This window comes from Juglans microcarpa x Juglans regia, chromosome 5S (genome assembly GCF_004785595.1).
Source record: "Juglans microcarpa x Juglans regia isolate MS1-56 chromosome 5S, Jm3101_v1.0, whole genome shotgun sequence".
Classification (NCBI taxonomy): domain Eukaryota; kingdom Viridiplantae; phylum Streptophyta; class Magnoliopsida; order Fagales; family Juglandaceae; genus Juglans; species Juglans microcarpa x Juglans regia.
Genome location: NC_054603.1, coordinates 27,462,463 through 27,534,551, shown reverse-complemented (window position 1 = coordinate 27,534,551; position 72,089 = coordinate 27,462,463). Strand labels below are relative to the sequence as shown.

The 72,089-nt window shown below is 33.7% G+C and overlaps 3 protein-coding genes and 1 long non-coding RNA gene across 7 annotated transcripts; 2 read left to right on the top strand and 2 right to left on the bottom strand.

Moving 5' to 3' along the window:
* Window positions 1-25,505: 25,505 nt before the first annotated feature.
* Window positions 25,506-37,393, bottom strand: LOC121266940. 4 transcript variants are annotated; one of them, XM_041170800.1, is made up of 6 exons: window positions 36,914-37,393; window positions 36,516-36,694; window positions 27,313-27,511; window positions 26,725-26,792; window positions 26,485-26,560; window positions 25,853-25,976 (listed from the first exon to the last, which is right to left on the bottom strand). In XM_041170800.1, exons 1-5 carry the CDS (start codon window positions 36,990-36,992, stop codon window positions 26,489-26,491), a joined length of 597 nt encoding a protein of 198 aa, XP_041026734.1. In that variant the 5' UTR covers window positions 36,993-37,393; the 3' UTR covers window positions 25,853-25,976; window positions 26,485-26,488. The 4 variants fall into 4 exon arrangements, with proteins under 4 accessions (XP_041026736.1, XP_041026733.1, XP_041026734.1 ...); XM_041170802.1 differs by lacking the exon at window positions 26,725-26,792 and having other exon boundaries at window positions 25,506-25,976; XM_041170801.1 differs by lacking the exon at window positions 25,853-25,976 and having other exon boundaries at window positions 26,492-26,560; window positions 26,725-26,866.
* On the top strand, window positions 28,331-51,760 carry LOC121266941. The gene is made up of 3 exons (XR_005940945.1): window positions 28,331-28,469; window positions 37,412-37,417; window positions 51,713-51,760. It is a non-coding gene; the product is annotated as an uncharacterized LOC121266941 (long non-coding RNA).
* LOC121266939 lies at window positions 48,739-51,309 on the top strand. The gene is made up of 6 exons (XM_041170798.1): window positions 48,739-49,041; window positions 49,334-49,469; window positions 49,912-49,996; window positions 50,096-50,143; window positions 50,823-50,923; window positions 51,026-51,309. Exons 1-6 carry the CDS (start codon window positions 48,864-48,866, stop codon window positions 51,156-51,158), a joined length of 681 nt encoding a protein of 226 aa, XP_041026732.1. The 5' UTR covers window positions 48,739-48,863; the 3' UTR covers window positions 51,159-51,309.
* An 8,290-nt stretch (window positions 51,761-60,050) lies between the features above and the next one.
* On the bottom strand, window positions 60,051-62,220 carry LOC121266938 (dirigent protein 17-like). The gene is made up of 2 exons (XM_041170796.1): window positions 61,978-62,220; window positions 60,051-60,916 (listed from the first exon to the last, which is right to left on the bottom strand). The coding sequence occupies exon 2, from the start codon at window positions 60,891-60,893 to the stop codon at window positions 60,351-60,353; it is 543 nt and encodes a 180-aa protein (XP_041026730.1). The 5' UTR covers window positions 60,894-60,916; window positions 61,978-62,220; the 3' UTR covers window positions 60,051-60,350.
* Window positions 62,221-72,089: the final 9,869 nt, after the last annotated feature.

The following is a 72,089-nucleotide window of genomic DNA, read 5'->3' as shown; positions in this document are numbered from 1 at the left end:
AAATTCTATTACTCTACTGATTGGTGTAATAGTTTCATGATAGATTACATGTCCGAGAAATTTAATTTTTTATTGAAATAATTTTATTTTTGATGATGAAACTACTAATCCATTTTGTTTGATAACTTAAATAAAAATATTTAAATGTTTCCAATGTTGTTCAATAGATGAAGAGAATATTAATATATCATCTATATAAACTATCGAAAAATGAGTGAAATGAGTAAATATCTCGTTCATAATATTTTGAAATTCACTAGGAGCATTTTTTAATCCAAAAGGTATAACATTCCATTCAAAATGTCTAAAGGGAACTGTGAAGGTTGTCTTATAACGGTCTTTTTCAGTAATTTAGATTTGCCAAAAGTCACTTTTCATGTCAAATTTTGAAAATGTTGTAGTATCATATAATCGGGATAATAAATCTTTTTTATTAGAAATTAAGTATCTAATCCATTGTAATACCTTATTTAAGGGTTTATAATTTATTACCAGAAGAGGAACTCATCTCTCTAATTCTACTTATTTTTTAACATAAAAGGCAGCTCAACTCCATGGGATTTACTTTTCCTTATTAATCCTTTTGTTCCTAAATCATTAATTCTTTTTTTTTTTTGCAGTATTCTAATAATTCATTATTCATTTGGATAGGTCTAGCCTTGGTTGAAATATTTTTCTCAGAAAACTTTTTTTCATAGGGCAATTCAACTATATGTTGTTTTCTGCTCCAAAAAGTATTAAGCAGGTTAGAGCATACTTCATTTTCAATTATAGTCTTAAAATTATCAATTTTTTGGGTTAATAACGGTCTTTTAACTGTTCTTGAATTCTTTTATATTTTAATTCTTGTTTTAAGAAATTTATCTGGTTTTCTTTTCTTGTAATTCTATTTTTTGTTAGAAAATTAATTTCTCTGGTTAATGAGATTTCCTTTAAAGAGTTAATTTCTTTTGATACTGGGAGAAATAGGAATTTAAATTAAATTTCTTGTCCAAGTATTTTAGTAAAAATTCCTTCTTCTGTTACAGAGAAAGGATAAAGTAGGGTAAGAAAGGAATTTCCTAATATTACTTTAGTATTAATATTTTTTACTAAAATGAATGTTGTTTTAAAGTAAATTTCATTATTACATATATGTGCATTGGATAATTTATAATTTATATTTAATTTTGTTTCATTGGCTTGGGATAATGTTTCTTTTGTTTTTCAAAATATTTAGAAGGTATTAATCCCTCTTGTTTACAATTTAAGTCTGCTGTTGTATCTAATAGGGTAATTGTAGTAAAAGAGAATTCTTAATTAATTGAAATTGTTACTCCAGCATACCATTTTTGAAAATTTATCTTATCAAGAATATTAATGAAATTGTATGTTTCATCTTTTATAACTAACGTTGAACATTCTGCTTGTTCTATTTTATGTTCTTTATCATGAAGATTTTTTCCGTTTTTCTCTATTTTTAATGATATAATTTATTGTAATAATTATTCATTTGGAACTTCTAATTTAAGATTAGATGTTTTTAAATTTCTAATTTCTTGTTTTATCTCATTGATTTCTTGTTGTATATCTTGAATCATAATTTTCTGTTTGTCAGTTTTAAATCTTCCTATTATTTCTGAAAAATTGTAAGGTGTTGAGGATGACGGTATTGAAGTGTTTTGATTATTAAAAGTATCTTTTAGCTTTTCTAAGTAGTCTTTTCTTTCTTGAGGGTTGCTGATTTTGTTTATTAATTCTAATATAATGTCTTCTTATTTTGAAAGTACATTAATGGTTTTGTTACAGATACAATTATCCTTATTTAGACAATTACAAATATGTACTTCATCTTCTTTTGATTCACTATTAGAATATTGTTCTAAAAAACTTGATTCTTTTAATTGACAGATTTCTTCTTCTTTTAAAGAACTATCTTCCTCTTCACTTCAATGTATTATAAAAATATCTAATAATTTGTCTTTTAATGCTTCGGATATATCTAATTCGTTAATCTGTTGTTTGACTTTACAATTTGATTTATAATGTCTAACTTTTTTGCATTTATAATAAACAATCTGTTTTTTCTTTTTATTAGTCTTTTTAGGACTTTTTAGTAGCTTATTATATGTTTGTTTATCTTTTATCTTTTTATATGGTTTTTTGTATTTTCATTTTTTATTAGAATAATTCTTATAAACTATTTTTCCTTTTTTGTGTCTTCTTGAAGGAGCTAATAATGGAGTATAACCAAATTGTTCACAAAAGGTACCTAATTTCTTTCTAGCAAATTTCTTTTCTTTCTCCATTTACTTTTTTAATCTTAAATCATTGCACATAGTTGATCTAGTTCTATTAATTTTACTTATTATATCATCATATGTGAGATTATAAAAATCAATAGTACTATCTGATCTTAATAATGATTCTCGTACCTTTTGGGCGAAGTAATATGAAAGTCTGGCTATGAATTTTTCCTTACAGTATGGCTGTAGGCAATCATTCTGATCATAACTTTAGTTAGAAATACATCTTTATACCAACAGAAATCAGATAATTGAGAGCATTTTAGATTAATCAATAAATCACTAGTTCTTTCTTTGAATTGAAGCGGATCACCAACAAAGTATTTAGTTAATGCATATATCAATGTGTTTACAGCATCTTCTAAAGGTAAATCATTTTCTGTTTCAATCACTTGCATGTTTTCATCATATTTATATGCAGTTAATATTCGTGACCTTTCTTCATATGAAAGGTAGTGATCCCACCAACCTTTTAATTGGCCAGTAAACCCTGTGATAATAATCTATGCTACTTGATGATCAGTTTTTCTGTTACTTTTATAGACATTAGCAACCATAATCATTTCTTAGAAATGATTTAATATTTCATACTCAGATAATCTGTCTATATTCTATTCATATAATACATCTGGTGCGAAAGCAAATCTTATTATTTGTTTCCTTTCCTCGAATTGCATATCCGGTGGAGTAGGTCTAGGATACCAATTATGAGTAATAGAGACATGATGTTTAGAATCTCTGGCTGAAAAATTATTAACATGATTTCCTCTAATCTTGTTTATTTGTAGACCTAGATTTTTAAATTGGTTTTCAATATTACTAATTTCAGAGTCAGATATTACAGGTGAATCTGTCTTGCTTAATACATTAATATGGGGTTGTTTTGAGGTGGTTGCAGTATTACTAATAGTTAGTTTTTCTAATTTATTAGAGATTTGTTCCAATAGATCATTTTTGTTTTTGAAAAAAATAGTTTTTAAATAAGATGGGATTTCATGGGGAACAAATAAAGAGGTTTATTCTACTTCTTTAATAGTGGGTTTTATAGGAGATATTTGGGCTTCAATTCTTTCTAATTGTTTACCCATGGTTCTTAGATATAAATTAGTATAATTGCAATGTTGAATTATATTATCAAGTTTTTTATCAGTGTTTGTAATATTATGTTTTTTTATTGGTGAAACCAAAATTTGGGTATTTCTCTTATTGAACTTGATGACTTCAAAAGGGGGGTATTCTTCATAAATAATCTGATTATTCTCTCATTTAATCCATTGGTTAGTAGTCCAGTTTATGGTAGATAATTGATTTGATTTATATATCTCAAACCACGTAAAAAAAGTTATATTAATCTATATTTTCTCTAAATCTTCGTAATATTTTTCTTGAATATAATCTCTTTCTATTTTTGTAAAAGTTGAGAAAAATATTATTCTTTTGTGACTATTTTCTTCTTTCATATATTCATGTTTGAGATATTCCTTGTTAATTTTAAATTCTTCTTTAAATTCTTCTTTCTTCTCCAACTACTTGTAATACGTTGGAGAAGAAAGTTCTTTTTCAAGATTATGAGATATGCTTTATCAAGATAACTAACAGTATATACTAGTGTATCAATAATATTTTCGGGAATAATTTCCCGAATCTGTGTGTCAAGATTATGGGATCTAGTATCAAAAGATCTGGTGTCAAAATTTTGAGATTTATTTCGAGAGATTGATGTAAGAACAGATCTGGATGTATGATAACTGGAGGGTGCTGGAGAAGAATAATGTGAAAAAGATCTTCTAAAAGGTTGAAAAGCTATTTAGACTGTTCCGTCCACTTTTTGATCTATATATTCAATATCATCTTTAGAATTATTTTCTATCTTAGGTATTGGGGTAATATTCTCAAATTGCCATTCATTTGGAAGTGTAATTTGATTCCAATTGATTTGTTTAGGGATTTGTATACTAAAGTTTTGTGTACTAAATTGTAATAATAATGTATATCGTTTTGGACTGGTAATAAGAGCTTGTGGTTCTAATGTTGTTTTCATTAATTTATAATGAATCCTATAGACTACTATTAAAAGGTGTGACCCTTTCATCATTTGATAACTATTTGTCTTAATATTTAATGTTAAAGCGTATAAAATATTAGCATCGAATAATGATAGAGAATAATTGGGATAACAATTAAAATAGACTGGTCCTTCGAACAGGCTTGATTCTACCATTCCAAGTAATGAATCATAAAAATTATAATGTCTTCCGTCTCTTAAACAGAGCAATACTGAGTTGTTTAATCTATTTCTAGTAAGTGATTTTATAGTTACTTGTACTAGTCCAATATGAATGAAAGAATATTTTTGTTCTTTGTGATGATTAATTGCTTCTTTTGTTAATAGTTGTAATGATTCATAATCATTATTTAAACTAATAGTTCTATCTACTGTTTTAATTGTATAATTTGTAAGAAATGATAATTTGGGAGAAAAAGTGGATTGTTTGTATATTTGGATTTTTGGAACATCATGAATTGTCCAGCCTTGTAGATTTCTTTCTATATCTAATATACTATAATCTTCTTGGTTGATGTTATCAGGTTTTATAGGGATACTAATGGTAGATTCGTTAGGTTTGAATAAAGAATTCATTGAAACAGGTTTTAAGCAAATATTCTCTATTTCCAAAGAGAAATAAGTAGATTAAGAACTTGAGAGAACACCACCAAAGGGATTGATGTAAGAACAGATCTGGGTGTAAGATAACTAGAGGGTGCTAGAGAAGAATAATGTGAAAAAGATCTTCTAAAAGGTTGAAAAGCTATTTGGACTGTCCCGTCCGCTTTTTGATCTATATATTCAAGATCATTTTTAAAATTATTTTCTATCTTAAGTATTGGGGTAATATTCTCTAATTGCTATTCATTTGGAAGTGTAATTTGATTCCAATTGATTTGTTTAAGGATTTTTATACTAGAGTTTTGTGTACTAGATTGTAATAATAATGTATATCCTTTTGGACTGGTAATAAGAGCTTGTGGTTCTAATATTGTTTTCACTAATTTATAATGAATCCTATAGACTACTGTTAAAGGGTGTGACCCTTTCATCATTTGATAACCATTTGTCTTAATATTTAATGTTAAAATAAGCTACTAACTTAGAATATACTATACATTACTACATTATATACTATACATTACTATATATACTAGTAAATAATATATAAGACATACCCTATACTATATAATATGTACATTACTATACATTACTTATTATTCATGACAGATTATTGTCCAGTAAAACAACAAATGATTTTGTACATACAAGTTTACGTGTCCTGTACTGTGTTTGTTTTTAGCGTCGGTTGATACTGTTCTTGTTTTTAGTGTCGGCTGGTACTGTTCATGTATTATTAGAATTACTATTTTGTACTGTTCTAGTGTCTATATAAAGGGGTTTACGAGAGAAGAAGGGCATTCAGAATTCTGATCTGAAATCCATTCCTCTCTCGCCCAAACCTCTTCATTCCAGTCCTCCTCACTTTGTAAATCTTCCAATCTTCCTTCCCTCATGTCTTGAGCTTTCAACTCCTTTAAGAATTAGTCTCCTTATAAGTATTATGCTTTTAATGAAGAAGTTTATTTCATATTTCTTTTCTATATTATTTACTTCCTCATACATATGGTCGGATATACCGCCTGCTCTATTTGCTATCATGCATATGGCCGGTTATACCGCCTATTATTATTGTTAATATCTTAATATCATACTATTATCTATTTATTATCTGGAATATACGCCTTTGGTATCAGAGCCATTGGTAATTATATTGTTATTATATTGATATTTTCTATTTTCTATTGCTATTTTCTTTACTGTTTAATTCCGAATTACATATTTTATGATGGATTTCTATTATGCTCATAGTACTGGCTTTCGTGATTTGTATGAGTTAAAATATACAGAATATAATTTAATAATAGAATTACAAATCTTGATGAATAATATAAAAGATCTTAAAAGACAACAATAATTGATGAGACAAGATTATACAGTAATGATGATTAAATATAATGTATATCAAAGTAAACAAGCGGCAATAAAATACTATGAAGCTGACTGCACTTTCCTAAGAAACGAAATTAATAGTATAAGAAATTATTTGAAGATCCTTGCTTTAAAAAAAAAAGTGAGAAATCACTGATACAGATTTTTACAAAGATAACTGATAGTTAAAGAGAATAATGTATATTGGGAAGCTTGTGTTGGTAAGCCATGAAAAACGAATGGTAAGCCCATTCATGCCAGAAGGCTTTAAGGGTGGTCCCAGTGGTGTTCCCTCAAGTTCTTAATCTACTTATTTCTCTTTGGAAATAGGAAATCTTTGCTTAAAACCTGTTTCAATGAATTCTTTATTCAAACCTAACGAATCTACCATTAGTATCCCTATAGAACCTGATAACATCAACCAAGAAGATTATAGTATATTAGATATAGAAAGAAATCTATAAGACTAGACAATTCCCAATGTTCCAAAAATTCAAATATACAAACATTCCACTTTTTCTTCTAAATTATCATTTCTTACAAATTATACAATTAAAACAGTAGAGAAAACTATTAGTTTAAATAATGATTATGAATCATTACAACTATTAACAAAAGAAACAATTAATCGTCACAAAGAACAAAAATATTCTTTCATTCATATTGGACTAGTACAAGTAACTATAAAACCACTTACTATAAATGGATTAAACACCTCAGTATTGCTCTGTTTAAGAGACGGAAGACATTATAATTTTCATGATTCATTACTTGGAATGGTAGAATCAAGCCTATTCAAAGGACCAGTCTATTTTAATTGTTATCCCAATTACTCTCTATCATTATTCGATGCTAATATTTTACCGCCTATTATTATTGTTAATATCTTAATATCGTACTATTATCTATTTATTACCTGGGATATTCGCCTTTGGTATCAGAGCCATTGGTGATTATATTGTTATTATATTGATATTTTCTATCTTAGGTATTGGGGTAATATTCTCTAATTGCCATTCATTTGGAAGTGTAATTTGATTCCAATTGATTTGTTTAAGGATTTTTTATACTAGAGTTTTGTGTACTAGATTGTAATAATAATGTATATCCTTTTGGACTGGTAATAAGAGCTTGTGGTTCTAATGTTGTTTTCATTAATTTATAATGAATCCTATAGACTACTGTTAAAAGGTGTGACCCTTTCATCATTTGATAACCATTTGTCTTAATATTTAATGTTAAAATAAGCTGCTAACTTATAATATACTATACATTACTACATTATATACTATACATTACTATATATACTAGTAAAGAATATATAAGACATACCCTATACTATATAATATGTACATTACTATGTCATATATACATTACTATGTTAGATAATTATGTTACATATCATGTATAATTAGAATATTATATGAACCATTACGTTTTAAAAATATATAAATATGTGATCCACGTTTAAACAATACAAATGTACATTCGAATGTGTTGAGGTGACGTTTGAACGTTTAAATACACATTCGAATGTTTTTAAAAATTTGGTGGGATATTTCCCACGTTAATTGTTAGAAATTATACTAGAACCTAATTTCTTTCATGTTTGCACGTGTACAATTTAACGTTCGAACAGGAGGCCTTGATGTTCAAATGTGAATGAAATTATTGGTGGGATCTTTCCCATGTGAATTCTAGGAAATCTAGCTTGACTTACATAGCAATGTCATCAACATAACATCCAAACATTTATTGTTTACTTTCGAAATTTATTTTTTCAAACATTTTTTAAAATAGGCGTGAATTTTCCCATGTGATATGTGCTCTCTAAAGGATTATTACATTCGCACGTCAACAGATGTACGTGCAAACGTTTGTACTTGTGAAAAAATGGGCGGTTCTTTTAGCGGGAACCCAATATTTCACAGAACGTTCGAACGTATAGTGTTAACGTTCAAACGTTCTGCAGTTTGATGCAGCGACCTTTCATTTAAAATGTCGCTGCAATAACTTGGATGACGATATTATACGTCGTCATTCTGTTTAAGTAGATCCGGTTGCTGCAATAAGTCTTAAAAATTCAAAAAGAAAAAAGACGCCCTAGACTTGGCATGGGTTGAAGGCAATTCATCTCATTTGCCTTCAACCCGTGCATAATAGAGAGAGAGAGTTAGAGGGAGAGAGATTTTCTTTGTTCTTAAAGAGAGGTAAGGGAAAACTTGTGATTTTCTTGTGTTTTCTTTCTTTGTTTATTTAGATTTATTTTGTTGTAATGATGTATTATTTAGTTTGAACTAACTAGTATTGTGTTTTTTTTAAGGATTATTTGTTGGGACTTGTTGAAGCTTTTGATTTGTAAAGAGATCTTGTTGGGCTAGGTATATTTCTAAACTTTGTTATGAATATGTTGTGATTTTTTGTGAATTGATTGAGAATGTGTTGTGAATATATTGGTAATTTGTTGTGAATATGTTCATAATTTAATAAGAATATGTTATGATTTTTTTAATATATTATGAATATTTTGTGAATATATTGGTAATTTGTTGTAAATATGTTGTGAATTTAAAAAACTATATGGTGAATATGTTGTGATTATTGTGAATATATTGTGATTTGTGCATATATTGTGAATAAAAAAAGAAATATTATGATTTGTGATAATATTGTGATTTGGACATATATTGTGAATAAAAAAGACATTATGAACATATTATGATTTGTGAATATATTGTAAATTTATTGTGATTATGTTTTGATTTGTGATTATTGTGAATATATTGTGATTTTGTGTGCATATATTGTGATTTGTGAATATATTGTGAATTAAAAAATATTTATGTGATTTGTGATAATATTGTGATTTGGGCATATATGTGAATAAAAAAATATTTTGTAATTTTTATTATATTGTTATTTGTGATTATTGTGAATATAAGAGATAGAATTAGGAGATAGAAAATATAGTAAAAGTAAAGAATTCATAATTAACTAATAAATAACAAATTAATAAGATATTAAGCAATATAAGTATATATTGACTAATATATACTAAACAATTTAAAAAAATAATTTATATTATATACTAAGTTTGAAACAAATAAGATATTAATAATATACAAATATAAGATATTATTAATATAAAAAGTAATTAAACACTGTTAAAAAATAATTTGTAACATATAATATGTTTAAAACAAATAAATTATTTATAACATATACTAGATTTGAAACAAATAGCTAATTAATAAGATATTATACAATGTAAAAAAGTAATTAATAATAGAAATAAAACAATATAAAAGAAATAACTAATTAAATAATATGATATTAAACATAATAAGTAATTCATAACATACTTAGTAAATAAAACAAATAAGATCAAAACATACTATGAATAATATATAACAAATAAGAAAAAAGCATACTAAGTAATTCATAACTAATGACTACAAATAACTAATAACTAATAAATAACAAATAACTTTTAACTTTAATTTAATTTATACTAATATATTTAATTTCTAAGTAATTCAAACAACATACTCCACATACATTACTCAGAACAAATCCTCCCAACTCTAGACACAGCTTGTATGTAGTATATATCTATATGTTATTTGTTAGATTTTGTGTGACATTGCATTAATAACCTTATACCCATTTGGAAATTAGTGTACACTCAGGTGTTCACTAATTCCTCCCAATTATGGAAAATGACATTGCTACTAGGCTATGTAAATTCGAGCAGATCTTTCCACCGTCATATTTTGATGTAATGGTCTATTTAGCAATACATTTACCTCAGGAAGTACTATTAGGTGGCCTGATGTAATTTCGTTGGATGTATCCAGTTGAAAGATATTTGGGTAGATTGAAGCATACCGTTGGGAATAAAGTCCGAGCTAAGGGTTCAATAGCAGAGGCTTATATACACGATGAATGGTTGACATTTTGCTTTCTATATCTTCGTGATGTTGAGACATGATTTAATCGTGAAGAGCGGAATGCTGATCTTGCTGCTCCTCCCCCTTGTGAGCTATCAGTATTTTTTCAAAATATACGGCCCTTAGGTGCACAAACGGCATATGACTTAATTGGTGGAGAGTTAGGAAAAACTTGGTAGTATGATTTGAATAATTGTTGGGAGATTGATAACTATCTCAGGTACGTCGCTACATATTTAGAATAGTTCTAATTAAACAAATTTAACTATAATGAATGTGTTCAAATATTATATTCTTTTGTACTTCTATATAGTAAGCATGTAAACAAACTTAGGATAGAAGGCGTAGAGGATATAGAGCCAAGACATGAAGCAGAATTTTTCGGATGGTTTTAACAATGCATATGCATTTAAATGTCCCATGACGCAAAATCTTTTTGAACTATTTTAATTCTTGGTAATTTCTAATAATTTTGTTACTATTTCAATTGTTAGATTTTGGAACAATGTACTCATGATCCCGCATAAGTTTCTTCTGAATTGCATGCATTGGCATGTGGTCCCTCACACAGAGTACTTTGATATGTTGCATGTACGGTTCGAGGTTATGGATTACATACTATGGACCGTGAACGTAATCGAAAGATGTAAAACTGTAGTGTGTTGGTCGATAAAAGTCATGGAATAGATGATATTGACTACTATAGTGTCATACATGACATTATCGGATTAAAATACCTGGGTGAGAATGTGATATATGTTTTTAAATGTGATTGGTGGGATCTAGGCGATCACTTTACGAGTGTCAATACTGCATATAAATGGTACGAAAATAATTTATTCGTATTGGTTTGTCAAGCTACCCAAGTCTATTACTTTATTGATCTAATGAAAAGGGCCAATAAAGATAGTAGAGAGATAACTTGGCAAGTCATACATAAATTTGTTCCTCTAAATATCAACAATGCAAAACTGGTAGCGGATCACGATTATAGAGGCTTACCAAGAAGATGGAGATGGTATTAATTTATTTGTTGACTTCAATGCACTTGAACTAATCCCCTTATGTAGAGATGAAGTCTCACTCGTACATCTCAACCCTTCTATATTAAATGATCATTCAGTTGAAGAAGAAGAAGAAGAAGAGTCTAAAGAGGAAGTCGATGAAGATGACGAAGAAAAAGATGATGATGACGAAGATGTTATTGAAGTCAATTCTGAAACAAGTATGAAAAATACATCTGGAGATGAAGACTAAAAGTATTAAATATTTTATTTATATAGGTGACAGTACAATACATTTTTTATAAATTTTTTTATACTAATTTTTTAAAATATTAACCCTTTTCAAGGATGCCACCAAAATAACAACAAAGAAATGTGCCTCCTTCATGAATCCTTCTTCTAGGCTTTGAATAATACAAAGTGTCATCAATACAAAATTTTGTTCCTTTTGGTAACACATTATCGACTATTCTAGAGCTTTCAATTAGGGTCGATGACACATATATTGTATTGATGTTAGCCCTATATAATGTTAAATATTGAAAATATTTCTAACCTTTAAAAATTGTGTGTTGTACAACTGTCTACCAGACGCATATCTTTACTAATCATCTTGGAATTGGTGAATGCATCAATAAAATTCATCTCTCCTTATAAATAAAAATATGTATAAAACTTTATTAATGCAAAAAAAAAAATTAACAAGATGTATTAAAAAATAACGACGCAAACATAATATAATTATAATAAAAAATAAAATTAATTATTATGGTTATATGCATTACTAATCAAAATATCATTATTTCCATTTGGATCTATAAATAAACTAGAAAACAAGATGAGTTAGGACTATCATATTTGGATTATCAAAATAAGTTAGATGATCTTCTGGATAATTGTGGTCGACAAAATTCATTTCGACCCCATTTTCTTTTTCCTTCATAAATGCTTAATATAGGTCCACCAAATGTTTGCACAAATGACAGGTACGTGACCAATGCCTTTTCATACCGTACTTGTGACATTTATTTTCATATTTCTTTAGAGGCTTATTCTACAAACCTTTATTTTCACCTTATTTTATCTCAGTATGGTTCCACTTCTGGTGGTATGGAGCATTTTACTTTGGGAAACTTTGAGTACGCTCCCCTTGATTACGATAGTTTTTCTACCACATCTACGTCAGCGACTACAATTTCCTTTATTATGATGAAATGAGATTCCATTCACTTTAAAGAATGGAGTAGAACCGGTTAGACGAGACTCGTAATTTTTCATTAATAACTCATTATTTTGTTCAGCCACTAGTAAACAAGATATTATTTCAGAATACTTAGTGAACTTTCGCACTTGATATTACTATTGCATAATCACAGTCAAGGCATAAATTTGTTAATATGTTTCATTTCAAACATATCATCATTAGTGGCGTTTTTCTCTATACATTTTCAATTGTGCAACTTCAGGTGCATATACTCATAATGAGCTTTTGGGATGATCGTGGTCTTCTAGTAATTTACTATTACTCTCTTAAACTATCTCATAAAATCAATGTATCTTTTATTGTGAGGTACTCAATTTTCAATAAAATTATTTCTTTAGAGCAATCTTTCAGGGTTACTTCATTTCCTTCCTTAATAGTATTTTCAAGATTCATTCATTAAGATGAATCTCAGCATCAATGATAAATAATTATTGCCAGAAATATCGAAGACAAAAAATTTGAGTTTAGTAAGATTTGACATGATCTATAATAAACATATTGAGTATGAAAAGAAGTATTTAGAATCGAACTCATATATAGAAAACATGAATATGCATCATATTGATATGATAACATTATACTCTATATAATGTCACATAGATCATATCATAATTTTATAAAATTATTTATATTGCAATAAGCATATATTAATATTTATAGAAGATAAACTTATAGTAATTTGAGAAGTGTTACGCAAATATCTTCCCAAAGATTAAAAAAAAAAAAAACACAACAGTTGGTTAGAGTCTCCTACTAATAACGTGTTGTAAAACTAAAAAGAAGTAACAAGAAAACTAAAAAACTAGAATATATAAAACTAGTTTTTCAGGAACTCAATATTATTTCTTTTAACTTTCTTTTTTGTGTGTCTACGACAAATACTCTTCAAGACTCCCTATTATAGGCATAGGAGGATACATAATATTACATGGATACATAAATTTAGAAAATGATAATACATGAATCAAGAGGATGCATGAACAAGGGAACGACAATATATAAATCAATGGGATACATAAATATGTAAGAATTCTAATTATCATCCACCAAATACATATAATGTATTTTACTACATTCATACATTTACAATAATTTTATAATATTAACTAAATATTTAATACTTTTAGCTTGTGAATGTGGTAATTGCTTCGTGGATGTGCTGCCGTTTATGTCCTTGTTGAAATTTATTAAGTTGCTGGTTTTTCCATAATTATTGTGGGAAGTAGGAGGTTACGAGGTAGACTGTTTGGTGTACCCTATTATATTGCATAAGTCGTGTTAGCATGCCGCTCAGTTTTGACCATTAGGCTTGCCAGTTAATACAAAGTTATTTTTTTATTTTTATCTTCTTTTTTTTATATTTTTTAAATATTTTTAAAAAGTAAAAAAATACTAATTATTAAATAAAAAAATTAAATACATAAACATTTAAAATAAGGAGATAAATTCAAACGACGTACTAATATTTTTCTATATTGCATATCATAATTGTATATACCTTGTTGGCACGAATGTGTAGGTCGAAATTTGACTAAGCGATGTACTACATCACACAAACAGATTTTATAAAAATATGTAAAAAATTTAATGATTATCCACCAAATATATGGAATATATTTTACTATATTTATATTTTTACAACAATTTTATAATATTACCTGAATATTTAATACTTTTAGCTTGGGGATGGGGTAGGTGCTTTGTGGATTGCTGTCGTTTACGTCCCTATTGAAATTTATTAAGTTGCTTGCTTTTCCATAATTCTTGTGGGCAGTAGGAGGTTGAGAGGTAGACTGTTTGATGTAACCAATTATTATTGCATATCATAATTGTATAAAAATTCTTTCTCATTAACTACTATTTATCACTCTACACCTCACATTCTATAAAAAATATCTTCACACTTTATGAAAAATACTTCACATCCTATAAAAAAAATTATAAGTATCGAATGTGAAATGTGAGAGTGAATAATAATTAATGCATAGCATTAATATTCCTCAAATTGTATATACCTTGTTGGCACAATTGTCTAGGTCAAAATTTGATTAAGAGATGTACTACAATTATATAAAGAGATTGTATAAAAATATATTCATAAATTGATATGATTTTATATAATACATTAGATTTACTTTATAATAAAAATAACTTACAATATAGCGTATCACATCAAATTACGTCATTTTTATATTTAATCTTTAGAGATTTTTTTAACTAAAACATTTCTATTTGAGTAATAAGTGCGAAAAATTCTAAACATAGTCATATTTTATGAAATATGAAGATAAAAGAGTAAATCACATATTTTTAAGTGGTGTGTAGGAATGTGAGACTTTTGTGTAGCACGACTCAACAAGTGCAGAGGATAGCAGTTTTTCGGCCAAACAAAACTTTTGTAAGTACTTCTAAAATAATTGAAGAAGTTGCACCTCTTTTATGATTTTAAGAACAGCTCTGCTACAGACAACTGAGCAGCGAAATCTTGGGGGAATCAGCTGCCATGTCAACCGGAGAAAAAAAAAACACCGCTTATTCTTTTTCTGTAGCCCTTAGGACTTTTATCAGATACTTTCTCACTTTCCCACAACACACCCACAGTTCAATGGCCATCACGTCTCTCTCACTTCTCCAACCGTCTCTCTTCTCACCATATTCTTCTTTTTCATCTTCTTTTTTTTTGTGAGACTCAATTCTGGATCCACAATAACTTCATCTCTTTTTTTTCTTCTTCTTCTTGTACGAAATTCAATACAACGGTCTCTACGGGGCACTTTAGATCAGTATTTAATGCTTCCGGGGACAACTATGCCACTCTTGGGGTTCCAAAGTCTGTCACTAGCAAGGAAATCAAGGCAGCGTATCAAAAGTTAGCACGCCAGGTACTGAATTTTGCTTTGGGGCTTCTTCTTTGAAATTTGAAAGGGGAGGCAGAGGATCGAAGGGAGAGGCAGAGCTTTCGGCTTCGAAGGGATTGTGTTGTCAGTTTTGTGTGTTGATTTCGTGTGGGAAGATGGGGTTGAATGGGGGGATTCGTGCTTGAGGAACACGAAGGAATGAAGATGGGGAAGATAGCTCTGGAAATGGTGAGAAAGGAAGAAACGATTCGTTTTGGACTGTTACAGGCAAACGACGTCGTATAATTTTTCCACATGGGATGCGGTGCCCCCATGATTCCCCTGCCCAGTTGCCTATAGATTTTTTCTTTTAAAAATGTAAATGCAAAAATTTTAAAATTAGAAACAAGAATTGCGTTGTTTAGTCCAAATTCCCAAGTAGGATGATGAGATGGGTTGAGAATGTTTTAAAGTTTTTTGTAATTTATTTTTAAATATTTTTTAAATAAAAAATAAGTATTAATTTTAAATTTTTAAATTTTTCATCTCATCATTAACTATTTATTATAATTTTTTAAAATTTTTAAATAATACAAAATTTTCAAATTTCAAAATAAAACTTTATTTTTAAGTAATTTTTTAATTTTACAATATTTTTATTTAACTCAATTTATCTCGTTACCATTTAACATTCACGTAATTAAATCTCATTTATTTTTACAGATAAGATGAGTGGAGATAAAAATTGAAAATTAAATAAAATATTATTAAAATAATTTTTAATATTATTATTTTTTAAAAATTTTAAAAAATTTGAATTATTTATTTTATTTTATATAATAATTTTAAAAAATAAAATAAAAATAAAATAAGATAAAATAAAATGAAATTTATTGGAAAAACAAACCGGCCTGCATTCACTTTCCATGCCCTGCATTCATTCACTTTCCATGCCCTGGCCTCCTAGTCCTGCGGCTCCTGCCCCATATCCTGCATTCAATGACCCCCTATCTTCTCGAGTTTCCAGCCCAAAACACTCATTAATTCCCATTTTCGATGTTGCCAATCTGTATGTCTCCGCCTTTTTTTTTATTATTATTATTAGATATTTTTTAATAATATTACATATAAATAATATTAAATATAATTACAGTATAAGTATTGTATATTTTTTTATTTAATATTAAAAAAAATTAATTTTTTTATTTAAATCTCATATTTATTTATTTTTTTTTTAAATAAATGTCCAACACTTACATCCTCTATTACTTTGTATCCCATTTCTATTATTTTTTTGTTATCGTTTTCACAACTTTTTTGTTCTTTGGGTGATATAATGGTGGGAATCTTTCCCCTATCAATTATAACCAATATCACATTAAATTAATCTAATTACTCAATATAAGGAATTTTTTTTAATTAGTATCACCATAGATCCAAAATAAGTAATTCCCATGAAAATAAGAATAATAAGTATATAGGTGGTTGTCAATCCATACTAAGGATGCAAAAATTGTGGAAGTAGTCATGGGACCGAGGGTGGAGGGTGGCTGTTTGTTGGGAAATAAATGAGAGAAAAAACAAGGAAAAACTGAGAAAAAAATTGAAAAGGAAAAATGAGATAAGAGGCGGAGGATGAAACACAACGACGAATCTAGGTGGGGCCAGCAGGAAAGACCCCTAAAACTAGGGTTGCAAATGAACAAAGCTCATTACAAGAAAACTGCTTATTTGTGACTAGTTAATTCTGACGAAATGACTATTTACAGCTAAAATGAATTTGTTTTGGTCACAAATAGTCTTTTCGTCGTAATTAAATGGTCACAAAAACTCGTTTTTCTTGTAGTGGCTATTCATGAATAGTTTGAGTTCAACTCGTATAAATTCGGTTCGGACTTGATTCATTTGATAAATGAGTTGTTTACGACCACTTATATTGATACAAATATTTAACGAGCTAAATTCATATAATCTTGACTTGACTCAGTTTAACCTCGTGAACAAAATTTGTATAGACTCGACTCGACTCGTTTTGAGTTTGTCACAATAATAGGAATATTTCTATATATATCCTTACATATATTCTTTTATTGTATATATTTTATGTGTTATGTGTATTATTTTTTATACTTTGTATATGTAATGTACTTTGTTAATTACTTTATATATAACAAGGTGACGAAAAAATAATGTTGACTATAATAATGTATTAAATTCACCAAAGAGTTATTAAGTCAAATGTTTATAAAGAGTAATCAACCCTAATTTGATTACGACACTTTCTTACCTAATTCTATTTTGATTATTTGGCCATGTTTAATGCTATATCATTATAATTGAATACTTTAATATTAAATTAATAATTTTAGTATGTAATTTTTAAAATCACATGTACTAGGCATTCTTGATGTAAGTCTAACATTAGTGTTGCCCAAGACTTCACTTCTTAGTACGTATGACATCATTTTAATACTATTTGCATAAATTCCAACCATCACTTGAGTACTATTTACATAAATTTAAGCTATTAGCCTTTCAACTTTTTCCCAAGACTTCAATTCCCAGCATATGACATCACTTAATACTATTTACATCAGTTTCCTCTTCTAACATGCCACCATACGGTTACTTTTTCCAACTTAAAACTTTTCACAATTTCTTTCTCTTCTTTCATCTGGTTGTTTATTTTGTAATTGGAGGACTGACTTTTCCTTCGTCTAGTTGCTTGCATAGTCCTGTGGTGGGACATTTTCAGATTGAGGAGATGTGTTGCACAAAGACATTGTGTTGTTTTTGCCCGATAGTAGAGATATTTCGGGAATGACTAGTGAGGCTCATAAGAGGGAGAAAAATTGTGTCTCGGTCTGGTGCTATGTTTTTTCTTTGTCTTAGTGGCTCTCTGTATTTACTTCGTCTCAATGCATTGTGGCCTATGGGTATGGTGTTTGTCGGTCTCCTTTGTCTTCTCTGTCATTTTTTTTTTTTGTTTCCCGTTTGCTTTATTCTCTATATTTCTCGATTCCTAGTATTTGTTCTTTGTCTCGATGTGTTGTGGTATGGTTCTTCTCGATTCCTTTTTTGTTCTCTCAGTGGTGTGGATCTGAGCAATATTCTTAGATTTTTTTTCCTTTATTTTTACATCCGACAGTAGTGTGTGTTAATTATTTTCTTCTCGATTTTTTTTGTGGCCGTTGGATCTTTTGTGTTTGATTTTTGTTGTTGATTTTCTGCAACTATTGGTTGTGCTGGTAGTAGTGTTGTTGATTTTTTGTGTTTATTTTTGTTGTTGATTTTCTACTGCTATTTTTATAGTGTTCATATAGTCTGTAATTTAGTATGTAAAAATACTTCTAGTTTTGTGTTAATGGCTTATATTCTCTTTAAAAATACTTTTAGATTGATTAAATGTAGTAGTTTTTATTCTTTAGTTTTTTGTTTGTTGCTTATATTCTCGTTAAGTTTAATTACTTAATAAACAATGCACTTTTTTGCACAAATTTTAGGTTATAATGTTCTATATTTGTCACAAACTTACATGTTCCTATCGTCTACATGATTATAGTTATGAGTAAAATTATGAAGTTATGTCATATATATATATATATATATATATCGAGTTATGTCATGTTTTTTTATACAAATTTTTATATTTGTCATGTACCCTAAATGAGATTTCTAATTTCAATATTTGATTGATTGGTTTAAGGTTAATGAAATAAAAAAAGATTTATCTAAATCACTTCCTTTCCTTTTGTCAAAAGAGGAAGGCATTGTGGAGGATTGTAAATAGAGATCCTACCTGTTCCTAAGAGGAAAATTATGCCATATCCTGCCCTCCATCCCACCCTCTCCGCCTTCTTTGCAAATCAAATCTGTTCACATATGCCTTACGGGAAATGGTCAAGATATAACGAAGGACACACTTAATAAATAGAATAATTATTAGATTAAGATAGTTAGGAGTATAGATGTATTATATATAATACTCTCGCTCTATCCAAAATGGCATATCATTACATCCTATGATAATATATGAATACAACATCATCTATACATCAGACTGACTACCTAATAATTTCCTACTTAGGATGAGTGCTATTCTAAGAGAGTACGTTGTCTTGAATGCTCGTCCATGGCTTTGCTTAATAATAAATGGCTAATAAATATTTATGTGGTTCTATACTGAGGCCTACGTCCATAGGTCTTGGGTGTATCCACTATAAACACGGTTGAATACAAGCTCTACAATCTCACTAAGTTCTCTACAATAACTAAGCTCTAGGAAATGCATCGGTGGTGGTCCTTTACCAGTGTATTGGATTATCTTTAGGCTGCTATTCTCCTATATTCCTGTTTTCCCTAACCAGCGATCAAGACGATGTGATCATGATAGTCTCTTACAGTTGGACCGGATCAACAAAATGCAGCACGCCCCTCTTGACTACGGCTTTTAGTCGTAGGTTTATAGTCTGTTTATCAAACTATATTAAAACCGCTTTAAAGCGCCATCCCCTTGTGGGATTGGGTTGGAGTCAAGTTTTTGGCTTAATAACTCGCTTTTTTATTTTCATTTTCGGTGCTATTTTTGTTGTGTTTGGGTGATTGTTGGGACTCTCATCTCACTGAATCTTATATCCTTATAACCGTTTAGTTTATCTATACAATGCTTAACTTGCCAAGAAGAAGAAAAAAAAACTAAGCTCTAGGAAAGTCGTCTCAAAGCTCTCTAGTTCTCTCTTTCTCTACCGCAGTCCCTCCAAACCTCAAAGGAAACAGTCCCTCTCTATCTTGCCTCTCTCCCCTCTTCAAGTCTCCTTTCCCTTGCTTTGTTTCTTGCCCTCTAGTTTTATGTTCTTCCCTTTATGTCCGATCAAGCTTTGTTATTAGCATACCCTCTCTATCTCCCTTCCATACATAGCATAATGGGTTTTAATCTTTATTGCCATTTGCTGGGCTTTAACCCTTGCATTTATTTTTTTCCCTAACACATTAACAGTTTTTATATCATTTACTTAAATTAAAAATAACGTAAAAGATATCATGTCAAATCAACAATAATGATTGAGAACGACAAAATAGTGGATGAAAACTGTATTTTCCTAAAATTTTGTGTCTTTTTTACAAAGAAAAAGTCTTGAGAGCAGCCACTGTTTGCTGCATCCAAATTCCACACATTACGTGTCGAAACGGGTGTAGCCATTGAGAGCTAAGTTGAGATGAGAGAGAGGATGAAAAAGAGAGTTATTGATGAGATAGAGAGAGAGAGCTACTGAGGAGAGAGAGACCGAGATGAGAGAGAGAGTCCGAGATGAGAGAGAGAGTCGATGAGAGAGATAGACTGAGATGAGAGAGAGAGAGACGATGAGGGATGAGAGAGATCTAATGAGAGAGAGAGGAAGAGAGAGAGGGGAAGGTCTGGTGCGTCTGGTGCATTTTGCACCAAAAAAAAAAAAGAAAAAAAAAACTAAAGGACCAGAAGCAGCCAGATAATGTGTGCAATGTGTGTAGGACTGTTCATCCGGGTACCCGGCCCGGTCAGGAACCCAGAAAATCGGGTTCCGATTCCGGGTTAACCTGGACCAACTCAGTCCGGGTACGGGTTTGAAACCCGGTACCCGGATCTTTATTTTTTTTTTAATAAAAACCGATATCAAAACGACTTCGTTTTGATACCGGTTATATTCTTCTCCCCCCCCCCCCCCGGTCACTCTCGCTCACTCTCTCTTGCTGTCTCGTTACGCTACGAAGTGCGAAAACATAGAAACCCTAAGCCCCTGCCTCCATCACCGTGACCCCGTGAGCTGTGACCCCATAACCGTCCGCCGCTCATCCTCGCCCCATCTCGGTCGCTGCATCTCGTACTCTCTCTCTCTCTCTCTCTCTCTCTCTCTCTCCCTGTAACTATGATTTTGGACCTCCATTGGATGGGGTAATCACTTGGTTGAGTAGAGTATTGGACCTCCATTAGATATCTGGGTTTGGTTTTAATTGTTAGGGGAATACCCAACTTGATTTTATTTGTTGGGTTTGCTTGTTCTAACTGGCTTGATGTGTTTTAGGGGAATACGACTATGGTCCACGGATAATTAATATTGGTCTTCTTTTTAACTGAATTTAATTCAGGAAACTTTGGTCCTATAGTTTCAGCTTTCTATAGTGATCTGACTCGTATTCAATAAACATGTTTATCTCTTTGTTTTTGTCCCTTTTTGCCCTACTATCCAGTCAACTTGGAAATATTCATTGTTTTTTTTTTACTGAAATGGCTCTGTTTGTATTCTCAATCTGAGACTTGGTTGCATTTTAAAGATTATAATATTAAGAGGTCAGTCCAATTGATCATTGAGTTCAAGTATATATTGTCATGCACTGAAGTTCAACTACTCATGAAAGTTCAGTTTGAATATTGTAAAATAATAAACAACCATTTAGTGTTTATTATATTTGATTATTAGTGTTATAATTCTATCTCTCTCTCTGTGTGTTATATTTTATTATATTTGATTATTAGTGTTTGGTATTTTTATTACTCAATAATAGATGGAAGAAGATTTTGTGAGTTGTAATGTCGGTACAACCCAAGGGGTTGGTGGTGACTCCTCGTCTATTCCAGTGGATGTAGAGGAGCATGGGAGTATTCCAACCCTTTCATCCACATATACACAACAACCTACCCATTCCATCCCACCTTTACCCAAGCAATAAAAAAAAACACCTAGTAACCAATCGGTGGTTTCGGAACACTTTACTAAAGTACAACTTATTGACCAAAATAACCCAAAAGCTCAGTGTAATTATTGCGCTAAGCTACACAGTTGTCACTACAAGAATGGCACTTCATCTATGATACACCCCCTCCAGAATGCATGTAAAACTTCCCTTCTTAGATATAAAGGAGTTGGAAAAAGTCAGTCATCTGATGTTAAGAGGGATGCAGAGGGAAGAGTATGTAGCCCACAATGTCTAGTGAAGTATGATGCAGAAAAACTTAGGGTGTCAACTGCTAAGTTTTTTATTAGGTGTGAATTGCCTTTTAGGCTTGTGGAGAACCAAGGATTTGTTGAGTACGTGGCTGATTTAGAGTCTCGATTTACTTTGCCATTCCGAATCACTTTAAAAAGGGATTGTATTAAGCTGTATAATGAAGAGAAGATACAGCTAAAAAATTTGTTGGATGGTCAAAGAATCTCTCTAACCACCGATACCTGGACATCGGTGCAAAATATGAACTACATGCACAAAAAAATAATAAAGTTTTACCAAATTCCCAACCATAAGGGCGAAACTATTGAGAGAGTGTTAGACTTGGGGTTGCATGATTGAGAGATTAATAAGATCTTGACTATCACAGTTGATAACGCCTCCTCTAATGATGTTACTGTTGATTACATGAGGAGGAGAATAAAGAATAGTGATTGTACCATATTGGGTGGTGAGTTTCTTCACATGCGGTGTGCTGCCCATATATTGAATTTGATTGTTATGGACGGCTTGAGAGATGTTTATGAGTTTGTAACAAGAATTAGAGATGCCGTTAGATATGTGAAATCTTCACCGTCGAGGTTTGCCAAGTTCAAGGCTTGTGCGATAAAGAAAAATATTAGTGGGAGGATGATTTGCTTGGATGTTCCTACTAGATGGAAGTCCATATATTTGATGTTGAGTACCGCTGAAAAACACAAACAAGCCTTTGAACACTATTATATGTGTGTGGATAGTGAATTCGTGAACCCTACTGTTGATGATTGGAAAAAAGCACATATTTTTGTAGAGTTACTGAAAGTATTTTATGATGTTATATTGAACATTTCTGGTTCTTTGTATGCGACGGCTAATATATACTTCCAAGAACTCTGCACAATTGAAGATACATCAAATGATATGTGCAATAGTCATGATATTATCACTAGCACCATGGGCATAAATATGAAAAGTAAGTATGAAAAATATTGGGGTAGCACAGATAGGTTCAACTTGATGATATATGTTGCTTTTGTGCTTGATCCACGATATAAAATGATAGCAATGAAGTTTTGGTTGAATCAGTGCAAAGGGGATGAGTTGGCGGATAGGATAGAGGCCAAGGTTAAACTCTTGTTAAGCCGCTTGATTGAGCAGTATAACAAATTTCGTGTGGGTAGTGGGGGGAGTTCTAATGTGGCTCAAGGGAGGCCAAGCACTACTTCTACTTCTACTTCTACTACTATCTCGACTAAATTTGATATCAGGTTAGAGAAATTTCTTCTGGAACAAGGGTTTATAGAGTTTAGATCGGAACTAGATCGGTATTTGTCTGAAGGGTGTGCTCAAAAATCACCCAGTTTTGATATTTTGGATTGGTGGAGAGTTAATGCCACCAATTATCCTGTTCTTGCTGAGGTAGCACGTGATGTGTTAGCCACCCCCATTTCCACTGTTGCCTCGGAGTCCGCATTTAGTATTGGAGGACGCATCTTGGATCCTTTTAGGAGTTCATCGTCTCCAGAGACCATCGAAGCCCTCATTTGCACTCAAAATTGATTAAGGACCAAACCTGTCGACATCCAGGAGTTGGAAGAATACGTACAGTCGATGGATCTTGAAGGTAAGTTTGAAACTTGAAATATTTTTTTAATATCTATCTATCTCGGTTTATTATATATCTAACTCATTTTTAATATTTTTTTAGATGATTATGTAGCTTCATCTTCAACAGAGGCTGCTGTGAGTCTCTCTTCCCATTCGTGCTGAAAATAATATTTAGAGTAAGTGCTTTCTTCTTGCATAATCTTATTTTCTTAAAGTATTATGTAGTTTCTTGAATCATCTCAATAAACAATGTAATATGTAGTTTCTAATTTTTTGCAAATAATTTGTTGTTCTGAACGTTGACTTTGATCATTATATTAACAATAGCAAGGCACTTAGAGAAGCCATGTGTTTCATGATGGACCCCACATTGGGAAAGAAGGTTTGATGTATGTGTACTCTTCTTATTTGTTTAACTATATATTTTTATGCACTTCTTTGTTATTGCAAAGTCCAACTTCTCCACTGAAAGTAGATCAACATGAAAGGCTTAGATGGTTTACAAGGACCCTATATGTTGGGACTGGAACTATTTGCCAAAATGGTGCTGCCTATGTTGTGGCACTGAAAAGTAATGCTGGAAAAATTTCTTGTTGTGTATTAGAGTTTAATTAAAGTAATGTATGTGTTTTGTAATATTCTTAGCAAATTAGTTCAAACAATGTAACATGAAGTTGATTGCATCTTGTATGTCGCATTCATTTTACATGATGAATATTTATTTTTTTTATTTTTACATGCATTTAGTTAAAAGGTTTAATTAATTGTTTATAGGCTCATGTTAATATTATAGGGTTATGTTGTATTGAGAATATGATTTGAAATTGTAAATGAAGACAGAATATTTGAAGTCCAATTAATAATAAAAAAGCTTTTGGGTAAAAAACAAAAAAAAAAAATCTGGGTTCAACCCAGAACCCGAAATCCGGTTGGTCCGGGTCCGACCTGAGTCTGAAACCCGGGTCCCGGTCCGGGTAGACCTGGGTTCCCGGATTGGAACCAGGATAAACACCTCTAAATGTGTGCACAGCTACAATGGCTGCTCTATAGTAATACTCTTTTACAAATGACTGTTTTCCTTTTCTGAGGTCTTGTTAATTGTTTTTTTTTTTTTTTTTGTCATTTTGTTTCTTATCTTTATTTCTTGGGATAGAATAATTTTTGCTTTTGAATCTACCATCACACGGTATTGTTCTCAATGGCGGTATATGACTTAGCAATAAACACTTTGCGCCATGCGACAATTCTCATTAGAAAACAAATATGAGACTTAAAGAAGGGGTATCAAAATTTAAAAGCTAAGGATGTAGCTTGGGAAAGTACAAATTCATGAAACTTAACTGAAATTTCAAAGGACGTCTATGGAATTAACCATGAGAAATACTTTAACCATAAAAAAAATTCTGCAAAAACAAAACTACAAACAATATATATAACTTTACATCATATGTTAGATCTACTTTATAATAAAGTAGTTTTACAATCTAATATATCACATCAAGCCGCATTAGTTTATAGATTTACTTTTATATAATCTCTTTATAGCTATTGGTATCACTTCTCACTAACCATTATTCCATCTTAGGAGAAAAGTATAATTTTACAAAGTTAAGTTACACATAGCAATTTGGCCTCGGATGAATATAGGATTGCATCAATGGGACACCACTTCACTTTATGAGGACTGCTTCTCGCATGTACACCATTGCACGATAAGTTCAAAATTTAAGTTTTTTCTTTCGACAAACAGTACTTTTCTAAGATCATTTCTCTGTATAAAAGGTAAGCAGGTGATATTTCATTCCTCATATTACATTGCCTAGACCCAGTTCATCCTCAATGTCATCCCCATCTTCAAACAACTTCAGAAACCGAGCTTGATCTTGTTCCCTCTTCTTCTTTTGCCAGTATTTATATACAGCTACCACTCCAAGAACCAATACGGTTGAAACCACAACACTAATCAATATGATTAGAGCAGCATGCATTCCCTTTCCTCTATCTTGAGAGCTAGATGCAGAATTGGAAGCTACAAAAACATGGTTGGCAAAATTGTAATTATCATTTGGAATATAGAGAGAATGGCATTAATTTCAGATATCAGACGTAGGACGGTTCATCCGGGTTCTGGCCCGGGAACCTGGACTGGAACTTGGGTTTCAAACCTGGGCCGAAACCCGGACCCGGTTAGCCTGGGTCAAATCCGGGTTGTAAATCCGGAACCAGGTTTACAACCCGGTACCAGCGTTTTTGTTTTTGTTTTTTTTTTTTTTTTTTTTTTTTTTCTTCTTCAATTTGCACCATGCTGTTGTCCAGGAAGAGAGCCTCTCTGGATTGGTGAAGTTAGCTAGTTTGTAAATAAAAACATGATGCGTGAATATGTGCGTGCGTGTACGTAGAATATTTATGAAACTGGGTAGCTAGGTGGTATGAATTGGGTAAACCTAGTTTTTCCATGAATTTGTCACGTCAGATTCTTCAAACCTACCCCACACCTAATATTTAAAACGAAGAAAAGAACATATTCTGAACTCTACTTTTTTAAATCTGTGCCAGACATGAGGGTGGAAGGAAACCGACAAGCCCCGGCCATTGCATCCAGAGAGGCTCTACCTGGATAACAACATGAAAGTGAAGAAGAAGAAGAACTACCAAAAAACAAAATAAAAAACAAAAGCAAAACAAAACAAAACAAAAACAAAAACTGGGTACAGGGTAAAAACCCAGCCCGGTCCGGAACTCAGATTGCAAAACCCGGATACACCCAGTCCGGGTACCAGATTGTAAACCCGAACCAAAAATCTGGTCCGGATGAACAGTCCTAATTGGATACAGACGAGTGATTCTGAAAACACAAATGATTAGAGAAACGTGCATTCCTTTTCCTCCAATCTTGTGAGCAAGATGCAGAATTGGAAGCTATATAAACATGGATGACAAAATTGTAATTATTACTCGGACTTAGTGTTGTTAATTTCAGGCATTGCATACAGATAAGTACTTAAAATACAGAAACGACACGTCTTATTACCATATCTTTAGCACAAACCACAGATTTGTTTTCCCGAATCTTAAGTTTCTAGCCATCCGTTCTACTTCCATATCCAAATACTCATTTTAGCCACGTAATGATACCCAAAGGAACTTGTAAAGGGATGTCCAACAACATTGAAGTGATCCCAGTTTATTACGTAACATTTTAGAGAACAAAAGCCTCTTCTAGAAAGAGCAGATCATTACCATTTAATGTTTTAAGGCACCAAACACTACTGAACTATTCCCTTAATATGGAACAAAAATGGTAGACCAATAGCATGAAATGCAGTGGAATTAACTACAAAAAATGGAAGTAAGAAGGCTCTCACCATTGGCTGAAGGAACACACTTCGGACATAAAAAAGTAGCATTAAATTCCTTCTCCTTGAACCGTATATATTTCCCATCAGGCTCGGTAAAATCACTAGGACAAAACTCCCACTCTTCATAGACATCATCTGACACGAAACTATTCTCTTCATAAAACCCACATCGCTTGCACCTTTTACTTGGAAGTTCTGTCAAAGGCTGAAAGTATAACGAATATTATACCATTAGCAAAACGCTCAACCAATTGGCATTTATGCATCACCAATGTCGTTAACTATAAGTTACTCGAAGAACAAAGTGAAGGAAATATAAGGAATGCACTACACGTGTTTAATCATTATCAATGGTAAAATCAAAAAAATTTCCGAGAAAAATCTAGAACATTGAGCAGTTCTCAAACTGTTCCAGTTCCAGTGGGGAGAAATTCGCACACCCCCGCAAAACAAAAATACAGATCGTTTTCTCAACAGAACACACAAACAAGGTTCAGTTCAATTGCGGTTAACCTATTTTTTTTCTATATATAAGTAAGAAAAATAACTTTATTAATACAAATGAAATAGGCGAAACCCATGTACACTAGGAGTATGCAAAAGAAACACCTAATACATTCTAGGAACCTGAAAGCAAATACAAAAAATCATGAACACTAGTTCCATTAATTACTAAAGCAGCAAACCAGAGCAGTAAGGTGTGCACAAAAAAATTTTGTAGTTCTCCACATGCGCTCCTTATTTCAAAACACTGATCATTCCTTTCCATTTAGATACACCACATAAGGCACAAAGGGACCATCCTCCAAACCACAGCCACCTAAGAACAACCATGAAGACCGTTCCAACTAGCTAGTAGGTCCACCACCCTCAAAGGCATCACCCAAGCCATACCAATTCTACAAAAAAATCTCTTCCCACAGTGCAAAAGTAAATGATCCACTGATTCCTCATTCTTCCTACACATGTAACACCAATCCATAACAATGAGACCACGCTACCTTAAATTGTCCGTAGTCAATATTTTCCCAAGAGAGGCAGTCTATATGTGAAGAAAGCATAGAATAATGCCAACAAGCTTGGCAAAATGCCATAGAAAAACCATCGAGACTAGGAGCTTTGTCTTTTGCCATCCCACTAATCACATAATGAAACTCATCTTCGTGAAATGGTCTTTCAAACCATCTTGCACTTTGAGGATCAAGAGACTTAAAGGCCAAACCATTCAGATTTGGCCTCCAAGTAGTTGGTTCGGTGAGAAGACTCTCATAATCATGCACAATATGATCCTGGATCTCAAGTGGAGAAGAAAGCACATGATTATCTGAATGAAGAATCTAAATAGCATTACTTTGCCGATGTGAATTAGCCACTCTATAAAAAAACTTAGTGCATTTATCCCCTTCTTTCAACCAAAGAGCCCTTGATGTTTGCCCCCAAGAGATCTCCTTCATCAACAACACCCTCTCAAGTTCAGCCACCACTGAACTGATAAGAAGACCACCAGAGTCCCACCTTATCAACAAAAGCATCAGTTCCTAACCACATTTTCAAACATGAAGTACCTACGACCCCCCCATGAATACCTCCACAATCCATCAAGATAGGGAAGTGATCTGAGCAAACACGAGGCAATCTCTTCTGACACAATACAAGGTAATGAACCTCCCAAGAAGAAGAAACAAGAAATATGTCCAATCTCAACCAACCCTAACTATTGGACTACGTGAACACGCCCCCAACAATGTGGGCTCCAAACATTACAAGTAAAAAATAAACTCCGAAAATTCCTCCATTGCCAAAGAAATACTAGATTGTCTTGATCTCTCACTCAGAAAGCGAGTAATGTCGAAAGCCCCACTTATACACCACGGCACATCCCAATGATAATACAATCACGCCAACTCCTCCCACAAAAGTCTCCTTTCACTATCCGAATTATGCCCATAAACACCCACTCGCACCTATCCTCAACATTTTTGAAAGAACAAGCTACAAAGAAATTCCCAATACTTATGCAAGTCACGGATAGCTACAACAAACAAATACGGATTTGCTGAAGCGATGAACGTGACTTGCAGAATTTCATGAGGATCAAAGGCAAACTAAAATGAGGAAAAGCTATTGAGTATGAAAAGAAACAAAAGAACAATTGGAAAGTAAAAATGGATAATCCTAGGATGTCACTCAACCAAGTGATAGTGGATGTCACCCAACACTACTAATTGTGGATGTCACTCGCACAACCAAGCCAAACACTTGATGGAAGAAGGAGATGGAGATGAACTCAACTTCAAATGCAAAACTTGCAAGAGGGTTTTAAGCTCAAATTGATTATCTATTTCGTCCATTTCCTTGTGTTTAAATAGAAAGTACATGATTAATGGTAGGAGACATTATATAAGGCCAAATACAACTTCCTAATGTGTTAGTAATTGTTGTAGACAACTTCCAAGACTATTACAACTTCCAACAACCTAATTAATATGTAAACAGATTTCAAAGTAAAATTTAAAACAAAACAAGTTTTTATGCAGAGCATTTATTGAAATGTATATGGACAACTAAATGACAGCCACCAAAGTGAATGCCACGTTGCCCATGCAGATGCCATGTCAGCATGCCACATCAGCTTCGATGAAATGACATGTAGGATTTGGATTGTGCAATTGAATCAAGTACACTCCTCAACTAACTCAACTACTCTTCTATCGCATATTTAGACCTCTTGAAACTCCCATAGATGCCCGAAAAGACCATCCCACAAAAGAACACCCCCACAAACTACGGATAATACTTGAATTGAAAAAATGTGAGTTCGTTTCTTGCAAACACAAAATATCAATCTTTCAACTACGCAATAAAGACCTGATACGAAGACACTTATTGGAATCATTAAGCAACCTAACATTCCAAGAAAGGATCTTAGGCTTCATAAGAAAAATACGACCCCCTCACTTTCAATCTATCCCGCCCTCCACTCCCCTCCTTAACATCATAATTAAAGGAACATTTGAGTCTTCTTAGTTCTCTATCTCTCTTTGATGTCGATTTCAAAGCCGATGAGCATCCAGATTCAATAGCAATAAAGAGAGACTTGAATTGCTCTTCAAAGCCTACACAAGAGATCCCAACACGGGCTTGAATCTCCTCAAACTTCTTTAAAACACTCCGAAGCAAAACTGGGTCATTTTGGACTAGGTGGAAGTGTGCATAAAGGGGTCGGGTCAACCTCCCTCCCCATCAAAACAGTCCCCATCACTAAGGACTAGTTGCAAATTCGAAACATCTGTTGCCCCCACAAGAGGGATACACTGAGGCTCCCCACCAATATTAGACAAATACTAGAGTCCGTTTTCCATTCCCAATTGCTAAAGGAAGTCAATAGGAAGCACATATAGGAAAACCACCGGGAATGGCACCTCAAGCCTCATACCCTTGACAGGCAGAAGGAGAGGGACTTGAGTGGAAACTGGGGAGAGACTAGAGTTGCCTTCCTTCCTAACCACCGTCATATGCAGTTCATCCTATAACCGAAAATCCACTTCCCGACATCTGTTGCCCCCACAAGAGGGACACACTGAGGCTCCCCATCAATATTAAACAAATACTAGGGTCCGTTTTCCATTCCCGATTGCTGAAGGAAGTCAATAGGAAGCACATATAGGAAAACCACTAGGAATGGCACCTCAATTGTAACGGCCCGATCTTTTATTTAGAAATAAATTACAGATAAAATTTTTATGAGTTAAAGCAAATTATCAGATGATTCTTTTTATAAACCTAGAGTTAAATCTCTATTATTATTATTATTATTTTCCCTCCAAACCCATGAATCCTCTTCTTAATACAACTCCTCTCTACCGGATTTTTTTTTTCTTCTTTGAATTTGAAACACGCACCAAACCTAATCCACCCGCATGCACATGCACGTCTCTTCCTTTATCTTTATCTAGGGTTTTCATTGGTCTATATATAGAGGCTTATTGTGTCCAGTCCGAGCGTCTTTTTCCAGCGTGAACAACCAGCCTCAAGCCGAAACCAAACCCATGCCTTCTTCCCCACGCCGCACTATGATTCCCTCCACGCCAACCCAAGCTGCAAGCCGCACTCCCTAAGCCCCTTGTCGCTGCCCCCACTTCATGCACGGCCTCCAGGCCACGTCCAGGAAACAAGAAATCGAGAGCCCCTGCACGACGGAAACCGTGCGTTAGCACTACCCCAGCCCCACAAAAGAGCATAAAAACTTGGCCTCCTTCCATAACCACGACGCAGCTCCTCCCTCTGGCCACCCTGTAGCCCAGCTAGCAGAACCACTGCACGGCCTGCCCTCGGAAAAGCCATCAACCCGCTGCCATCCTCCCCTGTTTAAGCCCCAAAAACAGAGCACTGAGCTCTCCGACCGTGAGCCACAGCCCAGCCACCCTCAGCCACAGAACACGCCGACGCCACCACTGGCCACCATAGAATACATCGGACCACCCTCAGCCGCCAAGGCACGCTGTAGCTGCCACGGACGCACACTGTTTTTGCACGTCCGAAACAGAGCATGCAGTCACCTTCTCCACGGTAGCCACCTCAAGAGGCGCCGAACCCCTTCTCCGACGACACAGAAACCGCCAGCCAGCACAACCCAGTGGCACCCACTCCGTCCCGGTAGGCCACGACCGTCGTCGTCCCCCTCTTTCTCTCGGTTTGTTTACGGCTTGACTGAACTCCCGCTCTCCTCCTGTCGGCGTCAACTCCCGCTCTCCTCCTCTCGGCGTCATACCACCACTGTCCAGAGAACCCAGTCACGTCTCCGGTCCTTCCCCAGCCACCCATTGCCGCCGCTCATCAGCTTCCTCTCCCGATGAGCATCGCACCCCCCAACCTGATTGCATGCATTTCCTTTCACGCGTAAAACCAACCCGAATCCATGCAAACCGTAAATCAATCTTTTTTTTGGTTAGTTAAATTACAAAAATGCCCCTCTATTTTTTATTTTCCCAAAATGCCCATGTACAGTATGTTGTTTTCCAAAAATATCCTTGTTTATTTAAGACTAACGGGTAAGGATATTTTAGTGTCAGGAAGTGTTTAGGTTTAGAAAATATAGACTATTTTAGTAGTTAGGTTTTTAAATAGAATCACTTGTTTAATTAGAAATTTATGCAAAATACGTGTTTATTTTTTATAGGCGACCGATCTCGTGCCGAAAATAGTGGATTAGCATTGCAAGGTAAGTAGCATGATCATATCCTTATGCGTATGTACAGTGAGCTGTTTGTCTTTTTATAAAAGATATTATGCATGTATGCCCTTTATTGGAAGCTCCTTTTTACGTACCCAAAATATGATAAAATTATGAAGAAGTCATGATTTTATGTGAAAGACTATTCATGAAATTATTTATGAAGAAGTCATGATTTTATGTAAAAGATTATTTATAAAATTATTTAGGAAATGCATGATTTTATGAGAGAGTTATTTCGTAAAATATTTATGAAAAATCATGATTTTATGCGATGAAACATGTAACATGACGTTTATGAAAGAATGCGATTCGTTTGAAATCTATGATACGATATAACAAGTATGTATGTGATTTCTTTTGAAATCTATGATATGATATGTATGTGATTTCTTTTGAAATCTATGAAATGTCAAGTATGCAAGTATGATTTGATAAAATATGTAACGGCCTATGTTATGATATGAAAACGGTACCTATGTTATGGGCATATTGCATTGCCAGGTCGTGCATGCTGGTAGTGCACCCAGTATTATCTTCCTTATGTATGGATTCCACAACCCGCGGCCAAGGGCGGAATCGAAATCTATTTAGATTCGCTAACCCTAACTCACGGGGGTCAACAGTGGGTAACGACCTATGACAAGTGAAAGATAAGTTAATGTTTATGTCATGTTATTTATGAATGTATTTATGAATATGCACGCTTTTTAAGAAACTTTATGTTTATTATGTTTACTGTATGATGTGTTGCTTATTGAGTATTCGACTCATTTTAGTTTGTTTTTATGTTTTTTTTTAAACCACCCCAGGTGATGACATTTATGAAGACGAGACTGCAGGACAGAACTTGACCCAGGGAGGCGAGACAGAGGCCTAGACAGATTATGTTATGATTATTTTTATGGTTCTAAGTTTCAAATAAATTATTTTGATAAGCACATGAGACTTCCTTATTTTTCATAAGTGCTTCCGCAGACCTTATTTTGGATTTTCAGTATTTATTGAAGTTTATTATTTTATGGAAATTTTTCGCATCTGGTGCATTGTTAAAAAGAAAAAAGTTTTAAGTTCAAGTTTAGTAGTAGCACACTGGCTCCTCGAAATTTCTAAAATGTCTTTTCGGGAACGGGGTGTTACATCAATCCTTGTACCCTTGATAGGCAGAAAAAGAGGGACTTGAGTGGAACTAGGGAGAGACTAGAGTTGCCTTCCTTCCCAACCACCGTCGTATGCAGTTCATCCTATAATCGAAAATCCACTTCCTCACTTTCTAGCAACATTTTGCTCTGACACGCCATCCAAAGGGTTGCCAGTCACCGATGATGAAGTCTGTGGCAGCCCTACCATTGATAAAGCAAGTATTAGAGCCACAATAAAGGAGTGAGCCAGTCTTGAAACACATGAGAAAAACCCGCCAAGCGAGCTAGGAACTCTTACTCGAACCCAACCCATATACTTTATTTTTGCCTTTATCCACCATACCCACCTGAGACACCATAAGACTACCTAGCCCATCAACAAATACGACCTTTTGCTTGCCAACAATCCAGCCCCTGAACCCAATAAGAACCACCGAAAATTAAGGCAACTTCTTCAAAACCTCCAAAAAGGATCCCTTCTTCCCTGAAGGAACGTTGCACCATAAGGGTGCACTCTGTTTTACTCTGTTTTCCACCCCGAAACAGAGGAAGGAGCATCACTGAGCCAAGAGAGTCAAATTCCCATTCCTCCATTTCTTGTAAAACTTCAAATAGCTAGACCGCAGGCACCCACCACTTTTGCCAACCATTCCACTACAGAGATATCGACAGTGATGTTGTAACACCCCTTTTTGTAGGTTAGGAGTGTTACGTACTTTCGTAACTGTGCCCGATAAAGAGACCCAACATAATAAAAACACCTAATTTATTGAAAATAAATTCCCAAAAGAATAATAAAAATATAGTCTCATAGCATGAAAATTTAAAACTGATCTTTAATGAAAAAAGAGACACTTATTAACTAAGTCTAAAAATCCCTTGACACATGATCTACGCCTAGATGTCAGCTCGTCAACACTACCTTCTTTAATTGGACATTTAAAAAAAAAAAAAAAACAACAAATAAACAACCAAAATGAGTCGAATACTTAATAAGTAGTACATCATACATCAAACATAATAAACATAGGATTTTCTTGAAAAGCGTGTATACTCAATACTTATACTAACATAAACATGTAACATGTACTATGCATAACTCATTAAACTTGTCTTTCCCTTTCTTTAATGGCCAGCACTCCTTAACCCTCCTGTGGACACTACCTGTGGACACAAGGGGAACCGCTTAACTTATCATAACATACTATGGTGGACCACCCTTAAATCCGTGGCTTGCCCATCCACCCATAAATGCATTGGTACCATGAATCTCTTATGGTCATTCTTAAAGCTTCTTTCATAACTTGTCTTTTATCTTTCTTATCATGATACATCTAGAACACATAATGAAATAGCTTATCATAATCATAAATGAAAACATATCGTGATGCATGTAAAACACATATTAACATGACATTCAAAAATCACTTTCATCATAACTTGATACGTAAAAAGGGGCTTTCAATAAAGGGCCATACATACATAGTACTTAAAAAAGCATTGTTTACCATACATGTAAGGGTATGATCATGCTACTTACATCTTTGCTTCTATCAATAACAAACGCGTCAATAATCACCTACTTGAAGTTGCTGGAAAAGAGTTGGACTTGATAGGGTGAGACTGGTTCTTTTTTAAATCTCCTGAAATAGCAGCAGTTTTCTAGGATTAGGGATTGGTTTTCTTGAAGAACATCACATGGGGTTGCTATAAAAACTTTCCAGACTCACAGCAGCCTCTATTTTTTCTAGTTTTCAGATCTTACAGCCCTTTTAACGAAACCTGAAAAACCTAATAATAGGGCTGTACCAATCTTTGTTTTGAAAAGGGGTTCTAAGAATCCTAATGGCTAGGAGTTCTAGGGTAAATATGTTGCTATTATTTGGATCCATTTACGAGTCATAAATGGGGCTGGTTTCCACTTATCACGAATTAAACAACCAAAAATCAAATGGGTTTTGGCTAGAAAATACTTGGGCTTATCCATCCATATATGGGCCTAATGGGCTGAACCTACTCCATTTTGAATCCAAGTCCATAATTTCATATCCAATCCTATCTCCTCAATACTAGATCCTCAAATAATAAAGCCTAAAAATTTCGGCTCTGGATGTTACAGATGTACTTGGTGACCCTGCGACTTCTCTCTGTAATCCGCCACCACTGACCACTCTCATGATGGAATTCAAAAATCTTTGAATCAATTAACAGAAAAACCAATAAAAAAAGAAAGAGAAGGTAAGAAAAGAACTGAAAAATATGAGTAATAAGAGGAGAGAAGGATCAAAATCAATGGGGAGATTGTAAATTATTTCCGGCGAGAAGCACAGTCGACCTGATAAGAATATGATAGCTGTGAAGGCTTTAGTCACAGTAAACATAAAACCCCTCTATATTTGCCAGAACTATCCTTTTGAAAACTACTTATCCCTTGTTTCCATTAGACCCAAATGGGACCATATTCAGAAGACAGGTTCCCGCTTTACTTACTGATAAGTTGTTTGCCTCCCCTATAACTTCCATCAAGCGTATAAAGCAGAGTGCATTTAAACAGGAGGCATGCATTGCACGAGTTAAGCCGAACATGGAATTGCTCTGCAACAGCTCCATTGACACCATAATTTCCTATATCTACAACGAAATTTCTAACAATTATAACTTGTACGAATATAATTTCAATAACCGAATATAAATCTGCTAGCACCATTCATGATTAACACAACTGAAGCCTTTTTGAAAATAATTCCGTGACAATCCACATATGATCATCAATAAGAACCAAATTAACTCAAAAGGAATATCTTTTAGCCAAATAGAAGAAAATAGGTTCGAACCTGCCAAGACTCTTCACCCTTGAAATTGTAGAAGACATGGTCTTCTTTCACATCGGGTAACACCGTCTTGTTCTCCCCTTTACACTGGATATAGACTACTGGTTTTGTGTTTGGCAGCCACTGGTGGGTATTATATATCTCCAGGGATTCAAGTGTAACAATTGCTGGCAACACCAATCCTGCAACGACGCCGTCACCAGCCAAAGCACCCACGAACAGGAAAAAAAAGGTGAACAAGCAAATCAAAATTCAAAGCCAGTAAAACTTTTAGAATTGGATTCCGTAGTATTTCCTAATTCAAACAAAACAGTGTTTTAGCTAAAACTACATCTTATTCCGCACGATTCCACAAAAGATATTACTAAATCCTATGTTCGATTATCGGGAGTTTTCTTTACCTGGAAAGCAGCTGAGGAAGACCGAGCAGACGAGAAAAAGAGAAAAAACCCTAGAAATCAGGAGATACAAAATCGACATAGCGAGATTCGTTTATATTGACTCGATCGAGCAATTCAAGTGTTCGGAATTCGACAAGCACTCGGATGGAGGGAAACTTGATACGACCGAGCTAGCGAGAGGCACCTCTTCCTCCACTATAAACGACGGTGATGTTTCGTCCAAATAGAGCAATGGCTATGGCGGTGTCGAGACTTTCCTGGTGGGTTGGGGAGATGACCGGTGTGCTGCGAGTGACTGGACGCCGGGATGCGCGTTTCGCAGAATAGGGGAATTTGGCCACGTCCGATCTAAGTGGCAAGAATCGTGACTTTATCTGGTTGGTCTATATCTTGTACGAAGTGGACGAGCCGTGGCCAGCAATCTCTCTTTCTTGAGTCAACCCTGACGGTCCGGCGACCGCCTCGACCTCTCCGATGTTGGGGCAGCTATATAATTAGATTAAGGTTACGTTTCAACGTTCAATTGAATTGAGTTAAGTTGAGTTGAGATAATAAAATATTATTAGAATATTATTTTTTAATATTATTATTATTTTAAAATTTAAAAAAATTAAATTATTTATTATATTTTATGTTAAAATTTAAAAAAATTGTAATGATTAGTTGAGTTGAGTTTAGTTTCCAAACGAAATCTAAGTATAAAAAGAAAATGTTATTGGAATACCTCAAACTTTATGCTCCTTTATTTTAATTTTTTTTATTTTTTTATTTTTTATCTAATAATTAAGGAAGTGATTATTAGTGAAATTCTATATTCTTTTATGATTAAAAATGCTAAAAAAATACTTGAAAGAAAATTAAAAAAAAAACAAATTTATAACTAGCAGTACATCCAGTGATAAACGTTGGACAGCCCACTAGCACCGTCCAATTCAAAAAGATTGTATTAAAAAAGTGAAATTATATTTGCAATTTTAAGATATACAATTTTTGTATACTTGTTTTTAAAAAATTGAGTAAATTTAAAATTTATGTGAAAAAATTATTTTTTTTTTTAAAATTGAACTGATTTTTTTAGAAGAGTGTGATGCCCTCGACCTTGCTTGGGATGGAGCAAAAACTTAATCATGCAACACAGAGCTACATATTCCTCTTTCATAACAGCTAACATATAATGCACTTAACATGCATTCTAGCAGTGTAAAGCAATCACAATGGAAGAAGTCATTTCATATAATGTTGTACCAGAATAAACTAGTATTCCAACTTTATTTATAACTTTAAATCATACCATACTTGTTCGAAGTTTATTAAATGTAAGGCATAAATCGAATCATACATCATAATAATGGAGTATCAAACTCCGTGGTACACCTTAATGTAACAGATGTCTTCAAAAACTTTTAACTAAAAAAGAAATTATTAAAGCATCTTTCTAATTTATGCTATATCCAAGTAAGTCAAGACTAATTCCATTATTTTCTCCGAATCGAGCTCATCCTCAGCCTTGGTCATCATCCTGACTAGCTACTCCTAGCCCTGCTAAAGTTCTATCATTTCAGGAGAAAGCTAGTTAGGACTACTATAATGAGATTTCGGTAAATTTCAGCAAGTTAAACAAAAAACATACATTGAGATACCATAAGCATATATAAGGTAAACCATGAATATAAATACATGAACATGAACATGTGCTTTGACCAAAAACACACTTTTGTCCTATACATATTCTTTCTTTTCAAAAACACTAATCTTGTAACCATGTATCAAAGTAACCATGAAACAAAATAATCATGTAAAAAATATCACACTTCAATTTATTAAGTAATCTTATTCCATATAATCATGTAGGTGGACACCTCACGACTCCCATACACACTGCAGGCTCCTTGTTAGTTATCACATCATGTTACCGGCTCTCTGACCGGGTGTGAGTACGTTCAGCTCAATATGAAGCAACAATTTGCAATTCGCATTCACTGCATTCTCAATATGATACAGCAGTTCACAATTCGTCTTCATCATATTTTTAATGTGTTACACCTACTAGCATTAGGTACTATTTCGCTTAGGAATCCTTTAAAAAGAACTCATTTGAAATTCGTTGACTGTATTTCGTCAATCCAAGGTTTACTACTCCAATTTAAGCACTCCAAAGTAGACAGGAGAGTTCCACTAGAATATTCCTCCATCCTAATATTGGGATCGTGACAAAACAATTGTTTTTTAATGCACAACCCAAAAATATTTGACATGTGACTTGTGATTAAACCACATAACTTTCATGTAACAATGTCATGTACATGTACATGTACTATATACAAAAAATGCATCACATATATAGCTTGAAATAATTAGAACATTCATATATATATACATGAACATGACATACGAAGGCTTAGCAAGGCATATTCCATCTTTCCAAAACTCCAAACACGTGATTTGAACCAACGATTTTAACAAGTACCATTTGAACATAACATGAATATACAAGGTATAGATTAATCATAGCATGTGACAAGTAGCAATTCAATAATCAATAATCAAATTTAAATAACCCACTATAGAGTTTACATATAAATATAAGTATATTATCCAAGAGTAAATTAAAAGCTAACTTACAAAGCTCCACAAAGTTTTTTTTTTTTTAAAGTTCAAGTAAACTGAAAGTGTATGTTGTAACTATTAGACTTTGAAAAAGCATTAAAACCAAACATACGTGTCCTGTACTAGGGATTATGCTCCTAACCCTAATAGGCTAAAATGTTCTCTTTAGTGATTCTTGAATTACACAAACACATGGCTTGGGAAACACAAGTGAGTGTGTACAACAAGTGCGACTTCATCCAACAACCCTAATGGCTGAAAGTGCATGGCACTCAAGATTGGACTTCTTCAAAAGGTGACTAAGTTAATCCCTACATGAAACCCTAGTGATGGCCGAGCATGTCTTATTTTTACAAAGGTTTCTCTCCCTTTCCATTTTGCCATCAAGGATTCAGTCTCTTAGAAAGGAAAACCTTAGACAATCCATACTCAATAGGATTTAAGCATGGTTGCCTTCTCATGGTCGAACCAATCACGTCATCATTCCCACGAGACTTACAACAAGGCCACAACACAATCCCTAACTCCCTTAAGCCGAAAATCTACAACCAAAAAACTCTTGCAATGCGTGTGCGTGCATGAGAAGAGAATGAGGTAGTGGCTTGAAGGTTCTTACCATGCAATCCTTCCCAAAAAGGTATTCTCGGTCTCCCTCTTATGCTTGCACGAAATGAGTGTTTGGATGAGAAGACAATGGTGATTGGTTCTTTCCTAGGGTGGGTGAGATAGAGAGGAAAAGAGAGACGGAAATCAGAAAAACTAAAATGACCTTTGATATCCCTCTAGTAAGTGTATGGGTGTCTTCTATTAATGCCTCCTATTTATATACTTTTATTCTCACTTGTTCTCTATCCTATCATCACTTTTGAAAAATGAAGAGTCTCTAAAAATCTTTTGCATGGGCGCCAAGTGGCCCTTTCTTCTAACCCCAGCTGAATCACTCTTCATCTTCCCTTCATCATTGCGTTTCTTGGAGACTTAAGGGACTCACCTTGCATGGAAGAAAAGTGGTGCCTCCCTTGGGGTGACCGAAAACTCTAAGCCTCCTTCATCCATTTCTAGTCTAGATACAATGAACCTAAAGAAGGCGAAGTGCATAGCTACCAAATGGTAGTGTGGCTGGCATGTGCCCTCCTAAAACCGAAACCTTAATGATCTTCTTGCATCATGAGATATTTCTAGAACCCTTAAACTCCTTTGCATGGAAGACATGTGGCGTCTCCTACTCATTGGCCGAATTTGATCTCTTCTTCTTCCATCATTAGTGGTGTACTGTTCACTTGACAATCTAAGTCTACTAGTCACAGTCGAATCTTCTGATGAAGAAGGTGATGGCACTTCCTCTCCTTCGTCTATTGCTAAATCTTGGGACAGATAAAATATAGCATCAATATCAAGGTCGTAATACATGTTTACCCTTTGCTTGTTCAATTTGTCTTCTATAGTGACATCATCTTCCACTAGTTGACATTCTTCAAGAACACGGATATGATTAATCAATGAGTCAGATACTTCAAATGTCGTAAGTCTTCTAACTTGGGTTTCCGCAATATGGCTTGACTCTGCCCCTTGGTAAAGGCCTAATACCCTTAATCTCATGGCATCATTCCAAACTAATTGGTCATGTGGAGGTCATCGCTCCTCGTGTGGCAATGCTCGGTGTAAGAAAATGTTTCTTCTAAAATTTGCATCTATCACATGAGTGCATTAATGCTCAAACTTCTCTATTTCTTGCCAATGAGCCGCAATCATTCGATCTCACCTCTCCTATCCGATCCTTTGCCTACGCTCTTGCATACTCCTAAATCTGGCTACCGATAACACAAACATACGTACGATTGTTCTATTCCTACCATGTCCTGTTCTCATGGGTGTAATTGATATATAAAAGAAAGAAGGAAAAAGAAGAAACATCACTCAAGAGATGCAATCAAACAAACATTTTCATTGCTTAGCCATCCAAGAATATAATCAAAACAATCACAAAGTTTCAATCAGAGTTGACTAATCCCTTATTCTTCTAACTAAGATGCAGACAAGTGGAGGTATCTAGCCCTCATTGTATCTTCTCTCTCCCAAGTAGCCTCTTATAAGTCGGGATTGTTCCAAAGTACCTTGACCAGGGGTATCCTTCAATTCCTTAACTTCTAATCCTTCCAATCGATAATTTGCACTAGTCATTCTTCACATGATAGGTTAGGTCGAAGTTGAATGTGATTTGGGTTAATCACAACCGGTCGTTGATCTCTAAAACTTTTCTTTAAAGAAGATACATGAACCACATCATGTATCCCTTGCAATTTTATGGTTAAGCTTAACCGATATGCTATTGGCCCAGCTCTCTCCACAATCTCGTAAGGTCCTGCATATCAGGGACTCAACTTCCATCTTTTTCCAAAACGAGCAACTTCTTTCATGGGTGATATCTTAACATATACCCAATCACCTACTGAGAATTCTAGATTTCTTCTTCTATCGTAGACATAGCTTTTTTGCCTGGCCTGAGCTACTTGCATTCATTTTCTAACCATCAACACTTGTTCCCTAACTTCCTGCAAGTATTCGAGACCAAGCATTTTCTTTTCTCCAACATCTTGCCATTATAATGGGGATCTACACTTCTTCCATGTAATGCTTCGTACGGCGTCATTTTAATCGTGGATTGGAAACTATTATTATAGGCAACTCTACCAAAGATAAGTTCCCTTCCCAATCCCCCCTTATTTCCAATACATAAGCTCGAAGCATATCTTCCAAGGTTTGTATAGTTCGCTCGGTTTGTCCATCGGTCTGCAAATGATAGGCACTCATAAACTTCAAGCTAGTGCCAATTAGATTCTGCAAACTCTGTCAGAATTGTGACGTGAACCCAGTTCCTCTATCTAATATGATTGATCTTGGTCCTCCATGCAACCAAACTATCTCCTTAAAATACAACTTCGATAACTTTTCCATAGAAATGTCTTCCCATTTCCACTCCGAAATTGATAATGACTGCAATTCTCCTAGTGGTCTTTGATGTTTGGCTTTTACTACTTGACAGACAGAACATTTATTCACATAATTCACTCGGTCTCCCTTCATTTCCTCCCACCAAAAGTGTCCTTTTAAGTTCCGGTACATTTTAGTATTACCAAGAAGTCCAGTGTAGGGCGTATTATGTGCTTCCCTCAATATCCTTTCCTTCATTTCTGGATTTGCTGGAATCACCTTCCTTTCCTTGTACCCTCTATTGTAATCTTCTAAGTCCATTATCTTTTTGCCGACATTCCTTGATTTCTTTATCATTTAAAGGCACAATCTCTTGTATCACTGCCAATGCTTCATCCTTCCAATAGCCTCCAATAAGTAGACTCATCATGCTGCTCAACAAAGATTTCATATATGCTTGGGCCTTACGACTTAAAACATTTGCCACTACATTGGCTATTTCAAGATGATATTTTATCTCACACTGATAGTCAGTGATTGTCTTGATCCACTTTCTTTGCCTCATATTCAAGTTATTTTGGCTAAAAAGATACTTGAGACTCTTGTGATCAGTGAAAACCTCACACTTCTCCTCATATAGGTAATGCCTCCAAAATATTTAGTGCAAATACCACAATGGCCAATTATAAGTCATGAGTAGGGTAATTTTGCTCATGATCCTTCGATTGCCGAGAGGCATAAGCAGCTACTCATCCTTCTTACATTAACATGCATCCTAGACCCATCTTTGATGCGTCACTATAAACCACATAAGATTTATGGGGTTCAGGCAAAGCCAAAACTGGAGTTGTAGTTAATTTTTGTTTCAACTCCTAGAAACTCCTTTCACATTCCTCACTCCAAGTAAATTTTGCGTTCTTCTTGGTCAACGCAATAAGGGATCTTGAGATTTTGACGAAACCTTATACAAATCTCCAATAATACCTAGCCAAACCAAGAAAACTACGTATCTCATGTACACTGGTCGATTTCTGCCAATTCGTTACTACTTCTATCTTACCAGGGTCAACTGCGTTAGAGATCACATGCCCTAAAAATTTTACTTCTTAAAGTCAAAACTCATACTTACTGAGTTTTGCATTTCATGTAATTTCTCTGGTCCCTGAACCAAATCTGGTCCCTGAACCAAATGTTTCCTATGCTACTCATCACTTTGGAATTTGTAATGACTCAACTCAATATTATTAAGGATGAAATTGGAAAAAAATCTAATAGCCTAAAATAAGTTTAATGGTCTCTATTGGAATAGCCCACAAGCTATTAAGATTTTTGAAATTATTGGATTTTTATGGGCCATATTGGATAAGTTGTGAGTTATTATTTCTTAGGATTTAGTTAGGCCAAAAGGCCCAAAATTTTATTTTTAAGGTTGTTAAAATTAGTTGAAAATTTTAGAAGAAATTAATGGGTCGATATTTTAGAAACCTAAAAATTACTGAATTTTTAGCTCATGAAATAAACCCAAACGCGTTAGGCCCAATGGAATTCTCTCACAACAGAGATACAACTCTACAAGTCATCTTCACGTTAAAACTCTTTAACCGACTGTCTTCTCAAACTCTAAAGTCATGCACATCTCCACCTTCCACTAGGATTCATGCCCCAATAAAGCTCTTGTACGATTCTACAAATCATTTTCATATTAAAACTTTTAAGCCGACTCCTTATATATAATATATATATATATATATATATATATATTATGTGTATCTCATTCTTCTTCAAACCCCAATATAGTTTCTGTTTATCCAAAATCACGTAGATCACCTCTTGTCCACCAGCAACCTCACGGCCTCGCCTTAGCTACCTGCCTCACAGTAGGACCACCACAATCGAACCCACCACTGATCTATGTATCTCATTTTTAATGTCATTTTCATATTTACTCTTTTTGCACATTTTAGAAATAGAATGATAAACTTCCTGCTCATGTCTATACCAATCATTTTAGAAAGTACTTTATTTTTTATACAGATTTCATGAGTAATGCAGATCATATAACTGAAGTTGTTTTCACATTTCTTTTTTAAAAAAGAACATACATATTCTTTTACAAATCAATCTCAATTTATTTTCTTTTTATAGAAAGTCTAGTATAGGAATTCCACTTACTTGACTCTTGTAGTGTATTATATACATTTTGGGATCATAATCTAGCCATGTCCCAATAACCTAAATCAGAAAATATTTGTTCATATGTTAATACCCACACAAGTACATAACTTAGCTAACAAAAATTCCACCTTCATAAGAATAGAAAAAAAAAAAACAAGCTCATAACTAGTTAAGTACATCAAACAACCCACAAACAGACAAATTCAACAACCCTCCAGCACTCATTTACTCCCGATATGTAAATCACTCAACCACTTCACCGAGTATGCTATCACGCAAATTATAACCAGCCCACAACACTACATTAGCCACTCTCCATGTGTTACATGCAAACCAAACGTCAACATAATATCCAACCAACCCACAAGTCAAACCAAACATCCACATGACTCACAACAGTTCCAGCACAACCGATCCAAAGCAGCCACTCCTCGACAACAAATCAACATGTAACTCCAATGCAGCCAACTTGTAATTCCAAATAGTCATATAACTATAATTCATTAAGATCTGCAACAATTTTACTTTACTCATATCACATACGTAGCTGAGCAATCGAGCCTATTAACATTAAAGTATCATACCTAGTGTCGTGAGGTGGTCGATGAAATAAGTGAATGGAATACGTTGTCCAGAAACGTAAGTATAGTCCTGTGAACTAGCAAACAACTACTATTGGGTATTTTCTTTGAAAATATTATGCGATGGATAATTCAAAACCCAGCAAGCGGAAAAAGAAAAATTACCGTATGTCAACTTGGATAGCCTAAGTTAATCACGAGTTAATCTTAGGGGACGAGTGTTATTGTAAAAGAGAAATCCAAGGGTTCAAAGGGAAAATACGCCAAAGTTAATATAACTTAATAAAAAAGGAAATTACATTGTAAAAAGTGAACAAATAAGTCAACCGACTTACCAATGTTGGTGAGAAAATTTCAGACTCCAAACAGTTATGATACATTGGAAAGGAACAATCTGTGCATAGCCTTTTGTGAGTGATAAATTAGTGAGGATGCATGGTGATTCAAATAAAAGAACTACAACAAGAATCAAAAGGGCTCACCACTATCAACTAGAAAGACGACAACCAAAACCCTGTGGTGTTGCACGACTATTCAGTGGAAGGAAAGAAATACACTAATAAAAAGATGAAAATAAAAATAAATATGTAAACTTCGAGTGGAAAGATGAATACAGAGAGTAAGAAATCTGAAAACTTAGAGGGAGAGAGAAAAATGAGCTTACCGGCATAAGGAGGAAAATCAAGCGGCGACGATGCTAACCACTGTAATGGCATGGCACGAATAGGGAAGATGATCTGTGAAGAACTTTGTGAGTGCAAATTGGAGTGGGTGTGCATGCATGTGTGAGTGAAACAGAGAATGAGTGAGAGAGTTATCATCATCCACCACCCACCTCGGTGAGGAGGCTTGAAGACAACCTAGGTCTAGGAAAGCTCACGAAAATGTAGCACCCAAATCACACGAAAAGACATAGGAAGGCGAGGTGTGAGCGTGGTCTGTTGAGAGAGATTTGGATGTGAGAAAAAGAAAAGGAACTACATATACATGGGGGAGATGGGATCAAGGAGAGGGAAAATGAGAAGAAAATGTAGGGGAAGGAGAAAAAACCGTCGGGATGGGTGGGAGAGGAGAAGAGAAAGAACCTTACCGAAATAGTACCATTTTTGGCACTCAGCTGCTGACTTCTTGTGGGCCTGGGCCTGTGTCTGGGCTTGGGCCCTAGGGTATTACAATGTCTGCTTAAGGGTTTTGTTCCGGTTTATAGCATTCAAATATTAGTTTTCAATTTCAATTCTAGTGCAGTATTTTCCAATTTTTTCAACCGAATTTGTGTTTTGGTGGGCCTTTCAATTTGTTTTGCTTTGTATTTAGAACTTATTTAGCAAGTTTAGGAGTTTGTGATACTAATCTAAAATTCATTTGTTACATTGTTGGGATGGATCTGCATTAGATTCTCAAGTTTGATATTATCTTTCACTGTTGTTTATATATTGTTATAAAATAACTACTACAACCATAAATAGATTATACAAAAATAATTTCACAAACTGACGTAGTTTTATGTGATTAATTAGATCTACTTTACAATAAAAATAATTTTACAATTTGATGAACCATATAAAGTTACATTAGGTTGTGGGATTACTTTTGTTTAATCTCTTTGTGGCTAAAATATTTCTCTTGTTGTGGTATTAGATTGTGTTAATCAGTATATATCATATTGTGGATATTAGATACAAAAGTGATTTATGATTTTAATTCCTTATAAAGGAACTCAATATCATTTTTTTAAAAACCAGAATAACAAACATTTGATTAATCACAAAGGTTGGCATTCAAGAGTACAAGAGTAGAAACACAACAAGCAATAGAATCTATATCGATCAATTCAGATGTGAGAGACACAACTTCCTTAGCAAGTCGATAAGTTACCCCCATTTGCAACCCTCTTAACTAACTGTCTTATTCTCCAACCAAGTTCAACAAATAAAGATTTTATTTCTGAAGTAAGACAACTAAACAAACTAGCACGATCATCCTTAGCTAAAATAACATCAACAATTTGGGATGAGTCTCCTTTAAAGAAAACATTCTGCAGACTAAGATCCTTGCAAAAAAAGTTGCTGCTAGTAGACCTGGTGCCTCAACTATAGATGGTTCTAAACAAAATGGTAAAGGTTTCATGAAGCTTGCAAGAACATGAACATCACCATCCCTAATAACAACACTAATACCAGTTTTTCTATTTTTAGTATTGATGGCTACATTTCAATTGGCTTTAACCCAATTTGCTGAAGGAGCTTCCTAGTGAAGAACTTAAGGTTGTGTGGGACAAGTTGACAGCCTTAGATATTGCATAGCAGGTCTATACACATCACATTCTTGGAGACTATGGCTATAGAGAGTAGCAGGATGTAAGAAAGCCCTTGCATAAATCAATGCATTTCTTCTAAACCAGATGGATCTAGCAATTACAGCAAACAATACAAATTCCTATGGTGATAATCTCTCCATCATTTGAGTAAACATGGTATAAAAATCAGTGGCAATAATAGAGACTTTATGAAAAGCCTTAGATCCAAGTAACCAAGCATCTTAAGGACATCACCAGAGAACATGTCCAAGAGTTTCATCCTCTTATAGACAAGATTTATCTCATCTTCGACACTGCTATGAAAGAAATACTATCGAATAAGCTTTTAGGTTATTGAAGAAAAGATGGCAATATACCGCACTCTTGATCTTTACCGTGTGAAGATTGTTGATGTGGTATTTGAATACCAATGTCGCATTTTGATTGGTTGTCATGTGGTAATCTTGCGTTAGTCAGTTGGATGGAAATTAAACCAAATAATTTAATTGCAAAAGCTTACATACTTAAGGAGTGAATTATAAAAAATTAAGGCTCCATTTGGTACTAAAGAGTATCTCAAATAATTTGTAAATAGTAGTGAAAATAATAGTAAAATAATAATGAATAGTTTGTGAATAATTTGTGAATAGTAATAAAGTAGTTTAAACATATCTGATAACAATTGTGTTTCCAAATAAACCTTAGGCTACATTTGGATGTTAAAATGAGCTGAGTTGAATTGTAAATAGTAGTATTTTGTGAGTCCCATTAATATGAGTTTAGCTTTTTTAGGTTAAGATGTGTTTAACTTTTTAAGTTAAAATGTATGAAGTAGGTTATAATGAGTTTAACTTTTTTATAAGAAGTTGAAAAAGTAATGAGTTTCATTAATGATTGATTTGAGATGAATTGAATTTGATTCAACAACCAAACATAACTTAAAACTAAGCGAGTGATTTATGAACCAACTAAACGTCTAAAATCTCAACAGATTTTTAAAGAGTTCTGCTACATACAATTATTTTTGCTTACTCTTTGTGCATTCCACTGATGTAACTGGTCAAAATAGTTATTTTATATTAAAAATGTGACGGAGCCAATCATATAAATAAAATATACAAAAATAAATGTACATAATTTTTTTTTTTTTTATTTTCTAAGCTGGTGGGAGCTTATAACCATCTTGAGAAAACTTGGGGAAGCTACTCTAATTCCCACGTTACAAAACGAACAGCAGCAGCTTTCCCTAGCATACTCCATAGTCTGTTGTAGACCATTCCATTACTCCTCGTTTGATTGCCACAGCGCTGCCCAGTCGCGAGCTTGTACTCGTTCATTTCCCAAAACCTTCCCCGAGAAAATGTCGAAGCTCAGGCTTTTTGCAACCGCACTTGGATCAAGATTAACCGTTCGAACGGTTAGGGAAAATCATGGCATCCCATTACTTCTTTGCGAATTGCCGAGATGGTTCTCGACCGAAGCTGAGCAGCCGCCGCAGGACTCGGCGGTTGATTCATTTCTTCAAACCCCAGGCACAGGTACGGGATATTTCTTTTCTTTTGAGCTTTGATTTGGGAATCTAGTGGCTGTGTTATGAATCGTACACCTGGGATTTTTGAGTTTTGAGTCTGGGTCTAGGGTTTATACGGGCGTGCTTATATTCTCAACGTATGGTTAGGAGATAGGATTAAGTTTTAAATCTTTTTGTCTCTGTTTGGTTGCTGAGAAAATGAAGAGAATGGGCGTAAAAGACGAAAATGATAAATGTATGAAGTATTTTGCTGAAATGGGCACATATTTTTCGACACTCTTGTCTCCCAATGAATTCAGGTTTGGTTTACGGGAGGTTGATTGGAGTTACAAGGCATACGCTGAAGACCGACATTGTCAACATGCTTGAAGGGTGCAAATTGACTCTGGACGATGTGAAGGTCGACTACAACCGGAGCTTTACGCCAGTTGGAATGTAATGCTCCACATACTTCGCTCGGCTTTTACGGATGTTTATGTGTGTGCTTGGGCATTCAATAGTGAAAAGAATCATCTTTACTGTGCTGCATGTCGTCTTTTTTCTGTAGGATTTTTGCATTGGGGGTTCCATAGCAGCATTTGGTAGATATTTGGGGGACTACCTATATTTTTTTTGCTGAAGCTTGTAGTTGACTTTAAAGGAATTATTGGTTTTTATGCTCTCTGTTTGCAACATTTCACATATTTAGCGTGTTTGTTGCTTCTGTTAGTTGTCTATTATTGTTTACAAAGTGTCCTTGCCATAGTATTGTTAAATCTGTGGAAAAGTTAGTGATAAAGAAAAAGTATTGTAAAATGTGTAAAAATTTTATTTTTTCATCACTTGGTATTTATTTGTATGTTTCCTTTTTTTCATATTTATTTGTTTCTATGATCAGGATGGTGCAATTTCCTTCGCGTAATGCCTTTGACCAAGCTATTAGGGTGATTGGAAAGAAGGGTAGATTGTACAAATTGGAGAGGGTATTACCTTAAAAACACATGTTCTAAGATATGATTGATCCGGTTGTGTTATTACTCAAGTATGCCTCAGGCTGATGATGTATGTTTATTGGATATCAGGCTGATCGCTCGCAGTGGGATCTTCTTATACCATATAATGGAAAAGCCGTAAGTTAAAGTTCTCAATCATATTTTTCTCATCTTGAGTTAACTTTTGAACTCTAATATTTAGACCTACCAATTGTGCTGAAGTCCCAGCAATTAGTCTCGCAACAAAATCGCTTGTCCTAAATTAGAGTTCCAGATTATTTCGATTCAGGTTTTAGGACCAAAGCGTGCATCTTCCTTCACATAGGGGTTAAATCTTCATTTGTTTCTGTGTCAAACATCAGCCATATTTATTCATTCTGAAGATTCTTCTGCTCTGATCTATTCATTTAGTTTATCCCTGCTGCTTGTAGATGTTGTCATTGGGTACTAATTGCCTTCTGTCAGAAACCTGAGGCCGGCTCTGCAAAGATGTTTCAACTTAGGCATTGAGTTTCTTTTTCTCTACCTTCAAAGTATGCCACAAATATAGGGGACTTAGATTGTTTTAACAATATCTAAAACCTGTTAGAATTTTTATGTTATCTGCATTTTACATCATTCTTTCTGGACTTGACTTATCATAAAAATATTCTTTCTGAATTTGAAGACTTCTGGGTAAAGCATTGCAAATCGTTCTTGTGTGTGTGTGCCCACGCACGTGTCTCTCTCTCTCTCTCTCTCTCTCTATATATATATATATATATTATTTTACTACAACACATGTAATGATATAACTTGGACTTACATTTTCCATCAGGTCTTACTACAAGGAATCCCACGAAATGCCCTTCCAGAAGATGTGGAGCGTTTCCTGACCGGTTGTGAATACGATGCATCCTCAATTGACATGTTCCTAAGGTTTATGCCTAGTACTTTAAAATGAGATAAACTGGTGTTTGTTCCTTATAATAACAGTAAAGAGTTATATGGTGTGGTGAAACCTTGGTTATACGTTTGCAGAGCTGGATTCCCGGATCCCATAAGAATGGCAACAGTAAAGTTTCCTTCACAGACTGAAGCAATGAATGCATTTATCAAGAAGAACAGGAGCTTCTGTCTCAATAATCAAATCTTGCTGCGGGTTCTCCAGTAATTGTTTTGGGTCCCTCCCTTGCCATCCACATATCTGGTGGCCTTTTGGAAAATTCCATTTTATAAGAAAATTTTTCTAGGGCATCTTGGAATTCAGCTTTCATGTTTTGGAAAAGCATATTATCTCTTATTAATGTTTCAATAATTAGAGCTTGTGAAGGACTAATGTTTGTGTTGACCTCGAAGATAGGCTTGGGTGCCCTTGTAATGTAATGCGGGTTGCTCAGTGAATCGAGCCACCCCATAGGGTAACAAGTGGGAGAATGTTATTTGATTAGCCCTGAGTGTCTAGGAACAGCGTCTCGACTAATTCCGAGGGTATACAGGCCCTCGGCAAGGAGTTTCCTGCAAGTGCACCTCGGGTAATTTAAGGAGGAAATCTCCCAGTCTGATGGTATTTAGAGATTGTTTGCACCAAAAAAGATTTTAACATTGGACCTGGGGGAGCATACTTCTAAGACCAAGGCCTTTATCACTTGAGCCAACCCCTAGGAGTTATGTATTTAGGATACCTCCCCTACAGATTCGCATAGTAAGGATATTTATTTAATTTAGGTCTCGTTTGTTTTCACAACACATCTTATCTCATTTCATCTCATCTTATATAATTATTATAACTTTTTCAAATTCTCACAATATAAAATAAACAATTTAATTTTTTTCAATTTCAAAACAAAAATAATATTAAAAAAAAATATTTTAATAATATTTTATTCAACTTTCAATTTTTATCTCAACTCATCTCATTTGTGAAAACATACGAGACCTTAGCGAAAGGAAAAGGCCCCTGGTGGATGGGCGGATCCTTTATACACACACACACACACAAACACACACATATGTATGTATAAGATGGGATTCATTTTCGATTTTGTCATTCTCTCCCCCTTCCTCTCACACTAACCTTTGAGTTCACTAGCCTTGTCATGTCATTCTATTGCCGCTATTACCAGTGCCTTGGTAGTTGGTAGTTCCGATCGTGGATTACTCTAGAAAACTTGCCTTTAGTGCGGTGGTGCCAATTCAACTCTTCATGTCCGTTTAACTTGCTGGCATTTTAATTCGAAGTCTATTTGACCATTTCGCTCCCTTGCCAATTTGAATTGTTTGGCAGTGAGCAGTTCTCTCATGCCCAAAGGCTTCACTTCCCGTTAAAACACTTTGGAAGGCTCGTGAACCTAAATTCATTGGGCTCAGCTCGACTATAATAGTTACTCAAAACACGTCCCATAAACATATCTTCAAAAGACTACGCTTCTGTTTGGATTGGAAACTCATATCAATTCATTTTATCTTATATCATCTTATTATTGTAACTTTCTTAAGTCTCCACACAAAATATAATAAATAATTCAATTTTTTCAAATTTCAAAATAATAATAATATTAAAAAATAATATTCTAACAATATTTTATTCAACTCATCTAAAATCATTCTTACTCATCTCTAGATCTAAATGGAGCCTACATATTTAACTCGAGAAGTGGTACTTATCCTTTTTTTTTTTTTATTTGTTATCATCCCGACGCTGTCTTCAAATATGGCACTAACTAATTGAAAAACTATGAAAAGTATTATCCCTCATATTTTAATCATTCCCTTATGTGTCATCTAATGATTGGATGATAAGTAATAATTGATAAATAATTTCTCAATCATTTAAGTCACATTAGAAGATGGTGGAAAGATGATGATAAAAAGGAAGGTATGCCCTTCACAAAAATTATTTATCATCTATTACTTATTATTATCCGATCATTTGGTGTCAAACAAGAAGATGGTGATTAAGATGATCATGAGAGAGATTTTCTTGTAACTCTGTGAATACATTCGAGCTGCCCACAAAACATTTTCAACAAACCCATTTCTTATTGCCAAGTAGTGGTACTAAATACCAACGTACATTAGACCCAGGAGATGATTCAAGCATTCCATCAAACACATGTTATTCCTATCTCGAGATATGCAATTCTTCATTTTAGATTTTGTCATTCTCAATCAAACATGATGTGTGAGTGTCATTTAAATGGATGACACATGAAAGTACTCCAAGTGTATCATATCAACTAGGGCCGAGTAAAAATCCAAAAATCGGATTCCGAATCCGATTCCCGCTTCTGTAGGATTTTTTTCTCCTAAAAAGTTGGAGTTGAAGTCAGAAGTGGAGTCGGACCGACTCCGACTCTGACTCCGATATTGTACATATGTTATAAAAAATATGTGTATTTTTTTAGACATTCATCATTATAACTTACATAGTTAGTTAAATTCAATAATAATGTGAGTTAATTATTATAAAATAATATATTTATACTATAATATAAATTGACTAAATTGATTAATAATAGTTTAGTATATGACATATGTAAACATCATACTAATGTATAATAAATTAATGTATAAAAACTAATTGTAATACTAATGTATAATAACGTTAATACTAATGTATAAACACTAATCTATAAATTTATAAGAACATGTAATACTATTATACCAAAGTATAATACTATAAAGAAAAATGTAAAAATTCATAATAAAATGTAATACTAATGTATGATAACATATTAACATGTATACTAATGTATAATAACACTAGTACAATAACATATAATACTAAGTCTAATAAATCATTAACTTAGAAATAAGTTAGAAACTAATATAATAATATGTAATTAATCACTATAATACAAGTCTATAGACTATAATAAAAATAAGTAGGACACTAGTAATCTAGTTTAGTACAAGTATAATGAGTTAATAATATGTAATTGTCAATAATCAATTCTATAGTACAAGCATAAATAGTACAAGCATAAATACAAACAATTGTATTTAAACCCTAAAGACTATAGGCTATAGTACAGGTTTATTTATAATAATGTATAATAACATATAATAATAATAATGTATAAACACTAATGTATAATAACATGTAATACTAATGAATAATAACTAATATATAATAACATGTAATACTATTGTATAATAACACAAGTATAATAACATTTAATACTAACGTATAATAACTAATATATAATAACATGTAATACTAATGTATAATAACACTAGTATAGAAACATATAATACCATTTGGGGGATGAGACAAAACATAAAATTTTCATCTCATCATTACATATTTTTCAAATCTCCATACAAAATATAATAAACAATTCAACTTTTCTAAATCTCAATTCAACTTTTTCAAATATCAAAATAATAATAATATTAAAAGATAATATTTTAAACTTTCATATAAAACCAAAAATTCTTATCTCACCTCCCAAACCAAAATTTTTAATTTAGAAACTAATATAATAACATGTAAGACTTTAAGTTTAGTACAATAATATGATGTAATTAAACACTATAATACAAGTCTATAATATGAATAATTTAGACATTAATATAAAATATTATAATGAGTTAATAATATGTAATTAGACACTAGTTAAATAGTTATTGTTAATAATCAATATTAACAAGTACACTTAGTGATAAAAAATTATAAAACCCATAAAAAAATAAATAGAATTTATGGCTAAAATAAAGATTAAAATTGGTATAGGGCTTGATTTAGGATTTAAGAAAAAAAAGTGGCCCAAAACAAGGTTTAAGGGGTAAAAAAGAAAAAAAGAGCGTTTGAAAACCCAAAACCCTCGCAGCCCAGCCCAAAAGGCCCAAAATAAAGTCAAAATGACATCATTTTGACTCTGTAAACCTCACCACATCCGGGCTATTATGTAAAACGACGTCATTTTTATAGGGTAAAATGACACCGTTTCACGTGCTTAGGAACTTAGCACCCACCTCCCCCGTTTGATCTCATCAATCATCACTTCCATCTTCCAGAGTTCACCCCCTCACCCTCCTGCGATCTCTTCTAAGAAACCCTAGGTCCCCCAGCTCGTTGTCGTCGTTCAGCCAGCTTGTTGCCACCTCTCTCTCTCTCTCTCTCTCTCTCTCTCTCTCTCTCTCTCTCTCCAAGTAGTGCCTCTTCCATTCGCGACCCCACTCTCTCGTCGTCGCCCTTGTGTTCCCTTGGCACTATTCATCCGGGCCGGATTTTTTCCCAGCCCGGTTCGAAACTCGGAAAACCGGATTCCGAATGCGGTTTTCAGACCTGATATAATCCGGGCCGGAACCTGGATTGACTTATCCAGCTCTATCTGGTCCGAATGCGGCTATTCAATCCGGGTACCGGATTTTAAACCCAGTACCCGGTTTCTATTCAAAACCAAAAGAAAACAAAGAACTCAAATCACGCCAACACACGGCTAAATTACCCCAAAAGATCTCTCTCTCTCTCTCTCTCTCTCTCTCTCTCTCGTCTAAGCATAAAACCCTAGCTCCTCCATTTTCTCTTCGCGTTCTCCTCCTCCATCTTCTCGTTCTCCTCCATTGACTGGTTTGCTATTTTTTTCACTACATTCAAAGTGGGACAGCGACTACTTGGTGAAGTCGATTCAAAGGTACTGCCCTGTGTTGAACTTGGCCAAGTGGGTATCCATCGATGACTCTCGATGGTTACTTGATGGAGAGGAGTAGCAGATATGGGAAGAAGATGAAAGTGCTTGAGTTTGGAATCCAAGAGATTAGAACGTATTTCAGGCTCTGTATGTCAGGTACAAGCTTGTTTGTTCTTTTAATTATTTGCTCAGACCTCTCTCTCTCCCAATCTGTGAACAATGAATGTAAATTTGGGTAGATCTGGTGATTCCGTCTTCTTCTTCCTATTTCTTCCGGGGCTCAAAGGCCTTCGTCCCTAAATCTCGAACCCACCTCATTTCCAAGCCTCTTTCGCTTTGTAGAGCTGCATGGTAGAAGATCCGTTCGTGACATTCCTTTCATGGGGGTTTATCTTTGTTCTGTTTCTCTATTATTTTTGTTGGGTTTCTTGAAAAATGTACGCATACTTACTCTTTCACTTTCTTCTTCCATTTTCGTTTCAGATGAATCCTAAGCACAAGGTCTACTGATATTGGAACAGTGTCTTTCCACTCAATCAAGTGAGGTCCCAGATGCTAAAAACTTGAGAGGATTGGTTTTTCTAGCTACCTTATTCTTGGAAAGGTTGAGTTTGATGGATTTTAAAGGGGATTTTGGCAAGGCAATAAAAAAACTTCAGAGAATCCAAGATTTAAAGAACTCTTCTTTAGGCGTTAATGGTAAACATTTGCATTTGTTATGTCTAATTTATTGCATTGTCATTGAATTTGTGAGACTGGACTCAAATGGCAAAAAGGTATTGACCAGAAGTTCTGTTGGGTTCCTTGATATAGTTGCTGCAATGGAAGCTCTTGTTGGGCTTTATCTCAGTAATTGTTGAGACAATCAATTAGTGAGAGTGATTGACCTAGGGTCCACTCAATCCCATTCATACGCATGGGTAGCTTAGCTTGTTATAGGCTTTTTTGTTTTTCATTTGAGTCTAAAGTAGAGGAATTAGTCTTTTGATATAAAAGAGTCAATGGCAGTGCATTGTGGGTAGGTTTAGCTTTTGTTCCTATGGGTTCTTTTTGGTTAAATATTATCTTTGTTTTTTGCAATTTTCTTGTATATATTTTTTGAGCTAAATGCATCCCACATTTGTCCTTTTCTAATAGTGTGTGTGTGTTTTTTTTTATCAGATTTGTTAATGGATGCAAACCCAAGCACCATAGTGGATTTAATATATTGATGAAGCTTACCTTCTAGAGTTGGAGCAGTTCCATGAGATTATTGTTGCATCGGCCATATTTGGTAATACTGAGCATAAAACTCTATAATAAGTACTTAAATTTCATACAAATAATTCTATTGATGTTTATCAAATATGTTTCTCAAATGTTTTGGCTTTGTCCAGAATGATTAGGTTTCACCTTTATATGATGGTTCTTAATCACACCTTTTAAGCACCATAAACAACCATGTAGAATATAAAAGATCACAAGGCCACTTCATCACCCACTTTCTTTAAAAATACTAGATCAGGATGTAAGCCACTTCATCACACAGATTCTTTAAAATTAATTGTAAATAATTTATTCAAGTGCAAGATTTCACAAGAGGGCTAACTCCATAAATAAAATTGGAGTGCTTTTTCCATATAATCTATTGGAATCATCTTATCCACTTTCTGATTTCTGTTTCTGGTGCTTCGGGGATCCTCATGCAATGGCGACAAAGAGAGAGAAGATATTGTCTTCTCTTTAGGGATGAGAAGACTTCTGGAGAGCAATGTCAATTTGTATAGTCCTTTGGGGGTAGAGGTAGCATGAGTCATGGATTCCATATTAGTTTTGAATAATTTTGTACTGATTTTTTTGGCTTACAGAATGTGCAGGATCTCTCTTAGTCAAATCACTTGAAGTTGCATTTGCCGAAATTATGTTGTAATTCATATCTTGTAGTTTTGTATTTTGCAATGTAATGTAATGTGTAAATAACAAAATAGTGTAATATGTAGTAGATTGCATGCATTTTAGTTTTTCATTTTTATATATTTTTATTATTCTGGAAAATGTTAGTACTATGCTTTTTAACGATGACTCGGAAAATTTTTCATAAAATATATGCTTTTGTAAAAAAATTATGATTTTCAACACTTTTTTTAAATTTTTTTAATAAATATAGAAGAATTATGTTAGTCAACATTTTAATTATAGGCTTTTATATATATATAAAAAAAAATGCTTCTAAACCCTTTATATGGACTTTAAAAAAAAAAAAAATCCAGTTACAACCCGAAACCCGGATTTCTGGGTTTCAAAAATCCAGATCAACTCTGGTTCTGGCTCAGGTTTGACCCGGACCAACCCGGTCCGGGTTTCGGCCTGGGTTTGAAACTCGGGTCCCGGTCCGAGTATACCCGGGTTCCCGAGTCAGAACCCAAATGAACACCCTTAGTTCCCCTACCCTTCACTATCACCACAACTACCCCTTGCCGCTGGATCCTTCTCCTAAGTCCCTCCCCTCTACCTCTCAGTCTCAGTCTCTCCTAAGTCCCTTACGCTTGATCTCCATCTCTCACTTGATCTCTGTCAATTTATTGATTATAATTTGAGTGTACATATGCATTTTGGCATGATTTTTGGGTGATTTTGCTTCTAGATTTTGGGGTTTGGGATTTCGGTGATTTTGCATTTAGTGGAATAAGTGATTCTACTTCTAGATTTTGCTTGTTGTGATTTGGATATTTTGCTTCTTGTGATTTTTAGGTGATTTTTCCTCTTGTGAATATGTGATTTTGTTGATTTTTGATTGGTTATAGCTTCAACTTCAGTGGTCGAAGTTGGAGTTGGAGTCGTACTCTAACAAAGTTGGAGTCGGAGTCGGAATTAGGGCATTCCGACTCAAATTGAATCGGTGCTTTATTATCAACAAGTGTGACTAAGATGACATAATTTTTTGTTTGAAAATAGATCTCATTTCATCTCATCTCATCCCATCTATTTTCTAAACATAATTCAAATACAAAATTTTCAAATTAATCATTACAACTTTCTTAAACTTTTAAATAAAAAATAAAAAATAATTCAACTTTTTTAAATTTTCAAACAAAAATGATATTATAAAATTATATTCTAACAATTTTATAACTTTATAATATTTTTTATTTAACATTTTCTATCTCCTTTTCTAAAACTCAAAAAATATTCAACTCAAACTATCTCACTATTATCTTATTACTATTTACAAAATATTTGTTTCATCTCACTCCCAAACCAGCACGAATAAAGAAAAACGCTGTTCTTCCAACCTCTTCATGTGAACCAGAAAATCATAATATTGATTTGGACGTAAAATGTTTCGAGCGACATGAAAATGCCCAAAGGCAAGGGTGACCGTAGGTTTCGGTACGGTAAGCAAATAATTCTCAATGCTTTGTCTAACCTGCTGCTTTGACAAAAGTTATTAAATATTTTAGAGTATAAATGATGTAGTATCCTCGTTCTGCCACAAAAGATCATGTAACTAAATTTACTAATATGGTGGGACAGAAGTAACACGTGTCCATATTATGAGATTATCTAATAACTCTTTATTTTCCAGTTTTCAAAAAAAATGTAAGGTTAATGTGATTACATTCCAAATAATCAAAATAGTTTCTTAGAGACATCCCTCGTACTTCCACGCCACTCTCGCTAGGGATGTTTATATATGACATTACATGTAAACTTCGTACAAACACGTTACAAAATAAGTAGATTTGAGTTTGATATAAATATATGTAGATCAAAACAGGTTGATCCGATAAAAAAATAATTAATAAACGGATCAATTACGAGTCAACCCGTATAATACGATTAAATTATATTTTCAAATTTGAGATTTGACCCCTTAGGTTAAACGAGTTGTATTCGAATTGATCCATATAATTAAAGACTCTTTTGGATGTTGAGATGGGATGAATCTTTCTCATCTCAATATCCAAATATTACTCAAATACAAACATTTTTTAATTTCAAATTTTTCATTTAATTATTACCTAATCATTACAACTTTTCCAAACTTCTAAACAAAACACTAAAAATAATTGAACTTTTTCAAATTCCAAAATAAAAATAATATTTTAAATAATACTCTAACAATATTTTAACTTTACAATATTTTTATTTATCTTTTTTCTCATTTCCTAAAACTCTATAAAATATCTTAACTCAAATCATTTCACTATTATTTACAAACTATTTCACTACTATTCATATATTTTTCATCTCATCTCATCTTAACATCCAAATAAAATTAATAATCCTAACTTGACACGACATAAACATAACCAGCAAATACGAATTGCCACCCCTGAATCACCTAGGAGTGTTGATTTTCTTCTCTTTCATTTCTTTTCTCTGTTTTGAGTGACGTGGAAAGAAAAATACCTAAAGTCACAATGCGAATTAAGGAGAGCATCGCATGGAAGTTGTTATTTCTTTATTCATTGCTGAACATTTGAAAAAAGGTTCCATACAAGTACAGTCAGTTTTGCCGATTCCACTACATTTGCACCACAATTCACAAACTACAAACACAGCAAACATTCGGACTAAAATCATCGGATTCTCAGTCCCAAGTTTACCATGTAACAACAGCCATTCACATTTTGGCTTCTCCTGAGTCACATAATTTTGTTCTGTCCATCTTGCAACGCTAATCTTCCAATTATCATTTTCACGAAGCAGTTAATGTCTTTGGGATTTTATTAAAATGGTGCAACCTATTCCTGCTTACCCTCTATGAACAATTGAGCTTTGTCAACCTTTGCCTCTTCATGCTCCGAAATTTTCTTTCCCTTACTTGCCACATTTTTGGCTTTACTGATTCGAGAATGACCAACATTTTTCCCGGATTTGTTGACGACTTTCTTGCTTCTCCTGATAGTCTTAAGTGCTAACGATCTCAGTGGAACTGTTATGTCCAAGGGCAGAAGCACCTCTTCCAACTCATGCCAGTCAAGATCTTCAAAGTCACCATCTTCATATACCACTCTGTACCACCCTGACTCTTTGTCAAACTCAGTAACCATACCAGAATAATATTGCTCCCCGAACAACTTTTGAACTGTCCGCCCTTCCAACCAGTCACCGAAAACTGTATTCCCATTCGATTCTGCATTATTTACAGTGTTAGAGAGAACAGGAGTGCTGTCATTTGGGGACATATGGGGCACCCCATTAATAACAATCGCAGGTTCTCCAAGTAACTTGAAAACCCCTCTCAATGAAGACTCTGTTTCCTGCTCTGTGTCTGTGTTTTCCATTTCCAGCACACCTTCTCAAAAAGCTGATTAAAGGAGAGTCCAAATCTGTAAGCATGCTGGGAAGAAAGCCCAAATCTGGTCTTTTGATAAGCATGGTAGATCAGTTTGAAACTTTGGAAACTTGTCAAAAAAGATAGAAAAATGATAAACATGCACTTTATTTACAACTATTTTATAACTCTATTTCAAATAGATAGGGTAACTATGTAATATCACAATTATTTTTAATGAAGTGACACAATTACATTGGCTGATTGTAAAATGAGTCGTAAAATAGTTGTAAAAGAGTTGTAGTATCATCACCTAGAAGAGAAAAGTTTGGAACTCAAGCAATAATAACAATAAAATTTCATACTTACAGAATTGAACCAAGCAATGACAAATTGGCAAGCATGTGAAGTGGAACTACATATGAAAAGCAGAAGGCACAAACATAATCTCAAGAGACTCTATGCATGCATTACAGTTCAAATGCAATGGCATAGAAGTAGAAAGTAAGAGAATCTATTTCTTTTGTCATTTTGCACCAGAACAAAAATAATCTGAAATTTCCTTTACTTCAAGCAATAGCAGAATCACAAACATAAGAAATCAGGTCAACATTGTATCGAACTGGAACAAAAAATCCAGCCAAATCGAGAGAGAGAGGATGAAAACGGCAGTGATAAGCATAAGATACCAACGTTTAAATTGCTACCATATATGTTGATAAAATGGATTACTAATGTGTTTTAATTCTCTCAAAGCGAAAATGTAGCCACTGCGTATCCTGAATTCCTGGGGAAAATCCTATAATTCAAAGACGTAACTGAATCTTTTAGCATAATAATATTGATGGAATCATACTCATCAGAAAGGTGCGAATATACGAGCGTTCTCAACTACTCTTTTATGTCAAATTGAGAGAAGCATGATAAAGAATATTTTTCATTCCTAGACCTAATTTCACATCATAACAAGAATATGCATTCTCCATACCAAATGAATAAACAGAACAAAGACTAGTTTTTCATACTTTCAGATAATAATAGCATCAAATTTCTTAACAACAAAGGATTGTCTTTTCTTCCAGAATATGAAATACCTATCAAGATTGAAAGCATAGGTAGAAGATAACAACCCTCCCGCTTTCCGATTCCCAGAAATGTTCGTCAATTAGAGCATTCCACAAGTGGATTGCAGCTCAGGCGACTTCGAAACCCTAGAGGTCCTCCTCTTCTCCTTCACCTTTAGGGCGACCCAACGGTCGCTGGAAATGGAGCTCTTCACTCAAGAACGCAGTAAAGCTGTTAATAACCTGCAACTGTCACGGCCGCTTAATAACCTATAATACGTTTGACACAACTGAGAAAATCTATCGTTTCATCGAAAATAAATTTAATTTTAAGTTGTAAAATAGTTATAAAAAATAAAAAATAAAAAATTTATTATTTTCTTAAAGTTATAAAAAAAAATTATTATTTTATAATACACATAGATGGAGCTGAAAAAATAATATTATTTTACTTTTACATTTTTATGCTTAAATTTTAAATCTATTTATTTTATTTTAAAATTTTTCTTAACCGGATAGAATAAACTAAGGTGTCGTTTGGATAGTGAGTTGAGATGAGATAAATTGAGATGGTTAAAAGTTGAATAAAATATTATTAGAATATTATTTTTTACTATATTATTGTTTTTAGATTTTAAAAAGTTTGAATTTTTTATTATATTTTATGTAAAAATTTAATAAAATTATAATGATGAGATAAAATAAATTGAGATAATTTCTCAATCCAAACGGAGAATAAGTCCCTCGAACTATTATTCAATTTGTCACCACAATCTATCATTTTTTACAATCATCCCTCAAAGAACTAAAACATTGCAATGTATACTTTAAAATGAATATTTCAAAATAAAATAAAAAAATATATCAATACATTTAAAATCACTTCCTTCATCATTACGTAAAAAAAAAAAAAAAAAAAAATCACTGAGCTGTCAAATGGAGTGGTAAGGATTGGGCGGCATAGTGGTTTTTTCCTTTCAAAATAAATAAACAAAACAAATTTCATTTATATTTTTGTGTAGCAGGTTCAAGGGGCTATGAGTATTTTCTCCTTACGTTTTTTTTTTTTTTATATGGTTTTTAGTAGGCCTGCAACCCACCAATCCGGTCTATGTTTGGGCCTGACCCGGTTGTTAGGGAACATAACCTGACCCGACTTGCCAACCCATTATTATTATTATTATTGAAAAAAACAACGGCACATTTTTCTTTTCCTCAACACTTTCTCGAAAAACAAACAAAAATGAGCCTAAAAAAGAGAGAGAGAGAGAACTTTCTCGAAAACCAAACAACAATGGGCCTAAAAAAGAGAGATTTTTCCCAACACTTTCTCGAAAACCAAACAACAGCAAGTATCTTCCTCAGAACTGAAAATGATTGATAACCAAACAAAAATGAGCCAGAGAGAGAGAGAGAGAGAGAGAATAACCTCTCTTTATAGCCACCGTACCATCAAACGATGTTCCAATCAGAGAAAATGGCTGATCTTCCTACTTCACACAAAGGTATAAGTATATATATTGAATTTCAACACCTAGACAACAAAGCCCACCAAGAAAATTCATCGACTGTGCAAGAACCTTTGAATTTGAAAAGGTTTCCAAGAGAATGAAATGTTGAGAGAGAGAGAGGGGGGGAGAGAGAGAGAGCTGTTGGAGACAAATTTTATGTCAGCATGTCAGCGTGAGGCCGATGATGACAGAGAGTAATGGGATGGCATTTAGCGTAGAGCATTAGCATTGGTCTATGCATATGCATATACAAAATCACATCTTTTACATATTCACTTTGACATTCAAGCAAAACTCTCACATTAACTTATGCATATTTGAGGCAAAATAATAATAAAATTTTATTATTATTATTATTATTTTTGCCTAAATACAATTTCATAGCATCCAATACATATATTAATACAATTTCATGCATTCAAGTGGTTTGTATTTTATTTTGTTTTTTAACAATACAATGTTGTTTGACATCTCACAGTTTTGGGGCAATAATTGAAACTAGATGCATCATCAAAACCAAATGCACACGAGTAAGAACAGAAACCAGAATCTAGCGAGCAAGAATAGAAAATCAGGCAAAATGCAAAACCAGAATCATTGAAACCAGAATCATGCGCAAGAACATAAAATCAAGCATCATCGAAACTAGATGCACACGGGAATCACACGAGCAAGAACAGAAAATCACACGAAATGCAAAGCCAGAATCATCGAAACCAGAATCTAAAATAGAGAGAGCCGATAGAAATTTATGCAACTGTGACGAGTCTAGAGCCATTGCAAGCTCTGTCGACAGTTGTCGTGAGAGAAAGGTGCACGGGTTTGATCTTCCATTGGGGTTGTTCGAGCCGAGAGAGGGATGGAGAAGAGGAAATCATGTGTGTGTGTGTGGGGGGGGGGGGGGAGTGGAAATCGGGATGAAAATAATCTCGTTGGGGTGTTGGGGGGGTTGTCAAGAGAGATAAAGGGAGGAGAGAGAAAAAACGAATAAAATATGTTTTGGAGAGTTAATAGTTTATCTCCAAATTTACATAGATCATGTTTATAGCTAGCTAAATATTTGGATATGTATAAGCCAATGTTGAGGAATTTAGGCTCATAATATGCAAATATAACTTTGCATATGGAGATACATAGATCAATGTGAATGCTGTTAGTTGGATCAAAACTGGCATTTAGCGGGCTCGACCCGCAAATTTGTTCAAACGGTCGGGTCGGGTCGGGTCAGGTCCGGTAGATGGACCGAGTTAGCAACTTCTTTGCACAGACCTGGTTTTTAGTATTTTATATGGTTTAAGCGTTTTATTTCTAGTTTTATTTTCATTTTCCTTCCTAAACTTTTTTGGTTTTATTTATTTTTCATATAGTTTGTGAAAAAAGTGATGAAAAACTTATGCAATGTGTCGTTGATGTGATTTTAAAAGTTTCAAATAAGAAATTTGTCAATCATATTGTATGTGGAGAATGTACTGAACAAATTGCACCACAATTTATGTTCTTATTGTTAAGTTTATCTTTATTTTCCTATATTTTCAAAATTCATAAAGGCTTCATTGAAATAAATCTAAAATAATTTTAGATATCGAGACTAGATGGATTGTCAAATAAAATGATTTAAAAAAAAATTTGATTTTGACTCTAGCACAGGCCTACAAACAAATCTATCTAAGGCGTTTCCATATCTGTGCATGCAAGATAAAAGAAAATACTAAAAACTAAAAATACGACGAAAAAAAAAGAAAAAATAATGCAGCAAGTTAAAAGAGGGAACGAAGTTACCGTCTTTACAAACTTCTAAAGTAAATTATGCCTTGTATCGATTCTTGCATCGTATTCCCCGACAACAGCGCCAAAATTTGATTACGCCCAAACTATTATGCAGTGATCTAGTATAGTTCAGGGTGTCGATCTACAAGGAGTTGGAAGAAATACTACAAGATGCAAACTTAAGAGAAAATATTAAATGACAATATGACGAGAATATGAAAATTCTACCTAAAACACGCAATTAAAATGAGATTAGGGCACGAATAAAAAGGCAAGTAAAATTTCGAGCTTCCATCAACCGGATCCAATACTCTGACTTTTTCAATCCAAACTATATACACAATTAAGAATTATAGCACCAAATTCCTAATTAGAAGATATGACATTATATTCATCTACTTTCTTAAATTTAATTCTAGAATCTATTCTCTCTTTACAACAAACCATGGTTTTCATATATAAAAATGAATATCAGATCTAAAGACGGCACTATGTTTACAAACAATAGTGTAACAAAAGATCACATCAATGACATGAAAAACATGTTTAAGTCACAATCATATATCATATTCTATAGCTCAACAAATCATAACAAGATTTAATATAATTGTTTCAAACTTATAATATCCAAAATAAATAGATAATTCAATTCTAGAATCTTAAATAATAAAACTTAATCTGTGAATTGAAATAAAGTCAAAGTATTTTCACCAATCGATTTCTACTCTAGGCTTTACCTAAGATTTAATTCTCCATAGAAGAACTAAAAAAGAAAAATGGTATTTTTCTCCTCTCTTTAGAACAGAGCCGTTATCCTCTCAAAAAAAAAAAAAAAACTCCTTAAGTTTGTGCTAATGATATGATTATATATGGTATGAAAGAAATCCTATTGTTTTCTTGATTCTCGTTTGAAAAATCGCCGAACTTTTAGGACTCAGCTTGGCAGCCCTGTATGTGCTTCAGGAGTCCGAATTTAGAAATTCTTATTACAAGTGAATTTTTAGCCCTTTAAGATAGATTTTCAACGCATTAAGAATCACATCGATTAGATATGTGAGTGGAAAGTTACGATCAAAATATTAAAATATGTCCTGATTGTCTCCTAGCGAATTCGGAATTAGATTTCTTACGGTTTCCTTTTGTGATTTTTTTTTTCTTAATCCAAATTGCTCTTAAACCGTATCCTTATCCTTATTTGAATAGTTATACATTCATTGAAAGTTCTTAACTTGTTCTAACGTCTTGTCCACTCGAAATTCCTCCTTTGAATTTGATTGGACTTTGACTTGCTCTTTTATATACTTTGAAATTAAACATAAAAATCTACTTAAGAGTATCCCAAAGTAAATAGAAACTCAATTCAAGAATGCACATTAACTCATATGATTTCTATTCACATTTTAGCATTTTAGTCTAATAATAGGGTATTTAAGTATACTTTCGTACACTCATTAGCAGTGCATTATATAAATAATGTCTGCATATCCAAAGTCTTAAAACTTGACATGATTGTGTGTGTTTGTGGTATGCACTACGCAGTCCTCTAGATTTTACTTTACTTTACAGAAGAAAACCATTTCTTAAAAGATTATAAATATCCACAAAAATGGTATTGCATACAAGGTTGTCTGTCTTCTTCGTTATCATGCTAATCTAGTCTTAAATATTGTTTTCTACTTCTTAAAAGATTATAAATATCCACAAAAATGGTATTGTGCATGAAATAAAAATATCAATTATGTGATATTATATCAATTATAATATATCATCATGTGATAAAATTATATATCAAATATTTGTGAGAAATTTAGATTTTACATAATTCTTAAGGCCCATTAAGACCCAATTCTCTCCATTTAAATTCATGGGAAGGGGAGGTCGATGAAGGTTTTTGATGCTTGGGATGGAATTTGAGTTTAATTTAATTTCAATCATGTGTACAAAGAAAGGGTATATCAGTTGCTCGGATATCTTTGTGAACAATGGTGGGCTGAGTGTGTTCAACTCGTATACTAGGATTTAAGAAGTTAGGAAAAAAATGAGTGAATATTTTTTTTTTGGTTGCAAAACTTGCATGAAATGACTTTATGTTAAAATTTTAATTTGAGTTCATAAATCTTCAAATTTATGCTTTATTTTGCTTTACTTTTCAAAATTTAATATTATTTTCCATACTACGTTTTAAGTTATTGATGATCTTGCATTCTCATTCAGTTTTGTTTTCATATTTCAAATATAGTTAAGTTATGGACAAAAGTTGGATAAAAAAATCTCGACATACAAAAGAGTATGTCGACGGTGTCAAGGAGTCATTGAAGTTTGCATGTGAGAACTGTCCTACAAATTGATCGATTTGTTGCCCATGTAGAAAATGTGGATTATGTATGATGTTCATGCCCAACATAGTATATGATCATTTGATTAGCTATGAAATTTCTCAAGGTTACACCATTTGGCATGCTCATGGGGAGAGAAAATGGGAGGCATCTTACCATGCTACTAATGCTCAAAACAATAATGAGCAAATTAATGAAGGCTCCAGTGGGATGATAACCATGTTACATGATGCCTATGTTTGATCCTGATATAGTTGAAGGTGGGCCTGAAATAAGTGTGGAAGCTGGAGAAGTTAGAGTGCAATATGAAAATTGACAAGGTTCTAATGAGAGAGATAATAAATTTTACAATATGTTGAAAGATGCTGATGAGCCATTATATGAAGGGTGCACAAAACATACTAAGTTTAGTGCTATCGTACATCTCTGGAATATGAAGTGTTTGAGTGGATTGAACAATAGCATATTTACAAAACTGCTTGAATTTGTGAATGAGTTGCTCCCACTAGGGGCATCATTGCCTAAAAATACATACGAGGCGAAGAAGTACATAAATGAGTTAGGGCTTGGATACGAGAGGAACTTTGTATGTCCCAATGGTTGTATGTTATTTTGGAATTAAGACAATGAGAATTTGGAAACATGAGTGGCATGCAGAACGTCAAAGTGGAAACAAAAAGACTCTATAGATAAAAGGTCTAAAAAAGGTAAAAGGATTCCAGCGAAAATATTACGATGGTTTCCATTAAAACCAAGGTTGCAAAGGCTTTTTATGACATCGAAGACTTCTTCACAAATGAAATGGCATGCTATAGACCATACAAATGATGGGGTACTAAGGCATCCAACAGATGGTTTGGCTTGGAAGACTTTTGATTCACAACATGATGAGTTTGCCTCTAACCCCCGCAATGTTAGGCTTGGTTTATCTGCATATGACTTTAATCTATTTGGTAACATGAGCATTTCCTATAGTACCTAGCCGGTTATGTTGGTATCTTACAATTTACCTCCTTGGATGTGCATGAAACGATTAACTTTCATGCTATCGTTGATTATACTGGGACCATCATCTTCAATGAATATAAATGTATACATAGAGCCTCTAATATCAGAATTAAAGGAATTATGGGAGGTTGGAGCACTAACCTATGATGTTTGCTCTAGAGAGATATTTACAATGCATGCGACTTTAATGTGGACGATAAATAATTTTCTTGCATATGATGATTTTCTGGATGGAGTAAGAAATGTCATTTAGCATGTCCTTGTTGTATTGGTAATACATGATCTAGATGACTGAAACATGAAAAAAAAATTCCAATATGGGGCATAGACGATTCTTGCCAAGAAATCATAGGTAGAGAATGATGGCAAGAACACTTGATGGTACACGAGAAATTGATCCTCCACCTACTATTCCAACACCTGATGAAATTTTGGAATAATTAGATGATGAAAGATGCAATGATTGAACAAATCGTAAAAGAAATAGAGTTGTGGGGTCCACTAACGTTAAGGATCACTCATAGAAGAAACATAATATTTTCTTTAGTTTGCCTTACTGGAAAGATAATTTATTGCGTCAAAATCTTGATGTTATGCACATTAAAAAAATGTGATGGATAATATTGTTGGCACACTATTAAATATTGATACAAAATCAAAAGATGGCATACAAGCACGCCTTGACTTACAAGAGATGGGTTTGAGACCACAACTCCATCCGGTTATTACAATTGCAAACAAGACATATTTGCCTCCAGCTATTTTCACAATGAGTAACAAAGAGAAAAAAGACTTGTTGAAGGTTAAAAAAAATGTAAAAGTACTAGATGATTATTCTTCAAATGTTTCACGTTGTGTCAAGCTTCAATATCATACTATAGTGGGCATGAAGAGTCATGATAACCATATACTGATGCAACAGCTACCAATTGCATTACGTGGGTTATTACCTAAGAAGGTAATAGAACCCTTAATCGAGCTATCTAGATTCTTTAGGGGAATTTGTTCAAAAACGACGCAGCTTGAAGATTTGGACTGATTGGAATCTAGAATACCCTACATATTGTGCCAATTATAAAAGATATTTTCACCATCATCTTTCATGGTTATGGTGCACTTGATTATACATTTAGTTGCAGAATGTAAACTTGGAGGACCCGTTCATTATCGATTGATGTATCCCATTGAAATGTATGCTATAGTTATTGATTGTGACATATAAAGTTGCCACATTTACATTTTTTTAATATTCTTATATGTATCATGTGCAACCATATATAATATATTCATGGGTTCTACAAGAGTGAAGGTTTACTATGCTATTGGTTGTTTTTGTTAATCTGGATATGTATATTTTGTGATGTTTTGGAAGTGGTGGGAAAGGCAACTGTTTACCACTGTTGAAAGATCAAGCTTGTTTACAATCATTGAAGGGCCACGCTTGCTAATTATTGAGGAAAAGTAAATTTTGGGTAAATGCAAGTATGGACAAGAGTTTGCATTAGAGCATGTTCGCAAATATTTTAAGAAGGTAAAGAATGCTCAAGAGGCCCACGAAGCAATTAGACCCACTGATATTCGAAGGTTACCATGTAAATAATTTGATTTTTCATGACAATTTTAGTTTGTAATGTAGATTTAATGTTTCTGATTTTACCCTCTGATGGACTCTCAGAGTCAATTGACCACAATTTTTTTTTTCAAATTGGCTTTCAGCAATGCTTGTTGGACTACTTGATGAAGATTCCATGAATTTATACACTCTTATTTGGTCACGAACAATTGCACGCCTAATGGAACCCGTTATTATAGACCAGGTTCGAATATAAATTTCTTTTTAATAGTTTTTTGATAAGTAAGAAGTTTTATTGATCCATATAAATAGGCAATGCCCGAGTACATAAGAAGTATACAAGCAAAAAGCCTAATTACAAACTACTCGCTACGAAAAGTAGCATAAAAATCATTAAAACTTGCTCTATTCCATATTATGAATGAAGCCCAAAGCAACAATGTGTGATAAAAAAGGCCATAAAACCATCCGGAGACCGTTCCCTATTTTCAAAACATCAGCCATTTGTTTTGATCCATGTACACCACATTAAATATAGAGGCACCATCTTCCAAACAGCTGTAATGTTACGATGGCCCGGAATCCCTCTCCAACATGACAATAAATCCATCACACTCCTAGGCATAACCCATGCGATACCAAGCCTAATGAAGATGTCATCCTATAAAGCCTTGATTGCTTCACAATGGAGAAGTAGGTGGTATGCCGATTCGTTGTTGTATTTACACATGAAGCACCAATTTATTAAGTAGAGGCCGCGCTTTTTCAGCTTATCGATGGTCAATAATTTCCCATGGGATGCCAACTAGCCAAAGAAAGCTACTTTGAGGGGAACATTGCTCCTCCAAATGCTCTTCCAAGGGAAGACATTGGAGGGTGAACTATCAATACCTTGTAGTAAGAGCGGACTGAAAATTTCTTAATCCCTATGTGTGTCATAGTAGTTTGTCCTCCTCTCCCTTCCTACTTGCACTTTCAGCATATATAAAACATTGTAAAAGTCAGCAATTCATCCACCTTCCAATCTTGTACAGCTCTAGAAAAATTCATGGACCAATGCAGAGAATCAGCGGTGATGCTCATATTATCAGCCACAAAAGCATCCTTATCTGACACAATCCTATAAAGAGAGGGGAAAGCATTTTTCAAGGCCACATCACCACTTCAAATATCATGCCAAAATCTTATTCGCGTACCCCTTCCCACCTCAAGTTTGGAATTATTGAGTATGTCATCACATCCATTCTGAATGAATTTTCAAACCCCCACTCCGTAGGCCCCTCTTACTGCATTAGATCACCAATCACCCCCAAATACTCCCGTATTTATATAAATTATCCCTTATTCAAGTCAGCAAAGCTAGATTCTGAATAAAAGAATTGCACTCTCTGTTTGGACTTTTTTGTTTCCAATTGCAACTTGTTTCTCTTTCAAACACTACTTGTTAATTTCAATCATCTTTTTGCTAACATTTATTTCTTTATCAAACCAGATGCTACTAGATGTTGGAAATGATGATCAGTCAATTATTTGCGATCTGAATGCTCACGAGTTGATTTCTTGGTTATCAGGCAATTTTTGAGGTATTATAACCTATACTACTATCTCAGGACTCTCTGTTTGGTAATATTTCTGCAAATGTGTCTTGAGAAAGAAGATTTAATATAGATATAGAATAAAATATTATAGAATAATATTGAATAATATTATTGATAAATATTCACTTTAATATAGAAGAAATTAATATAATAATATAATAGAAGCAATTGATATAGATAATAACTAGAGATAATATAGAGATTGAAGCGATGTGGAATGGAATTAATGAGTTGAATGCTTAGTCTAGCCAAGGTTTAAAGTGGTTTGCCATTTTTGGTTTTTGACAGTTGCCTGTTAGTGGATCATGAAACTTTCCTTTTTAAGACACATTTATTGAAGTAATGGAGT

What these genes read in the sequence shown, in the direction of transcription:
- LOC121266940 (XM_041170799.1), bottom strand. Translation starts at nt 36,992, where the DNA reads ATGTCGATTTTGTATCTCCTGATTTCTAGGGTTTTTTCTCTTTTTCTC. An exon ending in CTTCCTCAGCTGCTTTCCAG is followed by an intron (nt 36,695 to 36,913) that starts GTAAAGAAAACT and finishes GCGTCGTTGCAG; the next exon opens with GATTGGTGTTGCCAGCAATT. An exon ending in GTGTGTTCCTTCAGCCAATG is followed by an intron (nt 25,977 to 27,312) that starts GTGAGAGCCTTC and finishes ATGTTTTTGTAG; the next exon opens with CTTCCAATTCTGCATCTAGC.
- LOC121266938 (XM_041170796.1), bottom strand. Translation starts at nt 60,893, where the DNA reads ATGGAAAACACAGACACAGAGCAGGAAACAGAGTCTTCATTGAGAGGG.
- LOC121266939 (XM_041170798.1), top strand. Translation starts at nt 48,864, where the DNA reads ATGTCGAAGCTCAGGCTTTTTGCAACCGCACTTGGATCAAGATTAACC. An exon ending in TCTTCAAACCCCAGGCACAG is followed by an intron (nt 49,042 to 49,333) that starts GTACGGGATATT and finishes CAATGAATTCAG; the next exon opens with GTTTGGTTTACGGGAGGTTG. An exon ending in AGCTTTACGCCAGTTGGAAT is followed by an intron (nt 49,470 to 49,911) that starts GTAATGCTCCAC and finishes TTCTATGATCAG; the next exon opens with GATGGTGCAATTTCCTTCGC.